General features: G+C 51.5%; 4 protein-coding genes across 5 annotated transcripts; 2 read left to right on the top strand and 2 right to left on the bottom strand.

The window, feature by feature from the left end:
* The first annotated feature begins 2538 nt into the window (after positions 1-2538).
* On the top strand, positions 2539-12920 carry CLK3 (CDC like kinase 3). The gene is made up of 13 exons (XM_074156781.1): positions 2539-2644; positions 3235-3383; positions 5902-6109; positions 8660-8753; positions 9048-9114; positions 9464-9580; positions 10046-10212; positions 10365-10459; positions 10809-10938; positions 11492-11574; positions 11798-11877; positions 11983-12073; positions 12355-12920. The coding sequence occupies exons 2-13, from the start codon at positions 3235-3237 to the stop codon at positions 12538-12540; spliced, it is 1467 nt and encodes a 488-aa protein (XP_074012882.1). The 5' UTR covers positions 2539-2644; the 3' UTR covers positions 12541-12920.
* A 3179-nt stretch (positions 12921-16099) lies between these two features.
* Positions 16100-45321, bottom strand: EDC3 (enhancer of mRNA decapping 3). 2 transcript variants are annotated; one of them, XM_074156197.1, is made up of 7 exons: positions 45281-45321; positions 41881-42062; positions 40051-40364; positions 28472-28807; positions 20186-20339; positions 17674-17891; positions 16100-16584 (listed from the first exon to the last, which is right to left on the bottom strand). In XM_074156197.1, the coding sequence occupies exons 2-7, from the start codon at positions 42042-42044 to the stop codon at positions 16250-16252; spliced, it is 1521 nt and encodes a 506-aa protein (XP_074012298.1). In that variant the 5' UTR covers positions 42045-42062; positions 45281-45321; the 3' UTR covers positions 16100-16249. The 2 variants fall into 2 exon arrangements, with proteins under 2 accessions (XP_074012298.1, XP_074012297.1); XM_074156196.1 differs by lacking the exon at positions 45281-45321 and adding an exon at positions 38901-38903 and having other exon boundaries at positions 41881-42044.
* Positions 45322-48497: 3176 nt separating this feature from the next.
* LOC141469823 (cytochrome P450 1A4-like) lies at positions 48498-52852 on the bottom strand. The gene is made up of 6 exons (XM_074155561.1): positions 51995-52852; positions 51638-51764; positions 51279-51368; positions 51067-51190; positions 50432-50518; positions 48498-48804 (listed from the first exon to the last, which is right to left on the bottom strand). Exons 1-6 carry the CDS (start codon positions 52850-52852, stop codon positions 48498-48500), a joined length of 1593 nt encoding a protein of 530 aa, XP_074011662.1.
* A 6412-nt stretch (positions 52853-59264) lies between these two features.
* LOC141469810 (cytochrome P450 1A5-like) lies at positions 59265-62693 on the top strand. The gene is made up of 6 exons (XM_074155535.1): positions 59265-60125; positions 60569-60695; positions 61259-61348; positions 61437-61560; positions 61957-62043; positions 62272-62693. Exons 1-6 carry the CDS (start codon positions 59280-59282, stop codon positions 62576-62578), a joined length of 1581 nt encoding a protein of 526 aa, XP_074011636.1. The 5' UTR covers positions 59265-59279; the 3' UTR covers positions 62579-62693.
* The last annotated feature ends 443 nt before the right edge of the window (positions 62694-63136 follow it).

Raw genomic sequence — 63136 nt, 5'->3', positions numbered from 1 at the left:
AGAGCCCTGAGCACCCGAAACCTTGGCCATGGTAGGAGATGGGTGGGAAGATCACCCAACTGGGACACCAGCCCCGTAGCCACCACGGTGCTGGTATCTACTGCCCTTTCTAACCCACCATGACCAGCCCACCCTTTCCACCCAGTCCCACAGCAGCCAAGACCTTCACTGGACCCTTCCACATCCCCACGGGTTGGGATACAGCCCGCTTTGCTCCCCCAGGAGAAGACACGCAAGGACTCACCGATATCGCCCCAACCCTCCTTGCACCCAGTGCTAAAGGGGTCATTGGTGTTTTTAATTAATTGCTGGCCCAAATGAGTGGTCGATAAACAAATAAATAAAGGCTACGAGTGTGATTGCACCTGGGGAGTAATTGAAGCTCTTTCCTCTCCTGATGCTCTTTGCTTGGCTGTGCCATGGGCCAGTAGCATCCCGTGGCCCAGCTTTAGGAGCAAGAACTGTCCTCCAGAGCAGTGGCCGGGGTGGGAGGGGATGGACACCTACTCATGGGGCAGGAGGGAGCAAAGCCTCACTCATGTGACCCTCTGAATGGTGCTAATTACTAAATAAACAGTACCAAGGCCCTTTCTCCATGCAGATTAACTGGACACTGAGCCTCTTCCACCAGCTCCTCGCCCCTCTGGCCATGACCCATCTCCAGCCCCAGGGGCAGGTTCCCACGGGACAAGGGAAGCTCTTAACCCCGTTTGGTGGGAGGAGATTGTCTGCAGAGCCCATGGGGAGAGAAAGAGCATGGGCCACAGTGATGCAGACCATGGCAAGGGTCATCATGGTGAGGATGGCCATGGTGAGGAAGGACGAATGGTGAGGAAGGCCAGGGTGAAGATGTCTGTGGAAGGATGGCCGTGGCAAGGAAGGTCACGGTCAGGCTGGCCATGGTGAGGAAGGCCATGGAGAGGGTGAGGATGGACACAGTGAGGCAGAACATGGTGAGGAAAGCCATGGCAAGGCAGACCACGGGCCATGTTGAGGGTGAGGATGGCTGTGGTGAGGATGCACAGAAAGGAAGGCCGCGGAGAGGAAGGCCATGGAGAGGAAGGCCATGGAGAGGCAAATCACAGGGAGGAAGGCCACAATGAGGATGAAGATGGCCCAAGGGTGAGGAAGGACATGGTGAGGATAGCCATGGCAAGGATGGCCATGGTGAGGAAGGCCAGTGTGAGGATGACTGTGGTGAGGAAGGCCATGGAGAGAAGGTCATGGTGAGGGTGCAGATGGCCACAAGGAGGAAGGTTGTGGCGAGGCAGACCACGGGGAGGAAGGCCATGTTGAGGGTAAAGAAGGCCATCGTAAGGAAGGGTGAGGACGGCCACAGTGAGGTAGACCACGGTGAGGGAAGCCATGGCAAGGCCAGATGGCAGGGATAGAAGGTGATGTTGAGGGTGAGAAAGGCCATGCAAGGATGGCCATGGTGAGGACGGCCATGCTGAGGCGGACCATGTGGAAGAAGGCCGTGTTGAGGGTGAGGAAGGCCAAGCAAGGATGGCCATGGTGACAAAGGTTGTGGTGAGGATGGTCATGGTGGGGAAGGCCATGGAGAGGAAGGCCATGGTGAGGAAGACTGTGGGGAAGAAGCCCATGTTGAGGGTGAGAATAGCCATGGCGAGGAAGGCCATGGAGAGGGTGAGGATGGCCACAGTGAGGTAGAAGACAGTGAGGGAAGCCATGGCGAAGCCGGATCGCAGGGAAGAAGGCCATGTTGAGGGTGAGGAAGGCCATGGTGAGGAAGGCCACGTTGAGGGTGAGGAAGGCCATGGTGACAAAGGTTGTGGTGAAGATGGTCATGGTGAGGATGGCCACAGTGAGGTAGGCCATGGCGAGGAAGGCCATGGTGAGGAAGACTGTGGGGAGGAAGCCCATGTTGAGTGTGAGGAAGGCCATGCTGAGGAAGGCCATGGAGAGGGTGAGGATGGCCACAGTGACGTAGAACATGGTGAGGGAAGCCATGGCGAGGCCAGATTGCAGGGAAGAAGGCCATGTTGAGGGTGAGGAAGGCCATGGTGAGGCAGACTGTGGGGAGGAAGGCCACGTTGAGGGCGAGGATAGCTGTAGTGAGGAAGGCCATGGTGACAAAGGTTGTGGTGAGGATGGCCACAGTGAGGTAGGCCTTGGCAAGGATGGCCATGGCGAGGCAGACTGTGGGGAGGAAGGTCATGTTGAGGGTGAGAATAGCCATGGCAAGGAAGGCCACGGAGAGGGTGAGGATGGCCACAGTGAGGTAGAAGACAGTGAGGAAGGCCATGGCGAGGCAGACTGTGGGGAGGAAGGCCATGTTGAGGGGGAGGAAGGCCATGGCGAGGAAGGCCATGGAGAGGGTGAGGATGGCCACAGTGAGGCAGATACGGTGAGGAAGGCCATGGCGAGGCAGATCCCATCTCCCCATCTCCCCCCCCCCACCTCCAGGTGCCGGCCCGGCGCGGCAGGGGTTAACGGCGACCTCCGGGGTCAACGAGAGGCGGCGGGAGCGCCCCGGGGGAGGTGCCGCTCTGGCCGCGCGGGGCGGGGCGCGGGGGCCGCCGGAAGCGGAAGTGGGAGCGGGAAGGACGGGGGCTGCTGTGGCCGGTGGGGCCGGGGTCAGGCCTCAGCCGCCGAGAGCGGCGCGGAGGGGAGCGGAGGAGCGGTGAGCTCGGCGGGGCTAAGCCCGGTAGAGGGCGGAGAAGGGTTGGGGCGGGGGGGAAGATCGGCGGAGAGGGGTTTGGTGTGGGGTGGGGGGGGGAGATCCGCGGGGGGGCAACGGGCCGGGCCTGGGCCTGGGCCTAAGGCCTAGGCCTGGTCCCGGGACGCAGCTCACCCCCCCCGGGCTGTGGTAGCCCCGGAGGAGATGGCGTCCCCCTGAGGCACTGCCTCGGCCCTGCGTTCTCCGTTTCGGGGCGGTGGTGGGGAGGGGTTTGTGGCCGGGGGGGTCGTAGTGGGGACGGCGGGGCGGGGGGGAGGGGGGGGAAATAACCGGTAACCTTGTTTTAGAGCCGAGGGGAGGCCTCCATCTTAATGCCGATAGTTCTGGTGGGGCTGGCAGAGGTCTCCTCGGGGTGGGCGCCGTGGCCCTCGCCACCAGGCTCCCTAACCCGAAGGGTGCTGGCAGAGACCACCCCAAAGGGTGCTTTTGCACCCTTTGGGGTGGTCTCTGCCAGCACCCTTCGGGTTAGGGAGCCGGTGACATTCCCAGGAGTGACGATTTTTTAAGAGTTGGAAACCTCTCATCCCCTTCAGATGCATCACTGTAAGAGATACCGGTCCCCGGAGCAGGAGAGCTACCTGGGTCACAGGTGGAAAAGGAAAAGATCTCGGAGCAGAGACTACGAGGGGAGATTGCGATACCCACCCCGGAGGGATCTGGCCAGGAGATCGCGATCAAGAAGGTAAAGGGACAGGGGGAGGGGGGACAGTTATCTAATAAACCCTCGTCCTCCGTTCTGATCGTGTTTCCGAGCGAGCACCCAACGGCGGCAGCTTTTATTCCCCAACTACGGAATCAGCTTTAAACCTTTAAATCCCAGAGATGAAAGGCTTAATGGTGCGGGCCTTCCCTTCTATGATTCTGCCTCTGTATCTCACCCAAAAAGTTCTTCCCAAAGCTTTAATATTAACGAGGGAGAACAGCCTGATCCGGAATCACGTTTCCCGGTTCCAATGTTGTGAAGGCGTTAAAGTCTTTCTCTCCCAACAACCCGCTTCCTTCCGAAATTATTACGACTCAGATTTAAACTAACAGTACTTTTCCCTCGCCTACGCTGTCGGAAAGGATCCGAGAGTGTCACTAACTCATCTTTTCTGCTTCGGCTCTGGGTTTTTTTGCCTTTGATCCTCTCTTTGTTTGGCGTTTCTACAGGGACAATTAGGTACTGGGAGCGGGGGTTGATAAAGCCTCTGATAACAGTGAGGGTTCTGGAACAGAGGGGAGTCGCGGTGACATGTGGCGGTGTGTGACCGAACTAGGCTGGCTGTCCTCGGTGGTACCAGAGCTTGCTGTGGTTCCACTGGTTGAACAGGGGGCAGGTTGCAGCCAGAAGGGAGCTGAGTTCATCTTTAAATTCCTGAGATGTTCTACAAATGAATTTCTCTTCCCGAGCCTGGCTTTCATTTACTTGAAGGAAGCGGATTGTGAAATAGAGCTGAGGCACACAGTGGGCTTTCCCATTTTTTTTTTTCCTCTGATGGGTTCTGTAGGACGGATTTGGATGAAAATGGGCTTTTACTAGATGAAAACCTTCTTGCCTCTTTGGTCTCGGAGTGCGAGCCTCTTGCGGGTTCGCTGGTCTCCTTTGTGTTTTAGATTGTCATCTCTGACTTCTCTTGTAACTTCAAAGCGCACGCTGAAGTTTCATAAAGGCGTGTTTGGAGTTGAGCGTCGGTGTTGGAACAGGTTGGAGGGGTGGTTTTTTTTTGGCTTTTGGGTAGTTTGGCGGTGACCTAGAGCCGCTGCTGCCTTGGCAGGCAGGTTGAAATTTTAGTCTTGATCCTAGAGGACATGAACCGCCACAGACGTACCCGTGTCCCATTAAGCTGCCGGTGAGGGAGCTCATTGAGAGGCGCAAACGAGACAATTTCCTGTGTCCAAACTGAAGGGGCTGCAGCGAGGGCTTGGTTGGGTTGGAGAAGCCGTTGCTTTTGCTGTGGGCTGGGGATATGTGTAGTGACAGGACAAGGGGTAATGGTTTTAAATTGGAAGAGGGGAGATTTAGATTAGATACTAGAAAGAAATTCTTTGCTGTGAGGGTGGTGAAGCACTGGAACAGGTTGCCCAGAGAACCTGTGGATGCCCCATCCCTGGAGGGGTTCAAGACCAGGCTGGATGGGGCTCTGAGCAACCTGGTCTGGTGGGAGGTGTCCCTGCCCATGGCAGGGGGGTTGGAACTCCATGATCTCTAAGGTCCTTTCCAACTCTAACCATTCTGTGATATTATACCGCAGCGTCCACCGGGTGCTGCTGGAAAGCCAACGCGCTCTTCTTACTTCTGAGCCACAACACCAAAAAGGCTTTTCCCTCAACAAAGGCGTGAAACAAGGCTTGTAGAGGAAGCTGTGTCGTTAGACCACCTGTAACGGCTGTAGAGGGAGAAGACAGTCATGCTTTTGGGGGGCAGAAGCAGGTCGCTGCTAAGTGATGCTGTTTTTGCTGTCCAAGGAAGCCCGCGGGGACCCGCAGAGCAAAAGGCAGGAGAAGCAGAATGGCAGCTCTAGCAGATACTCTCTAATGGAGCACAGGGTGGGGAGGGCTGCTCTCATCATTTAACGTGCACTTGCGGTACCTCAAACCGTGCGTGCGCCTCCAGCTGATAAATATTGACGCAGGGGAGCTTTAGCTCGTGCCTTGTAGCCCTTCCCGATGCAGAGATGAGCTTGGCCGAAGGTCTCCCTTACGTACGTGCAGCCCTTGGCCGTTGCAAGAGAAACGGGAGCTTAACTCCATTGCGGAGACCAATTTTTTCCTCCTGGCTCTTGCTAATGAGCTGTTGTGTGTGTACACCAAAGGCTGGGTGTTCAGGGGACTCCAGTCCGCCCCCCTGGGGTGGTGACAAGGGCCCCGCTGCTGTCTTCAGGTCTCATTTGTTTAACAACTAACAAGAGATTTTCCTTAGGGTGGAGAAACGATGGCATGTGGTGGCAGAGGTGGCTTGGATCGAGCTCTAAGTGGGTGATTCCAGCCCCCAGCTCCTTGAAACACAGGAGCTTCACACAATTTTCTCTTGCAAACTTTCTCCTTTTTCTTACCTGAGAAATTGGGCCGAGAAGCGGTCAGCCTTTGAGCCGCCATCGTTTCAAGCTCGCTGTCGTTTCCCTGCCACCGGGGAGCGGGAGCAAGAGCGCTTAAATTCAGCAGGACTCGGCAATTTGTGCTTCTCCGGGCTTATAAACACCTTCTTCTTTGCGCTACAGCCATGACAGGATGCCTTATCACAGGAGATACAGACGGGACAGCGATGCGTACAGATTTGAAGACCGAAGTCCCTCTTTCGGAGAGGATTATTACTCGACCCGCTCGCGAAACTGGCGGCGATCCAGAGGTCGAGAGCAGCACCGTCCAAAGAAGCATCAGCACCACTGCCGGAAACGCAGGACCAGGTCTTGTAGCAGTGCCTCCTCGGTGAGTAATGTCCAGAACGAGTTGAGGATTGGTCAGGGTTTTTTAACCGTTCTTAACCTCCTTTTAGCTGGGAACACTCTGGGTGAGTACCTCTAATCTCATTTTTTTTTTTGGTGTGTGTGTGTTCGATTTCATTACATGGAATGTAGAGTCCAAAAAAAAAAGAATCTGTGTCTTGTTAAGCGGGAAGCGTTTGTAGCTCTTGTTTTTTTTTTTTTTTTTTAGCCCCTAATGTAGCTTTAATATGTGAGGAAATTAAGCTGTGTTCTTTAACAGCCGGGGAGGGGATCAGGCAAAGCTTCAAATGATAGGTTAACAAGGGCCAGCCTTGGCTACTGGCCAGCCTGGCTGGTGGGGATCAGGCATTGTGTGGGTTTTATACGTGGCTGGGGCCTTGCTTCTGCGTCCTGCTGCTCCTCGGGGTGTGTTGGGGGGGGGGTATGATGTGGAATGCAACGGGGTTATGGAGCGCTCCCGGGAAGACCTGGCAATTTGATTTCGGGCCAGGATCCCCTACCTAATCATAGAATCATAGAATGGCTAGAGTTGGAAGGGACCTTAAAGATCATTGAGTTCCAACCCCCCTGCCATGGGCAGGGACACCTCCACTAGAGCAGGTTGCTCAAAGCCCCATCCAGCCTGGCCTTAAACACTTCCAGGGATAGGGCATCCACAGGTTCTCTGGGCAACCTGTTCCAGTGCTTCACCACCCTCACAGTAAAGAATTTCCTCCTAATATCTAATCTAAATCTCCCCTCTTTCAATTTAAAACCACTACCCCCAGTCCTGTCACTACACTTCCTGACAAAGCGTCCCTCTCCGGCTCTCCTGGTCTCCTGAGTCGTTAGCCCTGGGGTTATTAACCCCCGTCCCACTGAGCTTAGAAGGCGGCTTCCACCTTCTGAGGTGTCCTCTTTTCCACACGCAAGTGTCCTTGGGCTTCAGCTTCTCTGAAAACTTGCCCGTTTTCCACTCCGAAATGTAGTATTCCTTGCCTGAGATGTTTCAAGGATTAACAGTGAATATTCGGCAGTGGGTGGGGAGGCTGGTCCCGGGACCGGGAATACCCTGGAAGTGTTGTGAGGTGTCAGACCAAACGTCCCCGCTTCACTGCTGCTCTCCTGTAAGGAACGCTTCCATCTTTCACACGTTCGTTGCTTTTAAATGTTATAACAACTAAAAGACCGAGCCCTGATCCCTGCAGTTATAGGGGATAGATCTGCATGGCTGGGAACTTCTGATGGTCTGTCGCTTTCCTCCTTTTATTTCTTTCCAGTCAATTTTTTTTTTTTTTTTTAAATTTTAATTTTAGAAAGAGCCAGGGTCAGGATGCAAACGCTCCAGGGCGGTTTGCGCGCGCCTGCGGTGATAACGGTGTGCGGGTTTTTGGGCTGGCGTGATCTTAAACCCCTTTGAAGTCTCATTGAAGCTGTCTCCACTGTCCTCTCTACCTTCTCCTCCTTCCTCCACCTTTTGGGGTTTGATTGTAGCTTGCTATTTTGGACTAGCTGGGGTGGGGCGGGGGGCAAAGGGCACAGAAGAGAAGCCTGATAGAAGCCCGGGCTTGGAAATGTAGAGCTTTGTATTAATTTCTTCGGCTGTGGAGTTTGTAACTATTTTTAAGGCTGACTAGAAAAGGACTGGGAATTAGGGCAGCTTGTTTTGTGGACCCCGGGTCCTTTAGGGAACGTTGGGCTGGTTTTCCAGTAGAAGCCAGCAGTAGCAGGGGTGAAGGTGACCTCAGACCTTTAGCGGACGCCTGGAGTGAAACGGTCCCTGGGGATTCATTTAACTGTCCCATTCCTAAAGTTCTCCCGGGCTTAAAATTCCATCATAAGGCCAATGCGCAACACCAGGTCTGTTTTGCAGCCAGTCCAGGCGTATGGATTTAGGGGCAGTGCGGTAGTCAGTTTGGTCAAGAAGGGGCCGGTTGGTAGCCGGGGCAGGACAGGGCTCAGGGGCAGCCGGCGATTTATTAACGAGCAGGCTGCGGAGAGGGAGAACCGCTACTCTGGCTTCTGCTGGACGGCTTGCCCAAACCGACAGCTTTAATACCCTTCGTCACGTTTGCCAGCGCAGAAAATGACATCCTTCTGGCAAAGCCAGACTTCTCCCTTCCACCTCTGGCAGCGTCCTCTCGGTGCTGTGGAGGACGCTGCTCCTCCTCCTCCTTCTCCTCCGTGGGCCACAGTGGTGCCCAGCCCCGAGCCACCTTAACACCGGCGCTTCCCGGCCGCTGCTTCCCTTCGGAGAAGAGGGGGGCATTTTCCTGCCACCAGAGGCCGTAGCTAAATGAGACAGTTTTCTTTACGTACCTGTAGCTGTTGATTACTTTTCTGTTTTGAAGTTAGTTTTGTGTCTTGACGTGTCCCTTGCAATATCCCTATCGTTATATATGCTGTGTGCCTTATGAAATGCTGGGATCTGGAAAATCCAACCACCGGCGCCCCGTCGTCTCTCCAACCTTTGAATGACAACACAATCCTGCCGCTGGGAACTGCCCGCTGTGCGCGCTTGGTCGTATGCCGTTTCGGGGGGCGGTGCGTACAGAGAAGCCAACAGAGCAGTAAGCGCAGCAGGAGCGTGGAAGATGACAAGGAAGGCCACCTGGTGTGCAGGATCGGCGATTGGCTTCAAGAGCGATGTACAGCCACCTTTCGTAAAACTTTACCTCTCTACTTTCTATCCCCCTGTTAGACAAGATCTCTCGTCTCGTACTGGAGGGGTCTCTAGTGTTTTATTGCTTATAAATGGACTGACCAGTAAATTGCCTCAGGCAGACAATAGACACTTGAGTCTTAAAAGAGCGTAGCAGCGAGAGACATTTTTTTTTTTTTTTTTTTTTTTTTGCTTTGACATTTGATTGCTGTGAAAATTGCAGGACCTCGGCTCTTCCCAGGCCTCTGAAGGTCACGTCCCCCTCCGTTTTCTCTCCTAGACGAAATTGTCGGCAGCCTCGGCGAAGGCACTTTCGGCAAAGTGGTGGAGTGCGTGGACCACGCCAGGTGGGCACCTTTCCCTTCCGGGTAACTGCTCCGGCCCCTGGCACCGTCCAGCCCGGATGCTGTCGAGCGTGGTGGGATTAACACTGGACCAAACTGTTGTTGCCTTCCACTTGTCACTACAGTAGGGCCTGCTTCACACCTCAGCCCCCTCCCCCTGAAATTTGCAGGCTGATGTGTTAAGGGAAGGAGGAGAGTTTGTTCAGTGGCCAAAGGCTTCAACACAGGCTGTTCTACTGCAGGGAACTCCAGATGGGACAGTCCCTGGGATGTGCCCTCTTTTCTGCGGACCAAGGACCTGCCTACGTAGGCTTTTTCTCTGACTCCATCCTTTTTCTCTCTTCCCTTACAGAGGCAAATCTCAGGTGGCACTGAAAATCATTAAAAATGTTGGGAAATACCGAGAAGCAGCCAGGCTGGAAATCAACGTCCTGAAAAAAATCAAAGAGAAGGACAAGGAGAACAAATTGTAAGTTCTTAACAAGACTCCTGGGTGGTCAGGAACCATGTCCTTACAGATACGGAAAGATGGGGCTGAGGACTGGAAATCCCTGCTACTTGGCTCTTACGTGGAGGGGAAAACCTGTCTTATTCCTCCGTGTTTTGGAAGGGCGTCTGTCTCTTGTTCTACCGAACGTTTACTTACTTCAAACTCTTAAAGGTGTCAAGTCCTAGCGAGGAAAAATGAAGCGAAACTTCTCTAAGAACCGCCTGCTGCCTTGTCCCGCTCAAATCAGAGACCTGTAGCTTAAGGTGGTTGAGCGAAGTGGGGAAAGGGTGTCTCTGTGGTGCACACAGAGGGATTACTGTGCCTCTAAGTCAGCTGGCTCAGAGCTGCTGCTCACCAACCACTGCTGAAGTAGCCAGAAACAGGGAGAACGACTGTTCTGTCCCCAAACGACTGTTAATCCTCCTGTCTCTTCTCTCTGCCCAGCTTGTGCGTCCTGATGTCGGACTGGTTCAACTTCCACGGCCACATGTGCATTGCCTTCGAGCTTCTGGGCAAGAACACTTTTGAGTTCCTGAAGGAGAATAACTTCCAGCCATACCCTCTCCCTCAGATCCGGCACATGGCCTACCAGCTCTGCCATGCCTTGAGATGTAAGTCACCCGGGGCCGGCCCTGCCAGGTGACGATGGTTCACCGGAACGGCTCGGGAGGGAGCCGAGGGAGGAGGTCTTTGATGGTACACGTGCTTCGGTGTGTGGTTTTTAGACATATTTCTTCCTCTCTCCTCTTCACCACCGGTGCAGTTTTACATGACAACCAGCTGACTCACACCGACCTCAAGCCAGAAAACATCTTGTTTGTCAACTCAGATTTTGACACTCTCTACAATGAGAAAAAGGTGGGTTTGTGGCCAAAAAGAGAAGGGGATAGATCAGGAACAGCTTGCCTTTCCCTCCCTGCAGAAGTCGGATCTTCCCTGTTCCATACATGCCCCACAGGGCTTTAAAAAGTCTATTTAGTGGGAACAAAGTAGGATTCAGGCCTCTTCTTTCTCCTGTGTTTTCTAAAAGCCTTGAGGCCGCTTCACTCCATGGAGCGGAGCGTTCAGCAGCTTTCTGAGATGTTCAGGGCTCGGAGCTTCAGGGTTATAATCCTTCCGATGGGGCAGTTGTGGGGTCAGAGGGCTCATCTCAAAGCCTAACTTAATCCTGAGCTATTAGAAGCACTGAGGACTTCTTTGCTTGCAGAGCTGCGAGGAGAAATCCATTCGGAACACCAGCATCCGGGTGGCAGACTTCGGAAGCGCCACCTTCGATCACGAGCACCACACCACTATCGTGGCCACCCGGCACTACCGTCCACCAGAAGTGATTCTGGGTGAGCCCTGCCGGGATTTCGGGAGTGTGGGATGGGTGTGGAGGAGAACGGTGGGTCTCATAGATGCTGTAGGACGGATGAGGAAAACTGGCTTGAGAGCCACACCAGTTGTTGGGGACAAGATGGTGTGTGCCACCACCCCAGTTGTCCCACAATGTCCTTGATGGTCTGGAAGGTGTTGATGGACAGGTCCTTGGAGGACCTTGGTCCTCCTGGCAGGGAGGTCCAAGAGGGGTCCACCCTGGCAGGGCCTTGGTGCGGAGTGTGGAGAGCTGAGGAGAAACCCGAGGCTCGGGAAGGGTTCAGATTGACTCTGGGGGAAGGTGGAGGCATAAATTGAAGCATAAATCGAAACAAAATTGTCGGGAGGGAGACTTGATGGTCCTCTTGCCCCTGTGCAGCACCGGGAATCACAGAATCCTAGAATCTTCATGGTTGGAAGGGACCTTTGAGATAACTTCTAAGTCTGGATTGGTGTAATCCCTGCCGTTTCCGTAGTAGAAATCTGGTGGGAGTTGTTGGGAGTGCAGAGGTAACAGGATTCTCTTTGCAGAGCTGGGCTGGGCACAGCCGTGCGATGTCTGGAGTACGGGCTGCATCCTGTTCGAGTACTACCGCGGCTTCACGCTCTTCCAGGTACGGTTCTTGGGAAAGGCACGGTAACCCTACGAACACTCCACGTCTAAAAGGGCTCAAATTTGGGTGAGGGCAACGGAAGCGCAGCCTAGGCACTAAAAACGGGAAGCTGAGTTTGCAATTTGTCTCTTCTTCCCCTGTACTTGTACAGGTGGCAGACCTTTTTGGCACCACATCTCCGCGGGTTCTGAATTAATGGGCCGTTTTCTCTTTGCCTTCGCAGACCCATGAGAACCGCGAGCATCTTGTCATGATGGAAAAAATCCTCGGGCCGATTCCATCTCACATGGTCCACAAAACTCGGTAAGAACCTCTTCCGGCTCTCGCCTCTACACATATAACCACGGGAGAGGCTCTGGATGATGTTTCCCATCGACAGCCTTACTGAACACCTCCTTTTCTCTCCAGGAAGCAAAAATATTTCCACAATGGGAACCTGGTATGGGATGAGAACACATCCGACGGGCGATACGTCCAAGAGAACTGCAAGCCCCTGCGGGTAGGTGCTACACTGGAGGGGCTGGTTTGTGGTGCGAGGCCCAACTGTACCCGGTCCCTTCCCCAGATCAGCACCACGGGGCTTAGGGAGGGGAATTTTCCCTCAATAATTGGCTTTTACAGAGCCCCAAACTCTCTCATCTGCAGTAACAGGAGGTTATTGGTGTAGGGAATGGGAGGGAGGAGGGGATACAGCTGCTGCCTTGCTGTATTATCACAGAACTAGGTCCTGGCAGAGTGCTACACCCCTCTCTCTGCTCCCCCCTGCCCCTCCTCTTCCAGACATACATGCTGCACGACTCGCTGGAGCACGCACAGCTCTTCGACTTGATGAGGAGGATGTTAGAATTCGACCCTTCCCGCAGGATCACGTTCTCAGAAGCTCTCCTCCATCCCTTTTTCGCTGGCCTCTCTGCAGAGGAAAGGATGCTGTGCGGCCGAGGCACCAGCAGGGACCTGAGCAGATGACAACCGGGATTTTGTCCGCAAGGGATTTTTTGCCCCGCAGTGCAGCCCCCCCACTCCCTCTCTGCTCTCCTCAGAGGGGCTGGGGCACTGCCACAAGGACCCTGGGTAGGCGAGAGGGGAAGGAAAAGCTACATTGGAAAGCACAGATTTGTCTATTTATATGTTGTAAAGTTAAAATAAAAGTGTTTCTTATTGTTTGATACTTCCCTTGTAGGCAAGGCGTAGGGTTCTCTTGCTCCCAGCTTTGCTTTTCCCCCCGCCCTGCCCCGCTGCAAAGGAAGATGGAAAATTAACTGGACAAATTAAGCAGGAGGAACCTGGGCTTCACTGGAGGGTAAAAAGCAAGGGTGAAGGGAGCGAATAAATAGCTGCACACCATTAGCACACATGAATACTTGCACTTTTATTTCAGGATATTCCCTCCCCCCCCCGCCCCCTTCCCCAGCAGCGGCAGGAATTAGTCGTTACAAACATTAGGTGACAAATGGGACTATCGAGCAGTGACACAGTGCAGTGATCTTCACCTCTTAGTTTCTACCGCCCCTGCAACCCTTCACCACCAGCGCTGCTCCGGTCACTATCTCAAACACAGATAAAAAAGTGTTCTGGTCTTTAAATTACCCTTGGTGACGTGGGGGAAAGAGGGAGAAGAAGGGACCCAGACCCCCTTTTTGGGTCTTGGAGTGCTCCACACCCACACCTAAGTTGCATTTTATGTGAGTGAGGCCAATACAAGCCTTTGTATCCGAGGAAAAGTATGGCCCAATACCCCCCCCCCCAAAAAAATCTACTTTTATCTCCAGAAAGTGAGGACGCTGTAAAGCTTAACTGTGCCCAACACAGCCCCGAGCCACCTGTTGTGTCCTAAACACGCCTTACGTGGGGGTTTGTACCCTCCTCTTGTGCAATGCTGCTCACTTTATTTATTTAGCTTATTTTTTTTAATTTTTTTGCTTAAACATGGGGAACTCTATTGCTGCAAGGGGCTTTAGTGCTTCCTGGAGCTATCCCAGCAAAAAAAAAAAAAAAAACCAACCAAAAAAACCACCCACCAAACCCTCATCTTGACCTGGCTGGGTGCCCTTCCGGGCACGTAACAGCAGCACAGAGGCAGGAAAGGTCCCCGTGACGAAGCCTGGAATATTTCTCCGCCCTTACCCCTCTCGGTGCCTACAATCTACAATTTAACAGCCAGACCCAGGAGAAGGGAGGAAAAAACCCGCAGCCCAGGTGGAGGAAAGCAGGAATGGAAAGAGCAAGTTGTCTTACTGAGCGAGGAGAGTGAGAAATAAAGGGGCTAAAGCCAAACACTGCTACAGCAACGTCCACCTTTTAACCGGCTGAAGGTTAGATGGAGCTGAAAGAGCTGAAGGAAGGAGAAAGGCGGAGGGAAGCCTCGCCACGTGCCTGGTTATTTGAGAACACAAACGCTGTCCCTTTCCAGCGCGGCCCAGTGGGACCCACGGCTCCTTCAATGCCACCGCAGTTCAAGCCGAGACACGGCTCGCCTGAGGAACGGGCGCTTTGGCTTTGCCCTTCCCACGGGAGAGGGCAGTGACACCCGCCACAAGTCACCGAGTCCCCCTCCGTGCCAGCGCTAAGGCCACTGGGCATAAAGCCATGGGAGAAGCTCGGGGGGAGCCAGGGATCCGGACACCAAGGGGGCAGAGCCCTCCCCGTCCTCCTGAGGTAGATACGGCAAAGTGCAGGTGACCTCAGGCACCCGCGAGGGTACCCAGGGCTCACCACCATCCTGTCCTCACAGGCCGGGTCTTCCCTCGTCACTCCAAGCTTCCAGGCAGCATTAATTACTCATCCCTGGAAGTCTCGTCCCTCCTCCTTTAACACCTTCTCCTCCTTTGGCCTTCGTTCTAAGCAAGCGCCTGATGTGTAAATCCTCACCACTCTGAGCACATGTGGGCCCAGAGGTTTGCTAAAGCTTCTGCCCGCTTGGCAGAACGGCTACAAACCCTGCGTGACCACTTCCACACCTCCCTGCGCTTCAGCCGCAGAAGGGACCCAGTTCCTCTGGAGAAAAAGCACCCTTCAAAGCTCTCCCAGCTGCCAGAAGGTGGTCTCTGCAAGGTTTTGGTACCTGCAGGAGCTCTGGGGAGGGCTAAGGTAGCAGAAGAGCAGCAGAGCTTCCAGCAGTGCCTGCGCTCGCGGCATGGGGAGGAAGTGGGAAGCCCTCCCGAGAAATCTGCCCGGTTCCTCCAAAGGAAGAGCTTGTGGCTCCTCCATCGCTCCGGGTTCAGCGCTTCCCCGGGTCAGCTGCTGGGAAAGCAAAGCAAAAGCCTTCAGAGACCAGGCAGAGAGCCAGCGCGATGGATTCCCGAAGCCAGGAAAAGGAAAAGAGAACCCAGGAAAAGGAAAAGAGAACCCAGCGCTTCCCGGCAGCACACGGGAAGCAAGCACAGGACAAGAGCAAAGCAGTAATTACAGTTAATTTAGAGAAGAACCACCTGCCGTGCCCCTCCAGGAGGGCAGCAGCTCTCCCCACACCATCTCCTCGCAGGCAAACAGGACCCAAGTCCTTCCTTGAGCTGGCTCCCAGCAGGTAGGGGACACAGAGACACACAAGCCCAACCTTTACACAGGCTTCGAGCCTAAAGGGAATAAAGGGATCCCATGACCCTACTTCCCAACCCGCACGGAGTGTAGGAGGGATACTGGAAATACTGAGGGGGGGGGGGCGACTCACCCAAACATGCCCCGCACTGTACACCACGCAAGGAACTGGGAGTGCCACTGCCCTGCTCCACCACCGCCTTCCCCGATTCAACCACTCGCTGTACCAGAAAGAAAGAAAGAAAGAAAGAAAGAATAAAAAAAACCCACCCAAATAACTATCCTGGAAAAGTTCTTTTCCAAAACACGCCCCTCTCTCCCGCAGACCCGGCTATCACCCATTAAACGAACAAACAAAAACCACTGGAATATGTAAGTAAGGCCCAGTTGAGGACATGGGTGTTCCCAGAACGTGTGTGACCCGAGAGGTTCTGGCCCTTGACACAAAGCTTTCCGAAGAGGGAACGCTCTCCTCGAGGGGGCTGGTGGGTGCAGGGAGGAGATCGAGCTACAACTGCCTCTGGGAACATAAAAAGAGGGGAGCAGGGGGGCTCAAAAAAGAACAACGGAACGAAATCAAAATCCTGCCTCCCGGTACAACCGCACCAGAAGGTAGCTACACAATTAAGGGGTGCTGTTCCCACCGGGGCGCTCTTGCTGGGTCTGTCCGCCCAGAAGGACCGAGAAACATATCTCAAATCTCCAAAACCACCCATCAACTTGTACCACACCTCCACATACAGCCCTCCTTCAACAGCCTCCCGGCTGGGCCACCATCACCCGGGGACAGGCACCATCTTCCTGCCTGTTCCTTCATACAATGGCACAGGAGAATGAGAACAGCTTTGCAGGAACATTCCCTTCCTTCTTTTTTTATGTTTGTTTTTTTTTTTTTTTTTTTTTTTTTTTGTTTCATTTTAGGATTATTCTTTTTTGGTTTTTTTTTCTTTTGATTGTGTCTTTTTTCTTTTCTTTTTCTTTTTTTTTTTTTAAATACACAATGGTTCTTCTGGAAGGCAAAACTCTCCAGAACTTCACATCCTTAAGGCGTCACAAGTTTAATTAGTCGGGATCCGCCGGGACAGCTTATTTCACAGACCTCCCTCCTTCTCTTTTCTCTCTCTTCAGAGCTGGAGGGGCTCTAAGTAGAGTGCAGGGGGATGACGAATTTGCAGCCGAAGGGCGAGTGGTAGTTTATTCCCACTTCTTGAAAGACCTTCTGGGGAATGCCAATGTCACAGAGGTACACCCGCCCGGCCCTCTCGCCCAAGGGCAAGGGCAGGCCCAAGGCCAGCGACCACTTGGCATCGATGCCCTGCTCCATCTCGTTTATGGGAGGGTCTATGCTGAGGACGGGGGCCCGGTTCTGGTTGGCCCAGTCCACAACTGCTTTGTACCAAGGCTGGTCTCGCAAAAAGGCATTTTCGTGACAATCCAGGCAGTTGATCACTAGGTCAACGGGGGTGTCTGGGAGATCTGAAAGAAACACGGACAGCCTTGAGCGCCGGGGACCACAACCTGAAACCACGAACTAAAGGCTCGATGCCTTCCCTCCTGTCTCACTTTTGCCTCCGGCACCCCCAGTCCCACTACACGGTCCGGCCTTACCTGTTGTTATTGCCCTCCTGCAAAAGACACTGACATTGAAAAGCTCTTTACTGCTCTGGAGAACGTTCACAGACTCTCAGGTACAAAAAACTCATCAAGTGGCCAGCGCTTGGAGCAGCCCCAGATGCCGCCGCTGAGCTGGCCCACCAGCCCAGGGAAGCAGCGGTGCGCTCTCTCCATTACAAAAGGCTCATTTTATATTCTGTAAGCTGGAAAAAGGCCTGTTTTTCTAGGACAAGACGACAACCTCGGCTATGGAAAGAAAGGCAGCCTGTGTGCTGCACCGCTGCCTACCCCACTGAGCTCCATCGGTCTCGCCGCACCCACCTGCTCTGTACAACATCGTGGTCCATCAGGTAAGAGGAACATCGAAGTCCTTCGTGCAAGGACTCCCCGGTTATAACGGACAAACAGCTTGGCAGCACAGCCCCCCCCCCAAACCCTGCCGAAGCACAAAACATCCTGCAGCGCCCTAATTCCCAGGTTTGGTTCTCCCGAGGAGTTGAAACGCACAGGGTTTGAAAACACCGCTGGTGAAATGACAAATAGAAGCCAGGCTCTCTCACAGGAGATGGAGCATCAGTTTATTCCGGGGCAAACTAAGAGATCTGGCTTTTGACAGCCGCTGGGACTGGTCCAGCAAAGCCGTCTGCTTGGTTTGAAGCAGCAGCTGGATCTTCATTTACTTGCAGTTTTGAGACACTGAACAAGGCAGGCCCTTTATCCTAAAGGGAACGTCTGGTCTGACTCGCATCCATACAGCGGCTCTTCCCTATTTATTCACACAGGAAACATCTGGACCAGCACAACCACTCCGCTGTTCGACCTCTCCAGTCCCATCTCCGCTCTTTCGCCCAGCCACCAGTGGTGGTGCCACTAGATGGTGCCACCAGACTGGGCAGGCACTGGGGAGCTGGAGAGCGGATCCGCTCCTCCCTCCCTCGTTCGCTCACTCACCTCTGACGCTGGAGACCTGCTGGCCTTGAGTCTTGCTGAAAAGGTTCAGCTCGTTGGTGATGGATTCCAGCATCTTGACAAAGTTGGGGAGGAAGAGGATGACGTGGACATCATGGTTGGAGAGGTGTCGCCCGCAGCTGATCCCCTGGGCCCCCTTGACATGGGGGCCACACAGCAGGGCCACCGTGGGCCGCTGATGCACGTTCTTCGGGTTCAGCCTAAAAAAAACACAGACAAGAGGGCTTAATAAACCCCAAAATCTCTTCCCTTCTTCCTGCAAGAGAAAAAAAAGAAAAGAAAACAAATCTGTAAAATGCAAATTTACAGGTGTTTTGCAAATCTTCCGTTGCCTTCGAGAAGGAACCCACATCCTTTTGCAGCGCTGACACCGCTGCTGCTCCACTCGCAGGTTTCCTTCCAGACCTCCTCGTACCCGCAGCAGAGAACACGAGGTCCCAGTCCACCCCAGTTCATCAACTAAGCCAACTCGTACTTTCAAAGCAGGCAGCATTTTCCCTGCTCGTGTAGCAAGCTTGAATCCAGCGCAATTTCCTTTTCAGGAAGACTTTTTATTTTTTCCCCTCTGCCCCTCTGATTTTAGAAGAAAGCTTAACTATTAAACCTGAAAGATACAGGGTGAGTTACCCTATTGGCAGAGCCACAGTTAAAACAAAAAAAATAAATAATAATTTCTACTCCTCAAGGCTCATCAAAATGAAGTTGATTTATTTTAATGGCCTGCAAGCCATCAAGGGTGGCGTAATGTAGGATTTGCAGCTGATAAGGGCCAGTGCTGCCTGATTGTCATCACTTACTGCTCTCAGTCAAATGATTCAGCCCCACACTGAAGCTAAGTACCACTGCATAAAGGGAAGGTAGGCTGTTAGGGCTTACAAATCTTTTGGAGAGTCCATCAGCAACATAAATCTACATGTGTAATTGTCTGCCCACATAGAATCATAGAATTGTCTGGGTTGGAAGGGACCCTTAGGATCACCTAGTCCAACCATCAACCTAACTCTGATAAAAACCATCACTAAACCATGTCTCTAGGCACTACATCAGCCTGTCTTTTAAATACCCCCAGGGATGGTGCCTCAACCACTTCCCTGGGCAGCCCATTCCAAGGCTTGATAACCCTTTCAGTGGAAAAATTTTTCCTAATATCCAATCTAAACCTCCCCTGGAACAACTTGAGGCCATTTCCTCTTGTCCCATTGCCTGGGACTTGGGAGAAGAGACCGACCCCCCCCCCGGCTACACCCTCCTTTCAGGGAGTTGTAGAGAGCCAGGTCTCCTCTCAGCCTCCTTTTCTCCAGGCTGAACACCCCCAGCTCCCTCAGCCTCTCCTCATAAGACTTACTCTCCAGACCCCTCACCAGCTCCGCTGCCCTTCTCTGGACCCACTCCAGCACCTCAATGTCTTTTTTTTTTTGTGGGAAGAGGCCCAAAACTGGACACAGCCCTCGAGGTGGGGCCTCATCAGTGCCCAGTACAGGGGGACGATCACCTCCCGAGTCCTACTCACCACGTTGTTCCTGATCTAGGCCAGGATGCTGTTGGCCACCTGGGATGTTCTTGGCCACCTGGGCACACTGCTGGCTCACGTTCAGCCGACAGTCCACCAACACATCATCAACAGCTATGGCAAGTGCAGGCACAGAGGGGACCTCTTCAAAAAGGTCACGTATATTCACACAGAGAGCAGTAAGTTCACCCCAAACCTGCTACCAAATTGGGCCTCCGAAAGAGCAGGATATTCTCAGTTTAGGTGCAGATGCCTGAAAGCTAATATAGCATTGTGAAAAGCCAAGCTGCACCTTGTTTTCACGAGTTGGCTTTTTGCTTGTATTGATGCCATTAACTGTAACATGACAAAACAACAAAGGAAAGGTTTACTTATTCGGAAAAAAAGGAGTAGCTCGACAGAAATTCTGCAATGGTTTCATCTGCCTTGGGTTACGCCTGTGCAAAGCTGAATTCCCTGACAACAAATCTCCGTAAGTAGAGAGAAAAAAAAAAAACATCTCAGCTCTGTTTTGTCTTTGACTCAAGAGACGCTTCTGGGACAGAGGAGTCCAAAAGGAGCCCTTAGTAAGTCGTTCATGCAAGATGGTATTTTCAGGCAGCCCTTTTCTAGAGGAGGGCGGGGGGAGAAGCACTTGGAACTTGGAAAGCTACTGTAAAGCTTCCTCCCACTTCAGAAGCCTGAGTCTCACACTTGTTTTCATGATTATTTGGAAACAGGCTGATACACAAGCTACAACACAGGTATACGGGGCACTAGGATGAGGTTTTTTAATTTTAGAGGCAAGGAAGGCAGAAAGGTGACAACTGTCCCCACCTGCAGGACCACTGAGGGACTGGCGCAAGCGGCCGCAGGCGTCCGTATCACATTTACCTCCAAAGTAACCTCTCGGCCTCTTATATCTCAACCCCACTTGGCAGAACAAGAAAAGTTAAGCTGTGAGAGAGGACAAACCGACAGGGGGGTGAAAAGGAGCAGCTTTACCTGTTGGGTCCCCCGAGGAGGCTGAGGGCCATCTGGCTGGCGCAGACTCCCGTCATCTCCAGCCTCCTCTCCAGAGTCAGCCCGTGCTTCTCAGCAACCGAGAGCAGCTTCTTGTGAAGCTCATATGACACACTCGGAACGACCAACCCGGAGTCTAAGGTTCAAAGAGAGCAGAGAGAGGAAGACTTTAATGGGTATAATCAGAGACTTTTCCAAAATGCTGCAGATTGGTAAGGTTTTATACACCAGCACTTAAAAATGACAACAATGAAACAGTTCATTAGCTGTTACCACGGGGCTGCTTAACCCAATAATCCCAGTTCCTTCCCAAGACCATCAAATGAATCCAAACTAGTGCATCAGAGTCAGCTTTCTCTGTTTGAGTGAAGTACTGACTGCTAACCACAACTGCTGGCCTTGAAATAATACACATTTCCATGAAAATCCACCAGGCAGCTGGCAATTATTGGAACACGTGGACCTTTTTGACTTAGAGACTGAGTATTAAGTTCTTTCTCAGTGGCATCCAGGCGTGTGAGGGTGGCGAGACCCTGGCCCAGGTTGCCCAGAGAAGCTGTGGCTGCCCCATCCCTGGAGGGGTTCAAGGCCAGGCTGGACAGGGCTTTGAGCAACCTGGTCTGGTTGGATGTGTCCCTGCCCAGGGCCATAGGTCACCAAATATCAGGCCAACGTGCGAACTTGGTCCTTCCTCTGAACTGGGAGCGATGGCAGCTACTCGGGGGCCGATGGCAGCTCAGCGCTGAGGGGCACAGCAGGGCTTGGACCGCCTGAGCTAATGAGGAAAAGCTGTAGGAAGGTGATATGGGCCAGTGAAAACGCGCTGCAGCGACACGAGCTCAAAGGGGAACAGCCACAGTGTTCACATCCGCTCAGAGAGGAAACCTAACAGTTACTTGGGCTCTTTTGCAGACAGGAAAAAAAAAAACCCCACACCAAAAACATAACGAGAACCAGTTGTAACAAGCAAGTGTAATATTCAAATGAGAAAAGCAGCGTGTGTTTTTAATTGTGAGGAATTATTTGTACTGCCATATTTCCCCAGGGCACCCCAGTCGCTAACCACTAAGTCAAAGTACGGCGGAAATGGCAGGTTTTGTACATCTTGAGGTTTTTCAGAGTCAAATCGGAGACATTCCTGCAAGGTAGAAGGGAAATGCTGTGGAGCAGATTCTGCTGAACCCTTCTAGCCTTCATTTCTGAACTCACCAGATGGTGTTTTGCAGATACAGAGGGCCCAAACGTGTTCAAACACTTGACCTCGCATGCTAACCGCTGATTAAGCTCCCTCCGCTAATAGCCATTCATTACAGGCAGCGCACATGCAAGGCTGCGCGTTATCGAAGGCATTTCAGCCTTCTGATAGCAGCCGCCGAGCGTTCCGAGTCATAAGCCACTAATAATCCTAAACCCATCCCACCAGTCACGCACCTGCCCGGTGCTGACACCCCTCTCAGCCTCCGCAGTCACGCAAAGCCAGGCTCTTGCCTTCTTTCCCCATTCATATTTTTGCTGTTACCTCATCGGGTGGGTGTTTTGCAAGCTCGAGGAAGGATGTGGAATGAGTGACCCGAGGTCAGGATCTCTCCCCAAACAGTCTGATGGGATGCGTCCTCCGCTAACCTCGAAAAAGGGGATCTCAAAACGTCCCTTTTGCTCCTTCTCAACTGCAGGGTCACAAATTCCCTGCTTAAATTTTTACAGAATCACAGAACGATTCGGGTTGGAAGGGACCTCAAAGTCCATCCAGTCCCACCCCCTGCTCTGGGCAGGGACACCTCCCCACCAGACCAGGTTGCTCCAAGCCCTGTCCAACCTGGCCTTGAACCCCTCCAGGGACAAGGGAATTTTGCACAAACTCCCCAGATTAGAAGGATGAAAGAGCTGATCTATATCCACCCCATTTAGCACCAGCGTTGCCGACGTCCTCCCCATAAACCTTTACATCTTTCCCCTCAATCACTTCCCCCAGCGCAGGAGCTTTATAAAGCCACACTGACCAGCAGCTAAACGCAACCCAGTGCCCAGTGGGTTAACGCCAATGGGGGGGGTTACTGGGAGGCAGTGGAGGCATGAGATGAACTTGCATTATAGCACGCCAGGGCTACACTTTGCCCTAATTGCTCCCCTCTCAAGAGCGGGCTGAGATGCCAAGAGAACTTCCCCTTCCTCGCACTCACGCAAGGTCCAACCAGTCAGACCGGCTTATCAGAACCAGGCCGAGGGAGTTAAAATAAACTAAATAAAACTCTGGCAGAGAGCAATCAAGAAGGCGACGTGTAAACCCACAAACAATCACACTCCTGCAACAAACCTGAACCCCTGCCAACTTTAATTATGTTTGGGTTGGACAGTGCATCTTTATTGTTCGGTAATGAAGGCAATAAAATAAATTAGCTCAGGCCTTTTAATATTAAATAAGTGTATTTTCCAGCTGCCTGGAAAAAATAAAAAAAAACCAAACCAAAACAAAAAAAAGGCAGATATAGACTAAACAGTTTTGTGACACGCAGAGTATTGCTGAAGCCTGATTAAACATGAAGTATTCTCCATTTATGAGGCACACACTGTCCTGGAGACTACGACTACGAACAAATTATCTCCTCCAGCTCCACTATGCAATGTCAGGCGCACACTGGTTGGATTAAAACACCCCATGGCAGCAGAAAAAACTAAGCTAACTCTACAGAAGTTAACGAAATAAAGAGGTTTCCCCCTAAACAAGCCCACAGCAAAGTTGCTGTCAGTCCGAACGCCTCCCATGCAGGAAAAAAAAATAAAATCAGAGCGGGCTGCTAGAATAGCTGGGTGTCTAAGGCCAATCTCTTCTCCTCACTATTTCAGCAGCTCTCTGGCTGCTAAAATAAAGAAATACAGGCAAAGTGCAGGAGAGGATTAGATGGAACTGGACACAGAATCTCCTGAAAGCTGGACGTAAAGCCATCATTTTTTTCCTTTAGCAACAAATAACTCTGGTTTCCAGAGCTGCACAGCTCATGGTCTAAGACGCAAACTCAGCAAAAACAGTTACTTGCCCCACAAACTTTCTCCCCAACCTTAAGGGCTAGACTTTTTTTTTTTTTTAAATCATCATTATTTTTAATGAAGACAAAATTCTGCGGGAGTTCTGGCCGACGTTCTGATGCCAGCCTCTCCCAGCATTAGCGCACAATTCCCTCTGGCTGAACGAAAAAAAAAAACCCATCGGAGAGACAAAGAGTTTGCCCCATGAGCACTTTGTTCTCCTCCTGCGGTTGGAGAAAGTGAACTTAATTTGCACCCGACTCCAAGATCCCTGAAACACTTCGCACATTCAACATACACAATCGCTGTAAGGCAGTCATCCATAGACTGAAGAGCTAAAAGCCAGAGAGTAGAACAGTCAGTCAAGGACATGGCACACACACACACACGCTCACACACACACAAAATAAAAGTCATAGTGTTGGCATCATCCTCACCGAACAGGCTCAGCCACAGCGTTGGAGCCTGACCCTGGCACATAAGCTCTGCCTCCTGCATTCATTTACTTCTAAATGCCTACTTTCTTTCACTATCTCCTTACCACTGGGGGGGGAAGGTTTCTTGAAGGCCAGGCTTGAAGTCCAGTTTTCTGGGGGAAGACAGAGAAATACTGATGCTTGTCAAGTGAAAGCAGGACTGTGCTCAAAAAAAAAAAAAAAAAAAAATCAGACTGTGTCAAATTTCTATAGCGGCTGAGTTTGAAAAATCCCACTTATTTTCCAGAAGAGACACTGGGATGGAAACAGGGCATTTTCTACGCTAACAGCATTAATGAGAAGAGAACCTGCTTTGGACAAAGCCTTGCTAGTACATCAGGGAAAGAAATCCATACCTTACCTCTCCTCTTTACTCATCTCAGTGTGCTCAGAAAGACACTTTCTTGGCAGAAATAAAGTTAAGAAGAAAGGGGAAATGAACTGCAAAAAAGAGAACAATTTGAGAGAGTCTGTTATGCTTGAGATTATATTATCCAGAGTCACTGCTGATGAACAGAGATGCTCCATCCCACCGCCAACTCCTCCAAGCTCCAACATACCCACAGAACACTGGCTTTGCAGCCAAAAGACCTGAGCCCAAAACAGCAGCCGCCCAGCCCCAAGAGTAAAGACTAATTAGATATTTCAGAGAGATTCACATGTAGAACCCAGGGATGGGCATGTTCTGGTAAGTTCTAGTAGCTTCAGGTTTTTTATTTGCGTTCGGAACAGATCCTCTTCTTCATTCCCTGCTTACTCCTAAAACACACGCTGATATACCCACAGGACAGCCCGGCTCCGTAAAATTAGCTCTTCTCAGAAAAGCATCCTGGTGGACCAAAGTGTTCATCACGCTTTGCTTACGTCCTACACGGATTGCCTTATTTTAGTCGGCAATAAAAGCACGGACAGGAATTTGGAGAACAGGAATCTGGAGAACTGGCAGCGGCAGTTTGCTGGTTTTACCGCTGCGCGATGCCGGTTATCTCCTAGCTGCATGGAAACACGGCATAAAAGAGCAGCAACAATTCACAGATTTCTTCCCCTCTCACGGCGACAAGAGCTGGATATTAGCTCACTGTCAATCACCAGCGTCACTTTGTTTGTGCTATTACAGCAGACAGAATAATTATTCTATCAGCCAGAGCTCTTTTAAGACAATCATCTACAAGATCGGCCTAGGGGGGAAAAAATTATGAAGTACTTATTGCTCCTGTAACTAGGAAGTGCTTTTTGCAAGTAGAGCTCCCCTCAGGAGTCCAGACACAGCTCCATAGAGAGAATTCAGGAGAAACAGAAATCCTGCCATGGACATAGCCAAATTCACGGCTTTCGGGGCTATTTGCACTCTCATGTCAGCAGCTGCTGCTCTTTGAGCCACTAAGAGGGGGCAGGCTGCCTCCAGCTTAGCATCTTCCTTCCAGTTCCTAAACAAAAGGGATCAGGATATTTTTCAAGTGACAGAGCGTCGTTACTCCCAGCACACTGAATATCCCTCTGTCCCTCGGAGGGCTGACTCGCTCCAAAAGAGCCCTAGACCGATTGCCAGAACCAGCAGGCGAGTTACAACCATTTACAAGAGCTTTTTGCTAGATGGCCATTAGCATTTCCTAAGCAAAAGTAAACTTCCTCAGCGGACACAAAGGAAGTCAACCCTCTGTGGGAAAAATAAAACCATCCCGAGAGACGCAGCGCTGGGACGCTTTTGTCATCATTTACAGGACTGGGAACGCACCCGGCTCAGCACAGGCGATGGGGAACCGTAGCTGTCAATCCCCTGCCCGTTGTGTGACACGACAGCTTTTCTTCCCAAACAAATTCAGAATTCCAGAGAGGAGACTAATCAGCCAACAGTAGCTAATGAGGCCAGCGAGACCCTGCAGCTCCGGAGGGGAGTCATTTACCACCCTCCCCGGGACGGCTTGCCAAGAATAAAACAAGAAAACAGCAGTTTGGGTTGTTTTTTTTTTTCTTCACCAGGCTGCAGTGAAAATGAAACATCATTTCATTTTCATTCCCCCCAAATTTACTTACTGATACTCGCTGCTTATCGCACGTCGAGAGTTTTCCTCCCAGGACCGGTGCTGCTAGAATTAGCATTAGCCACACTTCTCAAATTGGCAGCCAACAGCGGGGTTAGCTTTTGTTTCAGCCTAGACGCGGAGGCCCTGTCTCCTCTCAAACAAGCTGTCTGGAAGATGAATTGATGAGTGGCAAATTTAAAAAAAAAAAAAAAAAAAAAAAAAAGAACAGTAAAGAAAAAATAAATCACACACCAAAATGAAGAAGTGTTTCTTCAAACGGCACACAGGCAATCGGTGGGGCTTCTTGTCACACTGAAAGCTCGCAGAGATTTAAAAAGCAATAAGTTAAATTAAGCAGAAGGAAAAAAAAAAAATCAAAAATAAAAAGCCTCATCAAAAGCTATTAATACTGAACTATCACTTCTGCTTCAAGAAGCCTTAAAATTGTGAAAGACAAAGCACTCGGTGGGGAAAGTCTCACGGCATGTTTACTCTCTTCTTTCATTTTTCCATAAGTATCCTTGAACACACAACAGCGAGCCGGAAAATTTCTGCTATCCCCCAGTAGGGTTTGGTCTCATCCGAGAGCAGAACAGATCCATAGTACAATGGATGACACAAATGGCACACTCTGACATCGTTGTACAGCAGAAACATGGAAAAAAAAAAAAAAAGACTGTAAAAAGTGGCAAATCCCTACAAATGAATCAGCTTCCTCCTGTGAAGGGTTTCACACCCCAGATGGGAGTTTCCGGGTGGAGAAAGAACGACAGATCAAGGACCCAATGACACTTCTGCTCCGTGGCCAGACAACCAGGGTATCAGCTATTTAGTGTCTCTCTACAAAGAAAAAGATCTGAGGTTTGATTTTATTCTGAGGGGGTAAATGTTCCTGGACTGGAATACCAGGAAACGTTCCTGAAATGTTCCAGGAATGTGGTTCCAAACCACAACTAGGCTAAAGCAAGAGGGAATTTGCACCAAACTACAACATAAAGTACAGATGCTCCACTTTCCAGCATGTCTACGTATAGAAATAAGAAGATTCCTTAGAGTAAAACCCATCAGCATACAGAACTAGCTCCTGGGGCAAAACTAAACTAAACCAAAATAAAACACTACTGAACATGAAATGAAACCAATTCTACCAGAAATTCAGGCTGGCAGGAGAACATCTGCCCGACAGCTGGCACTTCAGGCTGAGCTACTTTCTCCTCATCATACACTTGACAAATACTTTGCTTCGAGCATCCGCCTAAAATTTTTCCTTTCCTTTTTTAATTAAAAGAGTGAGATAAAGCAAAGGAGAGAAAGACATTCTTTACACACACATATACACACATGAATGTGTTTGTCCCCTCCGCAGCAGCAGGGGGAGGGGGGGCATCCCGCATAAAAAGCCTTTTGTACAACCAACGTTTGCAATCGTGGATGGGAAGAGCCAGAAGTGTCTCTTTTTACGCCGATGACATTTAAAGTTCCGCAAAACCATGCGGAAATATAGAACTACCACCCAAAGAGTATCAGAAACACACGAAAACTCCTGCCTTTTACCAAGACAGCACAAATTATGACGTGCTACCGTGACCCAGAACCCTGAGACCATCCCTCCCTCAAGAGCCAGCGATCGAGTCCAGGCGGGTTTGTGGTGCTGCTGAAATCAAAGCAAGGGGTCAAATGCCTCCTGTTCGGTTTCCATTCTCATTATCCAACCATCACTTTTGTTACCAACCGCAAAAACACTTACCTTGTTGTCCTATATGAGGTTTGTTTTTTTTTTTATCTTGGAAATATTCCAAATAAAGGTTGGATGTAGAAACAAGGCACTGATCCAATTTTTACATAAACAAAAGCCCTCGCTTGTACCACGCTAAGCTGATAAATACCCCCTCGGGGAAAACCATCCTACACAAGGGAAAGTGTCAGGTGCTGCACCTGGGGAGGAATAACCCCCTGCACCAGGACAGGCTGGGGGCTGAGCTGCTGGAGAGTAGCTCTGAGGAAAAAGACCTGGGAGTCCTGGTGGACAACAGGATGCCCATGAGTCAGCAATGTGCCCTTGTGGCCAAGAAGGCCAATGGCATCCTGGGGGGCATCAGGAAGAGTGTGACCAGCAGGTCGAGGGAGGTCATCCTCCCCCTCTGCTCTGCCCTGGGGAGGCCCCATCTGGAGCACTGGGTCCAGTTCTGGGCTACCCAGTTCAAGAAGGACAGGGAACTGCTGGAGACAGTACAGCAGAGGGCTACAAAGATAATGAGGGGCCTGGAGCATCTCTCTTAGGAGGAAAGGCTGAGGGACTTGGGTCTTTTTAGTCTGGAGAAGAGAAGACTGAGGGGGGATCTGATCAACGCCTATAAATACTTAAAGGGTGGGTGTCAGAAGGATGGGGCCAGTCTTCTTTCAGTGGTGCCCAGTGACAGGACAAGAGGTAATAGGCACAAACTGGAACATAAGAAGTTCCATGTAAACGTGAGGAGGAACTTCTTTCCTGTGAGGGTGGCAGAGCCCTGGAAGAGGCTGCCCAGAGAGGTGGTGGAGTCTCCTTCTCTGGAGATGTTCAAACCCGCCTGGACACATTCCTGTGCAACCTGCTCTGGGTGGACCTGCTTTGGCAGGGGGGTTGGACTAGATGATCTCCAGAGGTCCCTTCCAACCCCACAGCATTCTGTGATTCTGTGATGCACCACGTGTGCCCCAGGAAAGCAGCCGAGTTTGAGCCCTTATGGGTAAGGGATGTGGCATACCCGTGCAGAATTCTTTGTTAGCATTCTGGGGTACCACAATCCTTCTGTAGACTATGGGCTCCGATTCCAAGATGTTCTCGTCATGCCGGTAACGAGCTGGTTTCTCATTCGGGGTGCCCCGGGAACGAGTGCCGCTCCTCCTCTCATAAGTTTCAATCTCTTCAAACACGGCCGCCTTGTCGAAAAGGGCCAGGTTCCCTTCGAAATCAAAATCCGTGTCGGGGATTTCATCAATGTCATCCCCAAAGCACTCATCATCTTTGCTCTTCATCTGCCCATTTTTCAGGCCGCTCTTTTTCGGAGTCACTTGGTTGGGGTGACGGCTACTGGATGACCCTAGACAAAAATAAAAGGAGGTTGGAAGTGTGTCATAAATGGGGAGAAAAAAAAAAAAAAAAAAAAAAGCATTGTCTCACACATTTTCCCTGGAAATTTTATAAGAGAGGGGAGCTCATGCTTGCAATCCGCTGACTCAAGGGATACTCACTTTCCAAAGAAGCTGCAGAACTCATTTTTGGCATACTCATGGTAACGTAAACTAACAAAAAATAGAACTGGAGCATCATGAGAGACTTTCGGGGACTTTCCATTGGCAAGGTTAGAAAACCAAGCTTGACCTCAGTAGCAAAATAAGCGTTTCTTCACATTTCATTTAATTCAAGATAGTGTCACATTATCGCTAATAAGCTAACCATGATCAAAGACAATTTTTCTCCTGTACTGAGCTTATGTTCATACAGGCACGTGGCTCCAGATCTTCTTTGGAATTTCCCTAAATTTCAGGGACTAATGTAGGTGTTTTCTTCCATAACAGTCTGGCCACCTATTAATGATCTTTAAGGGAACCCTGAATATAAAGCATTTCTTTTTCCTTGCGTTTGTTATCAATGGGCACACATTTCTGTACCGATATGACGTTCTTTCCTTATTATTATTGCACTATTCTACTTATTCATCAGCTTGCACGTTTAAATATGCTTCTTTCCAATCACAAGTAATTGTGAAAATGGATTTTCTCTGGAGTGGGAGCGATGGAAGCCTCCTCATTCCCAATGCGTGGCTGGAGATCTAGGACTGATACAAAACCATATAAAATTACAGGTCAACATATCCCTCCACTTGCTTTTTTCTTACATTATTATTCAGGTCACCCATACAAACACAGGTCCAGACAACATTCATCTGTTTGTTATACCCATTGTTAAATTACTAAAAATTTCAGGCTGGCTGAATTACTGAATTACTGGCTATTTCAGGCCAATTCCAGCAATTCCAGGTATTGCCTACAGTGTCCGACAGATGGAGTAAGAGTTATCACACCAAAACTGCTTGTTCATTAAATATCTCTCATAGATTAAGACATCACCTTTGCGAGCAATTTATACAAATGAGTTTATTGACAGAATCCGTTTGATAACACAGAAGCAAATTATCACAATGATGTATGCTCCTTATATACCTCCTCCCTAAATGAAAAAGCAGCATTTTTTTCTCTTTACACATTAGACAGAAGACAGGAAGAATTTCCAAAGATGCTTAGAAAACATCCCAAAAGATTTTGCTTCCCATGAAGTTACTTGTCACCTTCAGAAGCGCAGACAAGTCTAGCTTGGTCTTGGCAAATCCCTCCTTCTCCCTACCTAGAAAGGCTTATTTGTAAGCTTGAGTCAAGCTGCCTAACAAACCCAAGCTCTAACTTCCCACATTTCCCACGTGTGAAATCCTCCTCCTCGAAAGCCAAGCACCCTCCCCCTGGTGCCGACAGCCATTTCTTCATTCACTTCATAATCAGGACAGGAACTGGCATGTTCTAGACCAACCCGTTGATTTCGACCAAGTTAATAAAAAGAACTCATCTCTCTTTACAGCAAAGTTATTCAGTAGCTCAATTACACAACTTAAATTGCAGCCGTTAACTCCACGACACCCTTATGATTACCTGAAGCCTTTATAGAAAGCACTATAAAACCAGACCGGAGCAGAGAGGGCTTTCCTGGAAGACACATGCAGGTTTGCCTAGAGTTCTCAGAGCTTAGCAAGGACTTTGTCAGCTCTGGCAAATTCATTTACATTCATTTGTGTGTTCGATAATGAGCTCGTCTAACACTGTGTCTAACTTACGCCATGCTGAAAGATGGATCACTAAGGATATGTACTTGGGTTTTATTCTCAATTAAGAATGCATTGTCTCAGCAAGGATTTGCCCCCATATTTTAGACAGCACGTCACTTGTTTTTTCTAGACAACTGTTTAAGTGACTAACCTGACAGCCTTCCCAGCCCCCACAGCAAGGAAGCTCTTTGAAACGTTCAGCAGCTCCTTCTCTGGTGTCTTAAGAAGTAAACAAAATAGACCTGAACATGCTAAAACAATACCTCCCAAAGCTGCTGCAGCTCCAGTCTCTGAGTAGGCCATAATTCAGAAGTCTGGCAACAGCAAAAAGCCCACAAGAAGTCAGAGACCAGCATTTCCCACCTTGAAAAAGCAGGATAAGAGCCCAAATCTTCAAGGTTTTGTGGAATCATCAAGCAAAACCTCCCCAAAATTACACTGAGCAGTTTGTTGTTCCAGTGGGGTTTTTGTTTTAAACGTGAGTTATACCAGTTTAAAAACAGTTTTGCCCAAGCGTCCCTTGCAAGCACTGAGAAGACTGAGAGAATCGACTTCCCCCAGCTTTATCACCTGGTCCAACAAAAGATATTGGCTTTTCCTTTCCTTCTCCAACATCATTATAGCTACAGCACAGCTATGTTAATTAAAATATCTTAAAGGGCACCTACAAAGTCAGACAGGTAATAATTTAAGTCTCTGGCAGCAACACAGCTATCCTATGTACTGGATTTACTCAAACCTCGCTGCATCGTGAAAATTCACTGACCGCAGCCCCAAAGCCACTCACCTCTTCAAAACAGCAATAGCAGTGCAACATGAAATATTTATTTTGCATGTACCGGAGCAACTGAAACTGGCCATAGAGAGCTGTGTGGTCAGCGTCACCACACTCTGACAATACTCTCTGTTTATGGCGTCTCTATTTATAATATTTTAAAATTACTCCGAACTAGAGCAGGGAGTTCATTTTCAGACACAGTGATTTTCACAGAATCACAGAATACTATGGGGTTGGAAGGGACCTCTGGAGATCATCCAGTCCACCCCCCCTGCCAAAGCAGGTCCACCCAGAGCAGGTTGCACAGGAATGTGTCCAGGCGGGTTTGAACATCTCCAGAGAAGGAGACTCCACCACCTCTCTGGGCAGCCTCTTCCAGGGCTCTGCCACCCTCACAGGAAAGAAGTTCCTCCTCACGTTTACATGGAACTTCTTATGTTCCAGTTTGTGCCTGTTACCTCTTGTCCTGTCACTGGGCACCACTGAAAAAAGACTGGCCCCATCCTCCTGACACCACCCTTTAAGTATTCATAGCCGTTGATCAGATGCCCCCTCAGCCTTCTCTTCTCCAGACTAAAAAGACCCAAGTCCCTCAGCCTTTCCTCCTAAGAGAGATGCTCCAGGCCCCTCATCATCTTTGTAGCCCTCTGCTGTACCCTCTCCAGCAGTTCCCTGTCGTTCCTGAACAGGGGAGCCCAGAACCAGACACAGTTTTCGAGCTGCTGGTGACATCAAGAAGTTTATAAAAACTGGGTGAGAACTAACTAGTGGTTGGCAACTTTTGCCAAGAAGCCAGCAAAGGGCATCTGGTAGAATTCCAGAATTGCTGTTGATAAAACACAATGTAAGACAGAAAAAAGGCAAGGCTTTCCAGGAAGAATTCCAGTGTACAAGCTACGACCAGTCATTCACATGCATAGTTTTGAGCAAAAGGGAACACTTTTTACTAACACGACTTTCCCTAGGAGGAGTCCCAAATCAAAAGGTGATGTATAAACCACTCCAAAGTTGTACACAGCTTGGGATGGAGCTGGCAACTGCCGCCACCAACAAGGGAATTGCATCCAACGGCCGCACAAGAAATGAAACCCCAGACCAAGGCAACAGGCCGAGCTCTCCAAGCGTTCCCAAACTCCAGGTGGAAGCAATAGTCCAGGGACTCTCAGAATTCAGCTGAATAAGCCACAGCCTACAATGAACACAATGGCAAAACAAGCTGCTTGTGTCAGTGGCAAGTGTTACGGCAACTCACTTTGTTCCTGTTACCCAACATGAGTTTTTACGCTCGTTGCCAGATTCTTCTGCAAAACACAACTCCACGTCACCCTCAGTTGACCTGAAAAGCAAACTGCAGGGCTAGACGCACCGCCGTGTGATGGACCAGGGGACAGAAGCAGCTGATGTGAGCAGGCTGTAAATGCTGAGGGAATAAAAAGCTGCGCTAGAAAAAGCTGGGAGAACAATGGCTGGAAAGCTCCCCTGCAGACATGATGAATGGGAGCCAAGAGCATACCTCATCAAAACGAGACATGCTGAAATTGTGGCGGGCAGCTCTCTAATCCATAGTTAATCCATGGGTGCCAGCTCTGAAATACGGTGGACCCAAACAATCGGCTGGCTTTTCACAGACCATGGTACAACCCCACAACAGAAGTTGCTCAGAACATGGTAGAGGGCTCCTACAAACTTCGAGCAAAGTTATGTGGTGTTCCTCTTCAAGCCACCCAGAGGCACCTGGACAGGCTTGAGAGGTGGCCCCATGTGAACCTCATGAAGTTCAACCAGGCCAAGTACAAGGTCCTGCACCTGGGTCACAGCAATCCCAGGCACAAATCCAGGCTGGGAGGAGAATGGCTGGAGAGGAGCCCTGAGGAGAAGGACTTGGGGGTGCTGGTGGACGAGAAGCTCAACATGAGCTATCAACGTGCACTAGCAGCCCAGAAAGCCCCCCCGCATCCTGGGCTGCATCAAAAGAAGTGTGGCCAGCAGGGCCAGGGAAGTGATTCTGCCCCTCTGCTCTGCTCCGGGCAGACCCCACCTGGAGTACTGTGTCCAGCTCTGGGGCCACCAACACCAGAAGGACATGGACCTGTTGGAGTGGAGCCAGAGGCGGCCACAGAGATGCCGGGAGGGCTGGAGGCACTCTGCTGTGAGGACAGGCTGAGAGAGTTGGGAGGGTTCAGCCTGGAGAAGAGAAGGCTCTGGGGAGACCTTGGAGCCCCTTCCAGTCCCTCAAGGGGCTCCAGGAAAGCTGGGGGAGGAATCTTGATCAGGGAGGGGAGCCATAGGAAGAGGGGGAAGGGTTTGACACTGAAAGAGGGGAGATTGAGATGAGATGTGGGGAAGAAACTCTTTGCTTGTGAGGGTGGTGAGACCCTGGCCCAGGTTTCCCAGAGAAGCTGTGGCTGCCTCATCCCTGGAGGGGTTCAAGGCCAGGTTGGACAGGGCTTGGAGCAACCTGGTCTGGTGGGAGGCGTCCCGGCCCAGGGCAGGGAGTGGCACTGGATGGACTTTAAGGTCCCTTCCAACCCAACCCATTCTATGATTCTATATTCTCCATCTAGGCAGGCAAGAAGATTGGCAGCTGATGCTGTTCAGGGAAAAGAGAAGAGCCTAAAAAGAGGGCAGAAGGAGGGAAGGGAAACCTCAGGCAGAAGAGTCTGAGATAGGACTAAGAGGAGAAGTGTCCGCTGTCTTCCAGGGCACTAGTGTGACATACCAGAAGCAGCCACCAAGCAAAAGCTGCTATTCACAGCTGTGCTTGCTTCCACAGCCCAGTCCAGTCCTCTGCCAAGCAGCTACAGAAATCCAGACCTTCTAGCCCAGCTCCTTTGAGAGGGCAACTTCCAGCACCTCTGCCTTGCGTGTCTGTGGGAAGTTTGTCGAGAAGAACAACACATGGCTCCACGTCAAGTTGGCAGCTTGACACCGTACAGCAAAGTGCCTCCCTGAAAAGACAAACAATACTTCCCAGGCTTTTTTTGTTGTTTTTGTTTTGTTTCCTTGGAAAAATAAAAAAAAACACAAAACCTTTCACATATGGCACACAAGCAAATGTAAAGTCTCCAGTGAGCTGGCCGCCTTCCTGCGGGATCCCTGTGGGAGCTTTGGGTCCCAGCCCTGGCATGAAGGAGCCCGGTGCCAGCGCGGCACAGAAGCCGTTGTTGTGAAACCTGCCTTGATATTTGTTGTTTATTGATTCCTGTCACACAAGTACTCTGAAGGGGGAACTTTGTCCCTGACTTGGCACGCTAAAGGGCATCAGGAGGTCAACTTTCAGCTGTATTAAACGCTGTATGACTTAAGTTCTAGATGACATCTCAGCTCCTTCTTCTCCAGACACCTGTACACACCATCTCCATAGAGCCAGGACCTCCCCCGAGATTCACACATCATTCGCCCTACTCTCCAAACATACACATTTTAGGGGGCAAGAGTTCACTTTTCTACCTCATTTATCCTAAAATTAATCCAAGCTAACAACAATCTACATCTAGCGCTTTGCTCAACTCGTTTCAGACCGTCTGTAAAAGAATATCTGACCTGCTGTTGTGTTTATGTAAAACTGACACAAGTTATTTGTGGGTTGAAGCGGTTTGAAGCACTCGCTGCTCACCCCAGACCTACCAGCATTTAAAAAAAAGTGTTACGTGAGGTCATCCTCCTGAACACTCCATCCGTTCAGAATAAAGCAAAGCAGAGGTTACTCTAGACATTTGGGTAGCTGACACTGAAGTTTGAAAGTTTTCCTGAAACCAACCAAAGTAACATACTCAAACAACCAACCGGAATTTAGGAAGAGTTCAGGAATTAAGAACAAAAAAATTACCTTAAAAGAATCACAGCTCTTTTCCTACAGGAAGCACCACGCTGTGTTTGGGCCTGGGTAGAAGTAAAACACTCCAAACCACAGAGGCTTGAAGATGGCTTGATAGGACGAGGTGTAACCGTTTTAAATGGAAAGAGGGGAGATTTAGATTAGATACTAGAAAGAAATTCTTTGCTGTGAGGGTGGTGAGACCCTGGCCCAGGTTGCCCAGAGAAGCTGTGGCTGCCCCTGGAGGTGTTCAAGACCAGGCTGAATGGGCCTTTGAGCAACCTGGTCTGGTAGGAGGTGTCCCTGCCCAGGGCAGGAGGGTTGGAACAGGATGATCTCTAAGGTCCCTTCCAACTCTAACCGTTTTACGACTCTATGGTCAGGTCAGCAAGGAGTGTGTGCCTCCCCCTCCACATCCTTCTGGCCTTACTCCTCCCACCAAGCCTATTTGGCAATCATTTAAAAATAAAGAAGTGAATATAAAAAGAATTACAACCTTCTCAGAAAATAATACAGCTGTTGGTGGGGGAGGAAGACTTCCAGAGGTCCAGGAACTTCTCCACATAAATACAGCCTTTGATCTCCCCGTTTAACCAGCCTTGCCCCCCTGGGTTTTGTTTCTCTTCTAAACACAAAAGCAAGGGAAAAAATGAAGTCATGGAAATAACACTGGATAGATACTGATGCTTCAACAATTAAGTCACGGAAATATGCTGGAGATATATATATACACACACACACTGATGTTTCAATAATTGCGCGATGAAGATCTGGAAAGGAGCACAGCCCAGGGGGCTCTGAGGGGAAATAGAAAAGAACATACCCAATTTTGGCACAGCATGAGAGCTGGCTGAAGATTTCATAAAGAGAAATAAAAATAACGGATGCTCGACTTGGAGATGCACTGATTGTATCTTTTGCATCATTCTCATTAGAGGCCGTTAATTTGTATTTTCAACAACACGGCAAATAACATTTGTAATTACTTGTAGGGTGATGTTGTAATAGATTATGTTTATACAGGCTTTAAATAGAAAACCTTTATAATGCTGCATTTTGTTTCCAGTTCCTTTTAGAGGAAAAATGGAGGCTGGCAATCAGGCAATTTTCAAATAGGAAAGATAACAGGAATGAGGAAATCATTGTGACCGGCTTTATTCAGCTTTGGATTTTCTAACGTTTGATGCTGGTGAAGCAGAATAATACACGGGGTGGGACAGGGAAGATCTCCACTAATTCAATATGAATATTCACTTTAAACAAATAAATTGTTGAAGAACTTTTTGCTTTTACTTAAATATGTGTCAACCACACTTCTCTCAGAAACGCCGCGGTGAAGCAAACAGCGGGATGTTGTTCTTTGCATACTCAAACAGGACTGTTCTTATGGAAGACTGAAAGAGGGATGCGCAAAAAGAAGTATATGACAGAAAGGAATGGCACAATTGTAGGGCAACTGATAAAATAATCTCTTTCTGTTCATACTCTAGCTCATACCAGCAGAAGTAGGGAGGTGATTGTCCCCCTGTACTCAGCACTGGTGAGGCCACACATGGAGTATTGTGTCCAGTTTTGGGCACCTCAATACCAGAGGGATATCCAGGTGCTGGAGCGGGTGCACAGGAGGGCAACGAAGCTGGTGAAGGGCCTGGAGAATAAATCGTACGAAGAACGATTGAGGGAGCTGGGACTGTTTAGTCTGAGGAAGAGGAGGCTGAGGGGTGACCTCATCACTCTCTAGAACTACTGGAAAGGACATTGTGGAGACGTTGGTGCTGGTCTCTTCTCACAGGCAAACAGCGATAGAACAAGAGGGAATGGATTCAAGCTGCAACAGGGTAGGTTTAGAGTGGACATTGGGCAGAAATTCTTCACAGTGAGAGTGACCAGACACTGGAACAGGCTGCCCAGGGAGGTGGTTGAGTCACCATCCTTGGATGAGTTTAAGAGTCATTTAGATGTGGTGTTGGGGGATATGGTGTAGGGGAGAACTTTGTAGAGTACGGTAGATGGTTGGACTCAATGATCCCAAGGGTCTTTTACAACCTGAATGATTCTATGATTCATGTCCCACCATATCATTTGCCTTTGCAGCTATCTACAGCCACAGTCCCTCCAGTTCCACCACGGCTCTCCAGTATCATCTGTGCCTGTCCCAAAGCCCAGCCCGCACAGCCGGAGTCTGTAAGGAGAGGCAGCCACTTCCTTCAGCGTCTTTGCTGCCTCCTCCACCCTCTGTTCACACACATCTTTTCCCTGCTATATCCCAAATTCCTGCAGTGTTCAACCCCTACGATTCTCAACCCAACCTCTAAGCTCACGCCAGCAGAGGCGGAAGAAAGGAGTAAGAGATCATATCAAAATGCTGGGTGGGGGAGAACACGGAGAGCATTTTTCTTCTTAAGTATTGTCTTATGTGTCCTAAAACTAAATGAAGTAACGCACCCTGAAGATAAAGGCTGGTATTTCTCGGCACCAGGACTGTGAATTTGCAGTTCTCATCCCGATTCATTTTGGAAGTACCTAACACCATCCTGCTTCTGTCCTGAACGAGCAGTAGGAGAGGCTTTTGTGACCATTCCTCTGGATACTACCACGTTCCCAAGAGACACACAGAACAGTCCGCAGCATTTTAAAGATCAATTTCCTTCAATGGGCTTCAAGAGAGGAAAAAAAAAAAACAAAACCGCAACTTCAAATCAGGTTTGGCATGGGAATCTTGCCAAATTCCCACAACGCAACCAACTGTTCATCAAAAATGGTCCCGAAGCTAATAAATAAAACCATCCACACAGCCCCTTCTCACCCAACACGATCCTGAAGGTGACTCCGGACGGGGTGACTTCTGAAACAGCAAGGTGGCCGCGAGGCAACTAAGTAACACCAGCGTTTGTGGGCAAATAACATCATAAATTCCGCTACAACCTTCCCAAAGCCTTAACTAGGTTGGTTACAAGGTGCTCTAGCCCTGCCTTGGGCCATGTGCCCTTCCCGGCCGTGGAATCCCCTGTGGAAGCCAAGGCAACAATCCTGTACTCAACTGTCAGCTGGTAAAATGCTGTGATAAACAGGGATCCGGCCTCCGCTAGGACCAGCTGCTTTCTGCTCTTCCTCCATATCGCAAGCGCAAAGAGCACACAGCAAGTTAAGGTTCTCACCGGAATCATGGAATTGTCAGAGTTGGAAGGGACCTCTAGAGATCATCCAGTCCAACTCCCCTGCTAAAGCAGATGCTAAATGCCCAGAGCACATCACTCAGGACTGCATCCAGGAGGGTCTTGAAGATCTCCAGAGAAGGGGACTCCACACCCTCCCTGGGCAGCCTGTTCCAGGGCTCTGCCACCCTCACCGGAAAAAAGTTCTTCCTCATATTTGAATGGAACTTCTCATGTTCCAGCTTGTGCCCGTTGCCCCTTGTCCTGTCACTGGGAACCACTGAAAAGAGTCCGGCTCCATCCTCCTTCAACCCACCCTTTAGATACTTGGAAGCATTGATAAGGTCTCCCCTCAGCCTTCTCTTCCCCAGGCTAGAGAGCCCCAGCTCTCAGCCTTTCCTCATCAGGGAGATGCTCCAACCCCTCAATCATCTTAGTTGCCCTACGCTGGACTCTCTCCAGTAGTTCCCTGTCTCTCTTGAACTGGGGAGCCCAGAACTGGACGCAGTATATTCCCGTTGTGGCCTCACCAGTGCAGAGTAGAGGGGGAGAATGACCTCCCTCGACCTACTGGCCACACTCTTCCCTACGCAGCCCAGGATTCCATTGGTCCTCTTGGCAACAAGGGCACATTGCTGGCTCATGGATAATTTACTATCCACCGGGACCCCCATATCCTTCTCAGAAGTGCTTTCCAGCAGGTCCACCCCTGACCTATATTGGTGCCTGGGGTTCTTACTCCCCAGGTGCAGGACCCTACACTTCCCCTTGTTGAACCTCATTAGGTTCTTCTCTGCCCAGCTCTCCAGCTTGTCCAGGTCACGCTGAATGGCGGCACAGCCCTCTGGAGCATCAGCCAGCCCTCCCAGTTTGGTGTCATCAGCCAACTTGGTGAGGACACACTGTCCCCTACAGAGTAACCGACCCTCCACTTACTCAGCTGAACAGCACTAACTTCTCCAGCCTGCGTTCTAGCTAGGGAAGGTATTTCATCGGGAATCAAAAGGAATTTGAGAGTCAAATTTGCCTCCAAAGAACTCCAGTGATAGGTTTTAAACTCTCCCCACAAACGAAAAGGAGCTAGAATTTATCATGTGCATCAGTGTGATGGCAACGGAGACATCAGTGGAGCAGCCCTGTGTGCAATATACCCTGAACACATTTCTGTAAGGTAGCCGGAAGCCTGGAGAAACAGAATGGATTCTTCTAAAAAAGAAAAAAAAAAAAACGAAACACAAAACAAAACCCACAGGACAAATCCAAACCCTGAAAACCAAACCAAACAACAACAACAAAAAAAAAACCCCAATACAGAAGTGGCATACCAGGTCAAACCGCTTCACCTGACTACTCTTACCCAATAAAACCATTTTATATCTCTGAATAAGGGCATTTTTATGGAAGTGTACACATATATCTCTGTAAGCCCAGGTCTGCAAGCTTTAATGAAACCCTGTGAACATTCACACCAAATTACGGATGAGACTGAGAAGTGCCAGACATTTGGAAGATCTACACTTTGAGGCCGAGCTTGCCAATTTTTTCTCCTCACCATTTCTCTCCCTCTTCTCCAGACCTTCAGGTGGCAATACAAGTATAAAAGCAAACAAACAACAGTTTCCAGCACCGGTTGAGATGTTGTGCTGAAGACGGGAAGATGTCACAGCAGTAACTCGGGTAAGCAAAAGGACAGTTGCAGGATAACACAGATACTCACAGGAATTGTGTCTACGCCGGAAGCCCTTGGATTGAGTCAGCGTTTCCACGTGTCGATCCATGTAGCTCTTGGAGCACTGCTGCTGGGGAGAGATGATAATATCCTGATTCTTCATGTCCGTTCTCCTTGGGATATTCTGCGGGGCACTGCTGGAGACGGGCTTCTTTAACACTTTCCCAGTGCCGTTCTGACTGGGACCCACTTGGCATCCGACACCAGGGATGCCCATTTCTGTCTGCTGCAGGTCCCCACATTGTCTGCTGTCCCCTGGCCCCGGGATCTCCAGAATTTTCAGCTCAGTGATGTCACCTGCCCTAAAAAGAGGAAAAGAAAACCAGACATTAAGGAATTTAGCATCTGAAGTACCTTTACAAAAAACACCCCCTAAAGAAAAACATGCAACGTTATCCAGTGCTTTTTTTCTATTGTCATTATTAATCGAAACAAGAAAAAAAATTATTTTAATACACAAACACGGAGGATTATTTCCAGAGACATCAAAACAGTCAACTGAAATGGTATGACTCTTCAAAACAACTCAAATACTTCTATACCACACCTGGATTGTGTTTGAAAGGTTCTGTTCCTAGCTGAAACAGGAATCAGTCACACAGCAAATGGAAGCAAACAGCGCAGACCGTTGCAGAAATCTGCATTAATTTAACGGTTTCTAGATAATATGACTAATCTTGGCCTTGAGGCTACTATTATTTTTTAATCCATTTCTCCAGAAAGCTACCCTGAGATCAGGGCAATTCACGCTCAGACAAGGATGGCGCTTCCCGTTTCCTTGGAAAAAGGATAAAGAAAACTTTATCTTTATAAAGAAAACAGTGCTGGGCAGGAGCCAAAAATGAAACAAAGAACTTGTTATAAAGGCCTCTGTTTGCACTGATTGCAAGAAATAAAATCAGAAATTAGGGTCTTCTATTTTAAACTTAGTAAGTATTTGACCAACTGGGATATAAAAGTAGCAAGAGCTTGCTACAGACTTCCGCACATCTCCTGGAAGAATACGGTCATCATCCTTCCTCACTGTCTCTCTTCAAAATCCAAGAAAAAAAAGAATTAAGAGTATCGACTTCAGAGAATCAATCTTATTTAAAAATCGGTGACTCAAATCTCTTAGCTATTGTAACGTGCCAGGTAACAGCAAAAGATCCAGTGACGAGTGACTCTTATTTATTCTTTTTAAGCCCAGTGTTACCAGGAGCTGGTAGGAAAGAATTCCCAAGAGCTACAATCCTGCTGCATCGATTCAGCTTCTTGGCTCAAAACTCTCACCTGCTTGCACAGAGGAAAGAACGTGGCAAGGGACAGAGGAGATGGGAGTTGCATTGATTAACAGCACTTCATTTCATTGTATTGGGGCAATAATTTTAACTGATCTACCACTCTCCTTTCTCTCCCATCACACTTTAATTACATGTAGTAACACATGCTGAGGGGCAAAGCTTGAAGAGAGCAAGCCGGCGCCCTCAACTACCCGAAAACTGAACAACAGAATGTATACACACTATAAATATATATGTATATTTATATATACACATGGTCTCAGCCACAAATAACCTCCAAGTGTGAGCTACACCACTTCTAACACCAGGATCACGGAGCCAGAAAATCATCTCCTGCACACAAACTAACAGAAACATGAGAGGCGCTTCTCATCCAAAGACGCTCAGCAGCCGTAGGGAGATTTAAGGCAAAAAGCCCATTTCTGGGAAAAAAAAAACCCAACCCAAACCAAAACATCCAAAGCACCACAGACACTGCCTGGAAAAAGGCAGGAGGAAAAAAAAACCACAACAAAAAAAACAGACAGACACTAACCTGAAGGTGACTTCTGGCACGAGGCACTTGACCCCATTATGGAAGGGCCGCGTCAGGGAAATGGTCTGGCTGACCTGATCCACAGCAGACACTCGTCCTTGGTAGACTCCCAAGCTTTCTCCACAATTAATTGACACAATGCTCCCCAGCCAGTCCGTAGCCATATTTCCGGCACACAATTGCTGTAAAGAGACACAGGCTTGGCTGTAACAAGATGCAGAAAGTGACAACCCGAATCAGCATCAATGGCATCCCCCCGGCCCAGAACCTTGGCTTCCACCCAGGCTCTGGCTCTGTCAGCTCCTTTCTTCTTTGTGGGGTGGAAATAACATCCTTACAGACAGCGAGCACATAAATCCCTGGACGGGGCTTTGCCTATATGATTGTTTGTAATGCAGATCACCGTTTGCATCGTTAAGGAAAGCATTTTCTAACCGAATTCAAGACTAACAGCTTCCAACAGCAATATTTAGTTCTGTCTGTGGACATTCTCCCTGTGATTTCAAACAGGGAATTTATCTTCACTTCCTTTTTTAAAAATTTTGGCATACAAACACCAAGGCAGAACAGCTTCTGGGAATACTCGGCAGTGGGAAGACCCACACAGATTAAAAACAACACCTTTAAGGGAACAAACAGCTACAAAGAGGGGAGGGGGAAACCCAACACTGGAGTCCAGCACCAAAGTCTTCACGCTCTCCAGAGTATTATCACTGCCACAACTGGATAAATTAAAAGAGAAGGTTGAGCTCCTTTCCAGCATTGAGCTCTACCAGAATACGGGGAGGGGGGAGGGACACAACGACACCCACACTTTGTTAGTCAGATGTTCAGTCCCACATAATTCCCTCAGTTTTGATGCTTGACTTGACTTGTGTCAGCACTTTGAAGCAGCTAAGGACATCATTTCATAGAATCATAGAATTGCCTGGGTTGGAAGGGACCTGTAAGATCATCGAGTCCAACCATCAACCTAACTCTGATAAAAAACATCACTAAACCATGTCACTAAGCAGTATGTCAACCCGTCTTTTAAATACCTCCAGGGATGGTGCCTCAACCCCTTCCCTGGGCAGCCCATTCCAAGGCTTAATAACCCTTTCAGTAGAAAAATTTTTCATAATATCCAATCTGAACCTCGCCTGGAACAACTTGAGGCCATTTCCTCTTGTCCCATTGCCTGGGACTTGGGAGAAGAGACCGACCCCCCCCAGCTACACCCTCCTTTCAGGGAGTTGTAGAGAGTGAGAAGGTCTCCCCTCAGCCTCTCCTCACAAGGCTTGTGCTCCAGACCCCTCACCAGCTCCGCTGCCCTTCTCTGGACCCGCTCCAGCACCTCAATGTCTTTTTTGTGGGAAGGGGCCCAAAACTGGACACAGCACTCAAGGTGGGGCCTCACCAGTGCCCAGTACAGAGGCACCATCACCTCCTGAGTCCCACTCACCACACTGTACCTGATACAGGCCAGGATGCCGTCGGCCTTCTTGGCCACCTGGGCACACTGCTGGCTCATGTTCAGCCGACAGTCGACCAACACCCCCAGGTCCTTTTCTGCCAGGCAGCTCCAGCCACTCTGCCCCCAGCCTGTAGCGCTGCAGGGGGTTGGTGTGACCCAAGGGCAGGACCTGGCACTTGGCCTTGTTGAACCTCATCCCGTTGGCCTTGGCCCATCCATCCAGCCTGTCCAGATCCCTCTGTAGAGCCTTTCTACCCTCCAGCAGGTCGACACTTCCACCCAGCTTGGTGTCACCTGTGAACTTGCTGAGATTTCTTCCTCCAGACAGAGAGCACAGGAAGGTGACGGGCTCACTAGCACCATGGTAGCGCAGAAGAGCTGACAAGCTCATAAATGAAAACAACTACCATATATTTGCCTTTTCTGCTGTAATCAACAGTAAGAGGAAGAAGGCTTGATATTTACCATAAGGAACACAAAAAGAGATAACCCAGGAAGATTAACATCAATATATAAATCACATTTCTGCAAGATTCATTTTAACTCTCTTCAAGGCCTTCCTGAGCTTCTTGGAAAAAGATGCAAGAAAAACGAACAACCCTGGAAATAACTAGGATCTGCGCATGCTACCAGAAAAAACTCATTTCCCCCAACTTTCGGGGGATGCTTCAACGGGAAGCAAATGCTTTATTTGGTCACTAAGCCATAAATTCTTCAGGAACAGCCTCCTCTCTTTCCCATTTCTGTGTATTTATATTAACCCATGATAATAATGTCTAGATTCCAAGATGATGGCCGCTAAAAAGCACTTTCAAAACACAGATAACACATCCCCGAGTTACCTCCAGTAAAATTAAAATTTAGTTGCTTTCCTGCTTTTTGCATCTCTTTTTGAAAACAAGGAAGAGAGTTCAGCACACACCACCATCTTACAAGGAGCCTTTTCAAAAGTAAGAGCCTCCTTATAGCAAGTAAAAAAACCAACACCATAAAGTCTGTTCGTATGCAAACATAAACCAAACCAAGGGAAACTGATCCCAAAGGATCTCAACCTACTACTTTAGGCGTAAACCCTGTAGAATGGAGAATGAACTCCACACACGACAAAAGAGGTACCACACCACACATGACACATTTGCTTGTTTACATACACCTGGAGAGTCAAACCTCCTGTCTCATATTCTGATCTTACATTCCCAGTTTTTGTCATACAGCTTGCAGCTATCATATATTCCCCAACACCCCTTATTTCAGGTGTATATTACTGTTATTCCTGCAAGTTTTAAAAGAAACTAAAGCCATAGAGCTTAGTCCAAACACGCACGCAGCAGTTAATAAACAGAGTTGGGCAGTGATAACTCAGCACGTGATGAGTTGACAGCTTTGCACACCGGGCACTGCTGCTCGAGAGGAAAGATGCATGCTCACCCCATCTGAAGGGTGAGTTAGCACAGAGGTGGTTTCGCTCATTTACGAGGAAAGCAGCCACCAAGCCCACCCGCTCTGTACCCGAGAGACAAGGTGGTGTGCAACACATGCTCCCAGCAGGGCCCATCTCCCCGGGCTGGATCAGGGTGGGCTGCCTCCAGCCTGATCCCCAGAGATAAACACAAGGGGGGTGGGGGGGCAGGCCCAAGAGGTAAACACCCTCCCGCACCCCCAAGTAAACACTGGGGGGACCCCCCAGAGGTAAACACAGGGCCCCCACAACCCGCGTCTGCCTGGCCCCCAGCCAGAGGCGGCCTGGAGAAGCCCGGAGCCCAGGGAGGGGAGGCGCTCAGCCCTGCCTCCACAGGCCTTCCCCTCCCCAGCCGCTCCCCCGGCCTCCCCGCCACGGCCCCGGGCAAGCCGGGGAGGGCCGGGCAAGGCCCAGCCCGCTACCGAGGGCCGGGGCCAGCCCCCGCCGTGGTGAGGGGACGGGACAGAGAGTCGCCCCCGCCTCACCTGCGCCCACCGCTCGCCGCCCGCCTCCACCGCAGCCCCTCCGCCTCAGCGACGCTCGGCGCTTACGTCACTTCCTGCCCGGCACCCCGCCCGGCAGCGGCGCTCAAGCCGCCGGCGGGTGACCATAGAGAGGCGCGGCGGAGTTGGGGGCCTGGCGCATGCGCAGTAAGGCGGTGCGGCGGCGCGGCGGCATGTGCCGGCTGAGCTCTACGCATGCGCAAAGGCAACTCAGCGCGCACACCCCCTACCCTCCCCGCCGGTGCGGGGCTGGGCGCATGCGCAGTGCGGAGCCGCTGGGCGGCAGGCACGGGGCCGGTCCGTCACCGCACCCGGGCTGCGGGCTGTCCCTCCAACATCGCCTCTCTGACCTCTACCACGCCTGTGCCATCGCCGTCACACGCCCGCCATCGCCAACTCCATCACACCTCCATCACACCTCCATCACACCTCCATCGCCTCCGTCACACCTCCATCACTTCCATCCCACCTCCATCACCTCCGTCACACCTCCATCACACCTCCATCACACCTCCATCGCCTCTGTCACACCTCCATCACTTCCATCCCACCTCCATCACCTCCGTCACACCTCCATCACACCTCCATCCCACCTCCATCACACCTCCATCCCACCTCCATCACCTCCGTCACACCTCCATCACCTCCATCCCACCTCCATCACCTCCGTCACACCTCCGTCACACCTCCATCACACATCCATCACCTCCATCCCACCTCCATCACACCTCCATCACCTCCATCTCACCTCCATCACCTCCCTCACACCTCCATCACAACTCCATAACCTCCATCACCCTTCTATCACCTCTGTCACGCCTCCATCACACCTCCATGGCTGCTGCCACAAGCCCACTATCACATCTCCACTGCTCCTGTCACTGCTGCCAAACGTTCTCCCTCACCTCTGTCACACCTCCATCACCCTTCTACCACCTTCTGTCACTTCCATCCAATCCCCATCCCACCTCCATGCCACCTCCCTCACTGCCAGAGGTACGGAGAGCATTCATCTCCTGCTTTCTCCATCAGCTCCATTAAAACCAGCTTTTTTTTCCCCGCTCTGAAGCCCAGAGGCTGTTCTCCTCGTTACATGGAGGAAGGAGCTGGGTGGGGTGCTGGATCTGTGATGTGCCGGCTGACCTTCCCCAGCCAAACGGCAGGCCGTGCTGGGGACGCTAATTAAAAACAAAATCATTACCCGGCCAGTCGGCAACAATAAGGCGAAGGTGAGTGAGGTCACGGCAGGAGGAAGGCTCCTCTTCCAGAGAGCAGCCTTTCCACGGCACAGCCACAAAATTGCAATTAACTCTGGGGGACACGGGCCACTGAGTCATTAATCTCTCCCTTACGTCCCGGTGACAGATGGAGTCAAATATTCACCTTTCTGCACTTAATTTTGATTTTCTCCCTGCGCAGGGCAAGAGAGGAGCTCGTGCCGTCGAGCATCCCAGGGCAGGGATTTAGGGAGGAGCACGATGTTCAGCAGAATGAATTCATTCTGCCCAAATTCCTGACAATTACACCCACATTTGAGGGCTTGGCTAAATATTTGTGCCTCGGGAAAACGTGCCTGTGGGGAAAAAGTGGTTTCCCACCCCACCCCACTGGAAACCCTGGAGGGCTTGGTCCCTGCAGGGGGGTAAGCACAGACCCCAATTTTTCCATAAACTCCTTTATTATTTGCCAGGCAATTTAAGATTTATTGCATTTATATATATATATATATATATATATATTGGTTTGGTTTTTTTAAGGGAAGTTATGCAAAGCCTTGGAAATAATAGTGCTGGGAGATGGGGAATCCCAGAGCAGGCGATGGCCCAAAGCACCCCTCTGTGGATCACCTCCCCGAGGGCTGCGAAAGGCTTTTTTCAAGAGATCGATTCCCTTTTGGTTTTGTTGTGTTTTTTTTTTTTTTTCAGGTATAGAACAGCTAGTCCTGATTTTGAGTGAATTCCTGAACGGAGCTGGAGCTTGACGTTGCCTCTCCCCAAATCCCAGCTGAGGATTTGGCTTCTCTGTATACATGGGGAGAGGGTCAGGGTGCAGCACCCATGAAGGCTAAAAACTCCCCCCTGATGCCACCACTGTCACAGCCCCCACGGTAAAGGAACAACCAACTCGTGTCCCCATGGGAAAAATCCAGATCCCACACACCCAAGTCAAATTTTTACAGATGAAGAAGAGGTGGGGGGGGTTTGTCCCTCTCCCACCTCCCCCCAATCTTTTCCAGTGGAACAAAACCAACAAGAAGCTTTCATAGAGGTATTTATTGGGTTAGAAATACTAGTCTGAATCCAGAAATCTCTTGCTTGGTTGCTTAAAAAAAAAAAAAAATCCCACTAATTAAAACAAAAGCAGCAAATACATAGTGTGAAAGCCAGAAGTGTCCTGCTGTGCCTCTTACTGCTTCTTCTCCCTGACTCTCAGTCCTTTGATATTTTCCAGGAGGCTTCTTGTTAGGAATTTAGCTGATAATATCTCAAATTGTCAACAGCACTACTTATGGAGAGAGATATCTATATATTTTTTTTTTTCTAGTAGTCAGGCTGTCACCAAGGATTGGTAGAAACACTTGGGGATTCATTTAATGAACGTACATTCAGGGAATTTAGCTGTGTGAGGGTGCACCCAGAAGGGGTCCACCTGGGGTAGGCGCTGGAGCAGAGGTAGATCTGGTCTCCAGAGCCCTTCAGCAGGCAGCCGGATCCCATTGGCATGAGGAGCTGAAGGGTTGGCCAACCGCTCTGCCAAACGAGCTTCAAAAGACTTTCACCCCATGGGTAAAGGTTGGCCAGGTTTCTCAGGGAGGAACCTGCAGGTTTATTCCTATTTGGGTGGAAGACGGGAGTTGCCCACCGGCACCGGGCAGAGTGAGGACATCCCTAACCCACATCTCCCACCGCTTCTCCCAGCCCAAAGCATCCTCCTCCCCACCGCAGGGCTGTGGTCCCCCTGGACCTCCCTGAGAAGGACGAGTGAGCCGGACTTCTGGGGAGCTGCTCCACAGGCGAGGGTGGTGGAGCTGGCACGGGGAGCCCGACAAAGCTGGCTTTATCCCTCCCTGCTCGCATTTTCAGGAGATGAACAAGCCTCCAGTGAAGCAACGCAGTGAGGGGTTGTGTCACCTTGGAGAGAGTGTTGGCAAAAGCTGGCTGAGTGTCTGACTCCAAGGGCTGGCTTTCTTCTGCGAAGCTTATGGAGAGCTCTTCGTGGGGACACGCTTCTTGATCTGGAAGCTCTCACATTTCTTGTACTTCATCGTCAGCCCGTACTGGGGCGTGGTGTCCACCTCCTCCCCGGGGCAGAGGCTGAACTCCAGCTGCTGCAGCATGGTGGTCAAGAAGAGGAAGACCTCCCACCGGCCTATGGACTCCCCGATGCATCGCCTCTTCCCCAAGCCGAAAGTCAGCACTTTGTCGCTTTCTGTCCTGCTTATTTCAGTCCCCGAGGCGTTGAGGAACCGCTCAGGGTTGAAGGTTGAGGGATCCTTCCAAAGCTTCCTGCAGCAGAAAGGAGAGACACCTGAGGAAGCCGTTTTCACCCCCCGGGATGGGGACAGCGGTCAAAACGCCTCCCTGCAGAGCGAAGCATCCCAACATTTTCTCATTTCATCATTTAACAAAAAAAACAAAACCCCTTTGGCAACCTCTGTCCTTCATCTGAAGTGCCAACTGAGTGTCAGAGCCCATCAGCTCAGTCTATCTATTTCAAACTCCGATTGTGTTTGCCTGTGCAGACACCGGAGATGGATTTAATTCAGCGTGCAATGGCTAGAGATCCCGCAGTTTCAGCCAAAAGCAGGAAAAAAAAAAAATAAATAGACTGGTGCACAGGAATCAGTCAGCACCTCTTAAAAAGGAAGGATGGAGACCTGAGGGTTTTCCCACCTTGGATCTTCCCAGCAAAACTTCCCAACCTGTCCCAGCCCAGCTGCTGGGAGGTGCCAGGTGGGATTTTCCAGTGTCTTAGCCGAGAATTTCTGCTTGGATGTGGGGAATCCTCTCTGGCCCTAAGGACAGTGTTCCCATTGCAGTGCTCACCAGGAGCAGAAGGAATAATGTGGTATTTCTGCTCTGCTGGTCTCTTCGGACACGATCCAAAACACCTGATCTGGGAACCACCTTCTGTATCAAGCCTTAGTCAACTTAATTCCCTCCTCCCACCCCCATCAAGGAGGGCCTCTACTGGGGGGGTAAGATGGGCTTTGGTTTCCAGATCCCCTTTCATTCACCAAAGCTGATGATCAGCAATAACAACACGAGCCTATTGAGTTTAATGAGAGTCACGTCAGGACGTTTTTCTCCCTGAAAGAGGGAACCAGACGGTTGCCGTTGAGCACATCCAGACCCACCAGCCCAGATCACAAGGGCTGCTTTGGCAGGAGGATCTACCCATTCCTGATTATTCAGCAGCCCAAGCTGCCAACCCTCGCACGTACGTGGAAAGTCTGGTGCATTGAGGACATCACAGAATGATATGGGGTTAGAAGGGACCTCTGGAGATCATCTAGTCCAACCCCCTGCCAAAGCAGGTCCACCTAGACCAGGTTGCACAGGAACGTGTCCAGGTGGGTTTGGAATGTCTCCAGAGACGGAGACTCCACCACCTCTCTGGGCAGCCTCTTCCAGGGCTCTGGAAGTAAAGAAGTCCCTCCTCATGTTGAGATGGAACTTCTTATGTTCCAGTTTGTGCCTGTTACCTCTTGTCCTGTCACTGGGCACCACCCTTTAAGTATTTATAGGCGTTGATCAGATCCCCCCTCAGTCTTCTCTTCTCCAGACTAAAAAGACCCAAGTCCCTCAGCCTTTCCTCCTAAGAGAGATGCTCCAGGCCCCTCATCATCTTTGTAGTCACCATGCTACTGCATGTAAATCAGGTAAGCCATGGCATTGGGGAGCTGCTGAACCGGTGACCAAGTCAACCCAGAGCAGCTCCACACCCAGGAGACCCAAAGTTTGGCTTAGCACCAAACCCACACCGTTTCTTTTGTTGGTCCTATCTGCCTTTTCCTGCCTTCATGAGCCATTTGGCTTTTGGCTTGTTGCTCTAAGGGATGTTAATGCCAAGCAAAGCCCCCGCAGCCTGGGTAAGCGGGGGGCAGAGGGGGGGAGGATTTGCTCTACTCACTCATCGTGATTCACTTGCCACTGGTTGATAAACACGCAGGTATCCTTGGGGATGTAGTAGCCATTCAGCGCCGTCGCTTTTGTCGTACTGAAAGAAACAACGGGTGGAAGGGAAGAGAAATTAGGAGGACACCCCCAGCTTCACGGCAAAACGAAGCTTGGTGAGTCCTAGGGGCCTTTTCGTTTCCAATGCCCTGTTTGTGCTCTCAGGACGGGCCAGGAGATCCCCCAATTTGTATTTGGGAGACTAAATGGTCTTGGTTAACACTTCTCAAGCAGAACGAGTCCAGGTTCAGGAAGCTGGATGAGTTGCAATGTGGTTTCCTCCAAGGCGGGGGGGGAATATGAACCTGTGGATGTTCAGCATTCCTCCGTGAACAAAGACTTTGGAGTAAAACTGCCCTCAAAGCGAAGGATTTGAGCCCAGGAGGGCAGCTGGCCCCAAGGGCTGCAGCCACGGGCACCACCACAACGTGGCAGCTTTAACACGAGTAATTCAGGCTGTGGGCCCGAATATTTCCCCATAGCAAGGATCGATTCCCAGGCAATTTGCTGCCTAAACGGCACCTCCCAGAAAACCACTCCAAAAAAAAAAAAACACACCCCAAATAACGTGTCAGCTGCTCCAGCCCGTACCTGTGTGGGATGGTGAAGGGCAGGAAGGAGGAGTGCCTGAACATCTCCAGGATGAAGGCTTCTGTGTAGGGCAGCATGCCACGGTCCGACAGCCTTGGTCTCCTCTCCCAGCCGATGTTCTGGTCTGCAGGAGGTCGAGAGGAGGGAGTGGGTTGGGGTCAGCTCTCACCGGAGAGATTTTGAAACCAGAGGAAGCAGGTTCATGGACTCACCTAGTTCTTCCTGGATCTTCTTCTGGATGTGGGGGTACAAGGCAACGTACATGAGGCTCCAGGATAAGGCAGTCGTCACCGTGTCGAAGCCTGGATGAACATGAAAAAGGCATTTAGTTACCAAAAGGCAACAGGGGAGCTGGTATTTGCAGACCCCGTCACTCTAGATGTTTGCTGTGGAGAAGTTCCTCATCAGCTATCACTGAAAAGCCATCTGCTCTGGTCACCGCTCAGAAGAGCGCCCAAGAGCCCAGCAGCAGCTCCAAACACCCCAGCATGGCCAAGGTCTCACCCTGACAGCCCCGGTTCCCCCACCCAGCCTCCCAACAGCAAGGCTTTACCCTCAAAAATGTTCTCACCAGCCCCAAAGAGGTCATTGACGATGCTGATGATCTTCTCATTGGAGAGGGGGACATGGGCATCCTCCCCTACACTATTCCCCTGGCAGTGCTCGATCAATGAGTCCGTGACGTCTCGGATGTGCTCCTGCAGAAAAGCCAGTGGGTCAGGAACATCAAGGACACCCAGGGCTGGAGAAACATTTCTCCCAGCCAGTGCTGGCTCCTGGGGGGGATTAACTGCAAATTGGAAAGCTCCAAGGAGCTTTCCAGGGCAGAGGTGGGGGGACAAGGAAGTACCTTCTTCCCCTCAGGCAGGCAGCACCTCTGATGGTTGTAGGCATCTCTACCTACGTTCAGGAGCATCCAGGCTCTTACCTTATCAAAGCTGGTATAATGTTCCTGGACAATTTTTTGCACAAAGAAGTTGAAACGCCTGTTGATGTCCTTGAAGATCTGCATGGTGCGGCTGGGAAGATACTGGAGCACAGGGATGAAGTCAGCGGGGTTGCCAGCAGCAGCCGCTTCACCAAATTCATTGCTGAGGTTCACCAAGCTGAGCAGCTCTTGGTCGTTGTGGTCGTAGCGCTTGCCAAAGCAGATGGCACAGATGACGTTGGCCACAGAGACCACCACGTACCGGTAAGGGTCAAAGCTCTTCTCCTCATCCATCAGCTGCAGGAATTTGGCTACCAGGTAGTCGGCTTCCTTGGAGACGTGCTCCTCCAGGAGGCAGGTGGAAGAGGAGGTGGGGCTGGGGGTGGTGGCAAAGGTCTTCAGGGCATTCTGGGCCAGCTTTCTGCGGGCTTTCCACACCTCCCCTGAGTCGGGGCTGAAGGCCAGGCTCTGGCCATCCGAAATATATTGGAAGCTGTGAAGGCCAGGACGCCCCATGAAGTCTTCTCCTTGCTTCACCAGGGCTTGCCTGATGGTCTCCAGCCCGCTCAGCACCAGCACGGGCCGGGTGCCAATCCTGATCTCCATGATGTCCCCATACTTCTGGCTCAGCCTGGTCAGGGCCAGGTGCGGGTCCTTCCTCAGCTCCAGCACGTTGCCAAGGATGGGGTAGCCTCTGGGTCCCGGGGGACTCTTCAGCCCCTTGGGCACGTGCTGCTGGAGGGACTGGATGAGCAGGAAGACCAGGCAGAAGACGGCGGCTGCGAGGAGGACCTCGGTGGCTGAGACAACGCTTTGGCTTCCCACCAGTGACATCGCAGCCTTCATCACTGCTGGCATTCAGAAACCTTAGCAATAAACCCAAAGAGGCATTATGAAGAAGGGAAGGTCCATGGAGCACCTCTAGTTTGAGTTGCTCTTAGTAGCAACTGCAGACAGGAAAGCTGGGTTTAACTTCTGATCCAGAGCTGCATCCTTTGCTGCACTTTAGGAAACTACTTGCACTTGAAAGCAGGTTTTTTTGCTAGCCAGGACTGAGAGGAACAGGTCTCATGGCTTTTTCCCTGGGTGCCAGGGGTAGGAAACATGTTGTTTTAACTACAGGACCTCTCTTTTGTGTCATAAAGTCTTTTCCAGAGTGCTTGGCTCTAGGACAGCTGAATCCTCTTTATTTGAGTCAAACTAAATATATCATTGCCGTGAATCTTCCCAAAGGTGGATGGCCACGAAGGCTAACCGTGACTGGTGCGTGGGGCCAGCAGGCTGTGGGCACCCTGCTCCCAGATCTATCGAAATTCCCTCAGAAAACCCCGAGCCAGGGGTGGGAAGAGGCTGGGTCTGAAATCCCACCTCCCCTTGGGTTTGGCAAGGTGCTAACACCCTGGTCGCATGGGGTGAAGAGTCTGGGGGGCTGCTGGGACCCCTGCACCCCGGTAGGTGCAGCCTGGCTAAGACCCTCTCCCAGCCCAGGGCTGCAAGAGGGGCTGTGGGACAAGGATCACCCCCACAGCCCCCCCAGAAACCACCTTCCAACAGCTCCGGGAAGGATGCTACAGGAGATTTGGGGAGCCAGAGGTGGGGGGCACCCCACAACGGGGCACCCACGGCTCTCCATCCCTCGAGGGTCTCCTGGGGAAGCTGGAAGTGTCCCCCTCACCCCCCAACTCTCCATCCTCCGGGCAGAGAGCCGTGTCCCGCAGTACTCACCTCCGGAGCCGAGCGGTTGGGGGCCCGATCCTGCCGGCAGGTACCCCGTTCGCCCTTCGCTCCTGCTTTATATGCATCTCCGCTCGCCCTGATTGGCCCGGAAACCTCCCGTCACGTGACCGAAGCCTAATCAAAGCTGACGTGCGTCTAAACTCCCAAATAACTAAGCCGGACCCCCCCCCCCCCACACACACACCCCCACCCCTTCCTGGGGTGGCACCGGCGTGGGGTGCGGGAGCCCCGCTCCCCTGCGTGGCCCCGGTGGGGGGCGAAGGAGGAGAAGGGGGGAGTCCCGACGGGTTGGGGAAATGGAAGGGGGGGGTGTTGCCGGTACCTCCCGTGGGTTCCAGACCCGATGCGGGGGGGGACATCGCGTGCGAAGCGGGCGGGATGTTTGGGCAACCCGCGCCGCCCCGGTCACTCCAGTCACGCTACCGGCAGGATCTTAAAGGCGCCGGTCCCGGGCCCCCGTTCCGAGCCCCCCCTCCCTCCCCCCGACCTCCCCGAGCAGCGCCCCGGCTCCGTTGCTTCCCTCTGCCCCGCCCCCGCAGCCCTCATTGGGGGCACCCGGCTCCATCCAGCCCCACCACCGGTACCCGCAGCCCCCGGGATGTCGCCGGTGTCCGGAGCGGCGGGGCGAGCGGCAGCGTGGGAAAATAGCCCCGGTGCTCCCAGTGCCGGGCAGGAAGAGGTGGGGGGGGGGGAGATACACACCCACCCACCCACCTCCCACCACGGGGGGGTCCGCGAACACTCAGGGACGAGCCCACCCTCCCCACCGCGATGTTTTAGCCATCTGTCCCCTCCGCGGGGACTTGGCCGTCCCTCCGCCGGTGCTCCCCGATAAAGCAGAGAGAGGAGAACCGGAGGGGCTTCACCGGACCCGCGTGTCCCCGTCCGTCCGTGTCCCCCCCTCCCCCCCTTTCCTCGGTTGCGGGGCCGCTGTGCTGGCCCACAGCCACGATGGTGTCTCCCGGGGGGCAGGGGGCGGCGGGGCAGCCCCCGGGGGTCACGGCTCTCGCTGCCCCGTCCCGGTTAAAGATTGTCCAGGTTCGCGTGAGAAGCGGCCGTGCACTCTGTCACCTCTTGTCCCCTGAGGGCAGAGAAGCCCGGGGGTGACGAGGTGGCTCGGAGATGGGGCAGGGGGGCGCTGCCGGAGATGGGGGGCACGTCGGGGAGGGGGGATGCTCGGGGGACCGGGGCGGGGGGGGGTGTCTCAGGCAGATTTGCAGCTCCAGCTCCGCCATTCCCGGTCTCCATGAGGTGACAGGTCAGGACCTCAGGGAGGACAAAGGGGACTAGCCCGCACTCCAAATCTCATCCCCCCCACAGCCGCACCCCTGTCCCCAGCACGGCCACAGTGGGACGGGAGAGGGGCCGGGGGGTGGTGGTGTCCCGCCCCACCGGGGGGGTCCCAGGGGTGGCATTGGGGACATCGCGTGCGAAGGGGCTCCGGACAGACCCGTGAGGGCTGCCCCGGTCACTGGCAGTCACGCTATGGGTGGGTGGGGGGGGAAATGCCATTTAAAGGACCAGGGCGGTGGCCTCACGTCCAGGAGCCTGGCCCGGGGTCAAGGCGGCGCCGAAGCAGCTCAGGATCAGCCCCCCACTCCCACCCCCCGCCACGGGCTGGCTGGGGGGGGGGGGGCTCCCCAGCACCGGGTACACCGTCGGGGGTAACGGGGCTGGGACCCCTTTGCCATGGGACACTGCCACCACCTGCAACGGGACAGCATCCCCCCCTGCCACTTGTGTCCCCCCACGATAGGACACAGCTACAAGGAGGGGGGGGAGGTGGGGGCAGGGAGAGGGTGGCTTCCCACTGTGCAAAGGGGGGGGCGTCTCATTCGTGCAACCGTGAATGTACCCTTTGGAGTCCAGGGGACACTGAACCGTGTCCCGGGCAGGGACTGGGACTGCAAACTGCCTTCCCCCGGGAGAGGGACCCCCTGGGACACAGGGACACCTCGACGTGTCCCTAAACCCCGGATAGGGGCGGGGAGGGAGGGGGACACATCTTGCACACACCGTGGCACCTCGTAAAACACAGGCAGGCACCCTCCGTCGCAGCTCCCAGTGAACCCACATCCCCTCCCGTGTCACGCGTGGGGCTGGCGTTCACCCCCTCTCTCCATACACCTGTACAGGCAGTGTTCCCGCACGTACGGGCAGCACACACACAGGGGTGACACGCACCCGTGCTCTCCGGCAGGGCACACGTGTGCCCATTTTAACACACAACGCACACAAGCACTCTCTACGTTTCTTATATAGGCATAAATAGCTCGCTTTATGCCCTTAAACAGCACATATATGCTCTTGCATGTCCATATTTGCAGGTGTTCACGTATATACATGCTCAGCCACACGTGCACACGCCTGCGGGCGCCTCCGTCCTCTTGTTCACGTATGTCCTCGCACACGCATGCTGGCGTCACCCTATGTACAATCAAAGCAGCCGGGATCACCCCCGGAACGGTGACACACACCCCCCCCCCCCCGGAGGGATGCAAGGTGCATCTGGGTGTGCTGGCAGGTGGGATGCCAGCCCTGCCGAAGGCAGGGGACCGGCAGTGGCCCTCCGGCTGTCACCACAGCCACCTCCAAGGGCTCAGCGAGAGGCGGTGGCCAGGGTGGGAGCCCGTCGCTGGGTGAGGATGTGTTTGGGGCGTGAGGCTGCCTGGCACGCAAGGCAGCAGCTCTTAACGCTGTTCTCATCAGGAGGCACCCTGCCCTCGCAAGGGCTTGGCAGTGAGCACAGAGGAGGCTGGGGGGTAGGGGGGGAGCAGGGAAAGGGGTTTGGGGGTGGTGGAAGCAGGGTAGGTGGGTGCTGTGCACCCCTCTGGAGCTCCTGGTGCAGTCCCAGGACCCTCCCCAGCTTCTCACCAGCGCTTTGGGATAGGATGGATCAGGAGAGGTTGGTGTGGGTTCCCCATCGGTGCGTGGCCACCCAGGTCTGAAATGCTGCCCAGTGGGGGGCAATCTACCCCCTTTTCCCCCCTCAATGCAGTGGAGCTGGGTAGATCCATGGGGATGGGAGATACCGGCCGGATCTAGCCCTGCATTGCCCTGCTCCTGTGAAATCCCAGCCCGTATCCTCCCCAGAATTGCTCCCAAGTGTCTTCCTCGCTGGGAGGCATGGCCAGGGAAAGCTGGGGCCGGCAGGTCTGCGAGGTGCCTGGCAATTATCTGAATTAATATTAGCAGCCGGGGTTTTGTAACTGTTCTTGCCAAGCGTTAATGAACGGCGTCATTGCGATTAATGCGCCCAATTAAACCAGATGTTGAAAGCCTGTATTAAATATTAGCTCAGCTTTTTACCTGGGCCAAATTCCCACTGTACTTTTCAAAGGCCGAGCGAAACTTCGGGGCCGAACCCCAAAGCTCTGCCTCGTTCCTTACTGTTAGTTAATGTTCCCAGCTCATCCCACCTGCTCTTCCCAAAGTTATTTTTTTGCCGCAGCTGAAGCGGCGGCACCCCCCCCCCCCCCCCCCTCACTGCTGCATCTCCTGTTGGTTGGGGGGGGTTCGGGGGGATGAACTGCCCCAGCCTTGCTCCTTTCACCTCTCCTATCTCTCCAGCTCACCTCCTCCCCTCTGCCCTGCCACTCCTCACCCCGGCTGCCTGTTTGCCACCGAGGAGCCCCGGGGGAAACGAGCCAGCCACCTTCTCACGCAAACCTGGGCAATCGTTAACCTGAGCCTGGCTCTGCCGCCAGGGCTGGAAGGTCCTGCCACCAACCCCGCCAGGGCACGGGAGACCTGCCAGGCGATTCCTCCTCCCGGGATGGAGAGGGCTGTGCTGCAAAACGCATCCCTGGAGAAACCCTCGGGAGCACCTCCAGGGTGGCCATGGAGGTGACGGCCCTCTCTGTGTGATGGGAACAGTTGTTATGGTTCGAGGAACCCACCACAATTTATCATCCTTCAGACAATTCTTCGCTCACCCCATGAATCAGGAAAAACAAGGAAACACGAGGGTCAAAATATAAACAGATTTAATAGGATAAGACTGGATACTTGACATTAAAAACACTGAAGAACCAGTATTGATCCCAATACCAATACAAAATACACAAGGATCATGCTCAGCCCATTCCATCCCAGGAAGCCATGCACTCCCAGCAGGGACAGCCAATGTGGGACCCCACGAGCGCTGTGGCTTCAGGAGGAAGGGAAGGGCTCAGGGTTCCAGCACCAGGGCAAGGAGTTCTCAGGATCCCAGCCATCAAGGGAGAGAGAGAGAGAACTCCTCAGCAAACTTCCTAATCTATATTGAATGTGACGTTCATGGTATGAAATAACCCTGGTGGCAGCTCGGGTCAAGTGCCCAGGTCTCGCTCCTCCCCATCCCCACACCTGGGGAGCTGGAAAACACTGAGACCTTGAATCCCACATCCCCGAGCTGGCTGTAAAGCAAATATTTTCACAAATTCAGACACTGCAGTCTTCTAAAAGTGCCTTTTTCCCAAGCATTAGAAGAGAAATTAATCCCGTGTCCCTCAAACAAGGACAACACTCGTCAGCCCAGGAAAAGTCTTTGGGGCAAATGCTGGCACCCAAATCCCATGGGACAGAGAGGCTGAGAGCATGTCCCCCATCAGGGCAGGGCTTGGGGACCCCTCTCTGCCTCTCCAGCTTGGGCTCTGGAGCAGGAGGAGTCAATGTTCATCCCCCGGAGGCTGGTGGAGCTGAGGAAATATCTGCCCTGGTTACTTGGGTTGGCTCCAGCCAGGCTCAGCCCCGTTTGTTAATGGGTAGCCCAAGACCTTCTTGCCATGACCCCCCCCGAGATAAGCACCCGGCCAGGCAACAAGGGGAGCGCATATAAAGCTGTGGTCTTCCAGGAGGCAGGAGAAGAAGGTCCAGGAGGCAGAAGAGGATCCCCCCTGCTCCCCAGGGCAGGCAGCTGCCAGATACCCTCTGCCTATCTTTGCTGGGCAGTAAAACCAGCCCCATCTATCTCAAGGACCTACAGGTAGGACATGACGTGTGTGTGTGTGTTTACGTGTGTTTTGAACATGGATATAGGGCCAGGAAGGTCTTATTTGAGTCTGAAGGAGAAATTCACCCACCAGGCTCTCCCCTTCCTCATCTGCCCACATGCAGCCCTGTGGCCACCCAGCAGATCCAGCCTGACGGCCATAAATCCTCACAGAGTTGGTGAAACGGGGACAGCTTCATTGAGGAGCTGCTGTTCCTCCCTCCTGCCTCCCTGCCCGTTTTTTGAGCTGCAGTTTTCTGTGCCCTGTTGCAAACTGACTATCTCCCATGGCTGTGCCAGTGGGTGCCGGGGTCTTCTGCAGGGGAAGAAAGGACCTCTGGGGGCTGAGGTCCCCCTTAAGCGATGGGTGTGTTTGGAGTCTTCATAGGTCTCCAGCTTTTGACCCTTGAGAACCCCAAAATGCTGCTCAGGCAGCACCATCCCCCTGAAGTGTTTAAGGGCACCTGGTGCCCTTTCTCACTGTCAGGAACTTCTGTGGGACTCAACTTCTTGCTAACCCTGGCTCTTCGCCACACTTCTTGTTAACTTTCTTAGGGTCCCTACCTGCCGGCAGTGATGAAGGCTGTGATGTCACTGGTGGGAAGCCAAGGCATTGTCTCAGCCACTGAGGTCCTCCTCGCAGCCACCGTCTTCTGCCTGGTCTTCCTGCTCATCCAGTCCCTCCAGCAGCACGTGCCCAAGGGGCTGAAGAGTCCCCCGGGACCCAGAGGCTACCCCATCCTTGGCAACGTGCTGGAGCTGAGGAAGGACCCGCACCTGGCCCTGACCAGGCTGAGCCAGAAGTATGGGGACATCATGGAGATCAGGATTGGCACCCGGCCCGTGCTGGTGCTGAGCGGGCTGGAGACCATCAGGCAAGCCCTGGTGAAGCAAGGAGAAGACTTCATGGGGCGCCCTGACCTCCACAGCTTTCGCCATATTACGGATGGCCAGAGCCTGGCCTTCAGCCCCGACTCAGGGGAGGTGTGGAAAGCCCGCAGAAAGCTGGCCCAGAATGCCCTGAAGACCTTTGCCACCACCCCCAGCCCCACCTCCTCTTCCACCTGCCTCCTGGAGGAGCACGTCTCCAAGGAAGCCGACTACCTGGTGGCCAAATTCCTGCAGCTGATGGATGAGGAGAAGAGCTTTGACCCATACCGGTACGTGGTGGTCTCTGTGGCCAACGTCATCTGTGCCATCTGCTTTGGCAAGCGCTACGACCACAACGACCAAGAGCTGCTCAATATAGTGAATGTAAGTGAGCAGTTCAATGACGTGGCTGTTTCTGGCAACCCCGCTGACTTCATCCCTGTGCTCCGGTACCTTCCCAGCCGCACCATGAGTTTATTTAAAGATTTCAACAAGCGATTCCTCCATTTCCTGCAGAAGATTGTCAAAGAGCACTACAAGACCTATGACAAGGTAAGAGCTTGCAGGACCCTCATCTGCCCCAGAGATGTTTCTGCTCTCTGTCCCCCTCCATTAGCGAGTTGTTTTTCATCTTGCAGCCAAGTGTCCATGGACATCTATCTTCTTCTGGGTGTCGCTGCAAGTCCAGCTGTAGTCTCATTCACCTGGGATATCTTGAACAGCCCAGTGCTGCACTCCTCCTTCTCCTCCATGGCCCTCTGTGATAGGGGGAGTTTGTTGGTTGATCATCTGATCTGTTAGCAGAGCCATGTGCCACATGGAGAACAATCTCCTTGTTTCCATAGGTTGCAAAAGCAGCAGGGACTATGGAGGATGAAAGATGAGGTTCTCCAGAGCTCGTATGACCCAGGGCTCCCCCAACAGCAGATCGTTGCTCAGTAATTCCCATTCCTCTGCTGGTTCTGCTGCCATGACTTGTCTTCTCTTCCTCTCAGAACAACATCCGAGACATCACTGACTCCCTCATTGAGCAGTGCATGGAGAAAAAAGTGGAAGCAAATGGTGCCACGCAGATCCCTAAGGAGAAGATCGTCAACCTTGTGAATGACCTCTTTGGAGCAGGTATCTTTTCCCACCGGTCCCTCAGCTACTGCAGATTTTCTCAGGCTCCTCATGTTACTGCTCTCTCTGACCTATCTTTGTCCAGCACCAGGCAGCCAGTTTGGGTCTAAGCACTTGCTCTCCCGCTCACTGATCTTCCTGGACTTTCCAAGGACACCCCTAAACACTAGCATGGGACATTAGCTCTGGAAAGAGGCTTCAGAGATAATCAAAGGGCACAGCTTGTAGCTCAGTCAAGCTTCACAAGCCATGGTGGCTTTTCCTGGTTGAAGAAGATGTCTATTTACTGATTCATCTCTGAGTTGCTCTACAGAAACTCCCCCAATTCTGGAGAAGTTGTACAAACCTGACGTAACCCAAGGGTGAATCAGGATGAGCAAGAGGAGAACATTTTAGTGAAGTTTTCTCCAATGGGACAGAAATCCAAGTCTTACTGTGTACCCAGCACGTCCTCTGCCTTCTTAGCCATCCAAGACTGCTCCATGTGATGGTTAGACAGCAACCCAAGGCATGTGTCCTTCACATTGTAGAAATCTCACCTACACACTTTCCTCTTTGACCAGGGTTTGACACTGTGACAACTGCCTTATCCTGGAGCCTCATGTATCTTGTGACGTACCCCCACATCCAGAAGAAGATCCAGGAAGAACTAGGTGAGTCCATGAACCTGCTTTCTTCAGGGCCAAAACCTCTCCAGTGAGGGATGACCCCACCTCACTCCCTCCTCTTGACCTCCTGCAGACCAGAACATCGGCCGGGAGAGGAGACCGAGGCTGTCGGACCGTGGCATGCTGCCCTACACAGAAGCCTTCATCCTGGAGATGTTCAGGCACTCCTCCTTTGTGCCCTTCACCATCCCTCACAGGCAAGTGTTGAAGTCGCAAAGGAGGTGGAGGGACAAGGTGGACTTGAGGCACTTTGTCACAGCCACCCCGGCAGCGGTGTGGTGAGGGGCAGGGAGTTTATTATCAACTTGTAGACTGATGGCTTCATCATGGACACAGGGAGCTCACAGCTCTTGCGCAGGGCAATGTGGGAGCTCCCAAAGAGCAACCCTTGCCTTCTGCTGACCTCACTTGAAGATACTCCACCCAGCTCATGTAGGGGTTGCCCAATCCAGCTCATGGACAATGCCCCTCTTAAAGCCATCTCTTTGGGCCATGTCCTTGCTTCAGCAGCATCAGGAGCAAACTAATAGTCCCCTGAGGATGCAGGAGAATCTTTTTGCTTCCCAAACCCTCAGAGTCTTTTTTCTCTCCAGCATGACCAGGGACACGGTGCTGAATGGCTACCACATCCCAAAGGACCACTGCGTGTTTGTCAATCAGTGGCAAGTCAATCACGATGAGTAAGTACCTTCTGAGGCAGAAAGCCTCCTGCAGCAACACGCGGGCCCCTTCCTGCACAGTTTTCTTCCTGGCCAGAAGTGGGGTCAACATGCTTGAAGAGAAAAGGGAGCAAGTGAGGTATCTACAAAATTCAGGGATATTCTCACTGACAGCACCCACCTTCCAGTGTTTCCCCTACACCCATGGCCAGAAGACACCATCTCAGCATCTAATGTTTTGCCTTCCAGGAAACTTTGGAAGGATCCACTGATCTTCAAACCAGAGCGTTTCCTCAATGCTGAAGGGACGGAAGTGAACAAAGTAGATGGGGAGAAGGTGCTGCTTTTCGGCTTGGGGAAAAGGAGGTGCATTGGGGAACCCATTGCCAGGTGGCAGATCTTCCTTTTCCTGTCCACCTTGCTCCAGCAGCTGGAATTCAGTGTCTGTGATGGCAAGAAGGTGGACATGACACCAATCTACGGACTGACCATGAAGCACAAAAGATGTGAGCACTTCCAGGTCAAGCAGCGCTTCCCCATGAAGAGCATGAACTGAGCAGTGGATTTATCCATTGCCCAGACGTCTCCAGGGGGCAAAGACCTGGGTGTCCTTGTAGCAAAGCTGGGTCTGGTACACCTTGACAGCATGATATAATAAACTGAAGCCACTGAAACTCCTGTCTTGTCTTGTTTTCACCTTGTGGCGTTTCTTGCCTTTTTCATTTTTCCAGCATTTCCGGTGTTGGATATTCCATCAAATGTTGGATCTTCCATCACATCTAGTCTTAGTACCACAAAGCACATTCATGGGGTGTGCGAACTGTCTTTTGCTAGAGGGAAAGGAAACATACCCAAAACCAGACCATCTGAATACCGTTGGGCTGTATTCTTTCAGAATCGCTCTTTGGCAGCTGAAGGACAGCCAACCCATGCCATAATCCCACCACCTCCGTCCATGTTTAAGATCTTGGCTGAACTGATGCCCAAAGCTTGGGTGGAGCTGAGGATGATGTTATTGAGGTCCAGCCAGTATCGCTATTTCCGGACTGCTCGAGGGACAAATTTTCACTGGTTGAAATTTACCTTCACTGTAGATGTGTCTGCAGGGAAAAAA

Source organism: Numenius arquata, chromosome 11 (assembly GCF_964106895.1).
Source record: "Numenius arquata chromosome 11, bNumArq3.hap1.1, whole genome shotgun sequence".
NCBI lineage: Eukaryota > Metazoa > Chordata > Aves > Charadriiformes > Scolopacidae > Numenius > Numenius arquata.
The sequence above is the reverse complement of the archived record's forward strand: the minus strand, read 5'-3'. Positions and strand labels throughout refer to the sequence as shown.

Excerpts from the sequence above, each read along its gene's own strand:
- CLK3 (XM_074156781.1), top strand. The coding sequence starts at position 3,235 with ATGCATCACTGTAAGAGATACCGGTCCCCGGAGCAGGAGAGCTACCTG. Across the intron at positions 10,939-11,491 it reads TCCACCAGAAGTGATTCTGG|AGCTGGGCTGGGCACAGCCG; the intron begins GTGAGCCCTGCC and ends TTCTCTTTGCAG. Across the intron at positions 12,074-12,354 it reads AGAACTGCAAGCCCCTGCGG|ACATACATGCTGCACGACTC; the intron begins GTAGGTGCTACA and ends CTCCTCTTCCAG.
- EDC3 (XM_074156196.1), bottom strand. The coding sequence starts at position 42,044 with ATGGCTACGGACTGGCTGGGGAGCATTGTGTCAATTAATTGTGGAGAA. Across the intron at positions 20,340-28,471 it reads TAACAAAGAATTCTGCACGG|ACTCCGGGTTGGTCGTTCCG; the intron begins GTATGCCACATC and ends TTTGAACCTTAG. Across the intron at positions 17,892-20,185 it reads CTCCTCGGGGGACCCAACAG|GCTGAACCCGAAGAACGTGC; the intron begins GTAAAGCTGCTC and ends TGTTTTTTTTAG.
- LOC141469823 (XM_074155561.1), bottom strand. The coding sequence starts at position 52,852 with ATGCCAGCAGTGATGAAGGCTGCGATGTCACTGGTGGGAAGCCAAAGC. Across the intron at positions 51,765-51,994 it reads ATTATACCAGCTTTGATAAG|GAGCACATCCGAGACGTCAC; the intron begins GTAAGAGCCTGG and ends GCTTTTCTGCAG. Across the intron at positions 50,519-51,066 it reads CCCTTCACCATCCCACACAG|TACGACAAAAGCGACGGCGC; the intron begins GTACGGGCTGGA and ends TGTTTCTTTCAG.
- LOC141469810 (XM_074155535.1), top strand. The coding sequence starts at position 59,280 with ATGAAGGCTGTGATGTCACTGGTGGGAAGCCAAGGCATTGTCTCAGCC. Across the intron at positions 61,349-61,436 it reads GAAGATCCAGGAAGAACTAG|ACCAGAACATCGGCCGGGAG; the intron begins GTGAGTCCATGA and ends GACCTCCTGCAG. Across the intron at positions 61,561-61,956 it reads CCCTTCACCATCCCTCACAG|CATGACCAGGGACACGGTGC; the intron begins GCAAGTGTTGAA and ends TTTTCTCTCCAG.